Source organism: Vigna angularis, chromosome 10 (genome assembly GCF_016808095.1).
Source record: "Vigna angularis cultivar LongXiaoDou No.4 chromosome 10, ASM1680809v1, whole genome shotgun sequence".
In the NCBI taxonomy this organism is placed as follows: domain Eukaryota; kingdom Viridiplantae; phylum Streptophyta; class Magnoliopsida; order Fabales; family Fabaceae; genus Vigna; species Vigna angularis.
In genome coordinates this window covers 23,210,312-23,282,400 of record NC_068979.1, presented here as the reverse complement: position 1 = coordinate 23,282,400, position 72,089 = coordinate 23,210,312, and the positions used below count along the sequence as shown (strand labels likewise).

Below are 72,089 nucleotides of genomic sequence, written 5' to 3'. Positions count from 1 at the left end.
TAATAGATGCAAGATTTGGACAACTGATCTGGGTTGTGTTCTGCATTGTAAAATTTTATAGAAAACTGAAGTGCTTGGAATTGATAACAGCATTGACAGTGAGGTACTATGGTGTGATATGATATGTCTTCAACACTCTGATGCATTTCCTTGGAGAAGACCATTTCTGATCTGTGAAGCAACATCTTGAACAGCACCAGGTCCATGTGGAATGAAAACAGCATTGGATTTGGAGGAAGCACCGATGTCCTTCATTGTGTCAAAATATTGAGTCATGAGAACCATGTCCATGATATCCTTTGATGTTGTCCCAGGAACATTCTCAGAGAAAGCTAACACACTGTCCCTCAGCCCATCAACTATGGCTTGCCGCTGACGAGCAATTCCAAGCCCTGCTAGGTACTTTGCTTCTGCCTCCCCTTCTGCTCGCTTTATCTGCAATATCTTCTCTGCTTCAGCTTTCTCCTTTGCAGCCACCCTCATTCTTGCAGCTATTTCCAAAGGGTCACAACAAAACATAGAAACATGCATAAACAATTTGTTCAAACAAGATAAAGTTTGTTTTCTTCGCATGGTTGAAAAGGAAATACGAATAGCACTAACTGAAGCAACGCGTGACATACCAGCATTTATCTCATTCATGGCTCTCTTCACATGCTCGTCTGGCTCTATATCCACAATAAGAGTCTGAACAATCTCGTAACCATAAGCTGACATAGCCTAGAAAAAAGGAAAGAAGATGAAGGATGTTCTATTCCATTCTTAATTTACAATAAAAAGAGATACCTTTTCAAGTTCTTCCTCCACTGCTTTCGCAATTTCATTCTTCTGTTCAAAAGTAGCATCCAGTTCCATCTTTGGAACACTTGCTCTGATAACTGAATAGCAAAATTAGTAAATAAGTTTCAATCTGAGGATCCACTGACAAACCCAAAGAACAAGAATAATCACCATCAAAGACATAGGATTGGATTTGTGCTCTGGTATTGCTGAGTTTGTAATAAGCATCCACTGTCTTTTCTGCCAATGCTCGATATTGGATAGAAGCAACCACGGTAACAAATACATTGTCCTGGCGGAATGCATCACAGGATCAGATAATTCATCATTTCAGACATTACTCAGATAAATATATATTCAACCAAATCATATTTCGAGATAACAATTACAGGATGGCAAGACAAAAAGACTAATCGTTTTATAATGATCAGCATGGATCATCAAAATGTAAAATGTTGTGATTAGAGAAGAGACCAAACTACTGGTTTTATGACAAGACGAGAACAAGTGAGAGTGAAAAAAAGAACCTTTGTCTTGGTTTCACAACGAACATCAAGTTGTTTGACACGCAAAGAAAGGGCACCAGCCACACGACTGCCAAGACACCATGGGACACAGTGGCAACCAGGTTCAAGAACATCATCGTACTTCCCGAAAACTTCCTTGATGGCCACACTTGACTGCTCCACTTGGACGCATCCAAACACTTGCCCCATCTTCACAGATCAAAGAACAACAACAAAACCCCAACAGAAGCACCTAACCAAACACCAACATAAATATAATGCATGAATTCGTTGTCCTCAATGTTCATAAGAAAAATAATAAAAAAGATTATTTCCCATTGGTTAATTTTCGAAGATAGTGCACTCACTTGATAGCGAGAGAGTGAGAATGAAAAGGAGAGAAGATAGTATTTATAGGGAGTCAGAGAACTGACGGAAAAGACCAAGAAAATGAATGGAAAAGAGAAAGGTAAAGAAATGGCAGTGACATAGCAACTTCGCAGGCGTGAGTTTTCGTATCAAATATACTTTTTCTCGTCTTGCCGCGTCATACACTTGAAAAATATAATGATAACCAAAACAGGCGTTTACTTTTTGACACATATTTTAAAATAAAATAATTATATAAAAAAAGTGAATTTAATATTTTTAAAGAAAAAAAAAACAAATAGTGTCAAAATGAATTTAAAAAATTTGTGTTTGTGAAGATATCATTTATGTAAAATAAAACCTACAAGAGCGTGAAGTGTGGATTAGAAGAGTGACGTAGTTTCTCTTAAAATTAACATCATTATTATTTATTTTACATTGTTATATTTTAAAATGGTAGTTTTCCCGTAAAAATCAAGGTGTTGAGAAATAGTTTTAGGAAAGTTTTAGATATTTTAGTTAAATTCATTTATAGAAGTTTCTTAAAATAAAATATAAGTATATTATTCTATCCTTTTATAATTATTATATTTGTTCGTATTTCTAAGATAAAAACGAAGGAGAGTGTGTGTACAGAAGCCAAATACTAATAATGAGATAACTTTCCCACATTTAAATCTGTAAAAAATAATAAATAAATAAAAGTATGAATACAAAAGTGATTATGAGAATGGTACGAGGACAAAAATGACTATGAGAATGAAATGAGTATATATGTAATGATATGTGTTTATAGATTTGTAGGCTTTTCAAGGAAAGTAAAAAAGATAATTAAAATAAGTCTTAAATATAATTAATTATTGACTTATATATAGTCCTAGATTTATTTTGTTTATGTTTTTAATGAAAACATTAAATATGTTGAAGGAATTTTAAAGTGTAAAAATTAAATATTTTATAATTTAAACAAAATATAATTCTTTTTATAGTTATGCGAGAATGAAAATTATATTTAGTCCTTAATAAAATTATATCGTATTATTTTAATTTCTAAATAATAATATTTTTTCTTATATTTTAAAGAGGTGACTCTCGACTTTTATATTTTTTTAAAATATCATATTAAATAAGATTGCAATTAAAATAGTTTCAAAATATATTAATTAAAAATTTAAAAATAAATTATATAGTTAGTATGTATTAAAAATATCATACAATTATGCTGCCTCTAAATTGTGATATATCTTGTAAAATATGAAAAAAAATAGTATTTTTAGAAACCAATACTTTCGTATAAAAAAAATGAATGGTTATAAATATCAAAGGATACAACTTCTATTATGAATATCAAATATGCTATAAATAAGGAAAATAAATTACACACATTAACTAGACATAGATATCACAAAATAAAGAATCACAATAGCAAAAATATTTCTATAAAAAAAATTATTGAGAATTATTCTTCTTAATATGATCCTAAAAATTTGGATGGAAATAACATTCTTAATTTATCCGTGTTTTTTGAATCATAAAATTATAACATTCTTAATTAATTCACATGTATGATTAAATTTATTTATTTTTTATTTACATATAATTATTATATAAATATAAAAAATAAGGAGTATGAGTGTTATTTTATTAATACATAAAAAATGTGAACATTTAAAAGAAAATACACATGTTTTTTTTTGTTTTTAAAAATTATCATTACGTCAAAAAATATTTTTACATGGAAGAATAATCAAATATTAATTCAGAGAATCGATATATAAACTAGTATTATGAGACTGTATACTTACCATTGTGACAGTATTATGAGATTGTATACTTATCATTGTGACATCTTTTTTATAATCCTCAAAAACCCTGTTTATTATCATCAGTAAAAAAATTTGTCGATAACACATATTTCATTTAGCAACGAATTTTTTTATCAATAAATGAATTATGTATTATTGACGGAATAATCTTTCTGCAAAATCTTTCGATAAAAAGAGCAATAAATTCTTCGTCCAAATCTTGTGTTTAGTGTCCAAACATAATTTTTTTTTTCTTCATCTTCAAAGTAGAGAATTAATGTGTTACAATTAACGAAACATACGATGACTAGCTTGGTAATTATCGATAGATTTTTTCTTTGATTATCATGGATTTTTCCTTCGATAATTAGTGACATATATAAATTTTTATTTGTAAATGTTATCTTCTACCTTTTAATTGACAAATTTTAGTCCATCTGAAATTGATCGAAAAAAAAATCGCTACCAATGGATTTTTTTATGTTTCCAACAAATTTTGATCGTTGGTAATACTTGTATTTTTTGTAGTTGGTCACTCTCGACCCACATTATATGGTAAAATAAGTTTAATATCTATCTAAAGTTTGACTAAAATCAAATACTTTAGATATCATTGACTCTTTCAACTAATTGCTTTTATCTATGTAATTCTAATTAATAATTAGCATAATCAAACTAATATCAAGATTAGTCTTGTCATCTATATATCACACTAAACATATACACATGATAGTTTTCCCTCTTCAAGAAAAAACTATTCTTCCATCCATTTATCTCATACAACATTAAACACAGTTATGGAAGCCCATTTTTAAGCATAAACCTTAATAAATTTGTATTTTAGATAAAATTCACTTATTAAAACGTATCCGCTAAGCGAACAAAACTATTCACTAACGAGTCACTCTAAAAATGATATTGTCCAACGAGTTGATGTCTCGCTTAGTAAATCAACCATTAAAACAAAATGCCAAAAAAATGCATCCAATAAAAATAGACCTCGCTCATCTAAGTTCCTCGTTAACTCTGCAAAACTCGAGTTTTATATTTGAGTTTTCATTGATTTTTTATCAACCAAAAACAATTCGTCATCTGTGTTTCCGAGGTATACACTTAAAAAAGCCTGTGAAGTGTGGATTGGGAGAGTAACGTAGATTCCCTTAAAATTAACATCATTATTATTTTACATTATTATACTTTAAAATGTTAGTTTTCAGTCATTTATAGAAGTTTTAGATCGCTTAGTTAAATTCATTTATAGAAGTTTCTTAAAATAAGATATAAGTATATTATGCTATCATTTTATAATTATTATAATTGTTCTTATTTCTAAGATAAAAATGAAGGAGAGTGTGTATAGAAGCCAAATACTAATAATGAGATAAGTTTTCCACACTTAAATCAGTAAAATACAAAAGAGTATGAGTACAAAAAGTGATTGAGAGTGGTAAGAGGACAAAAGTGACTATGAGAATGGAATAAGTATATATATGGGATGATACGTATTTATAGATTTGTATAGTCTCTTCAAGAAAGGTTAAAAATATAATTAAAATAAGTCTTAGATATAATTAATTATTGACTTATATATAATCCTAGATTTATTTTATTTATGTTTTTAATAAAAAGATTAAATATGTTGAAAGAATGTTTTAAAGTGTAAAGATTAAATATTTTATAATTTAAATAAAATATAATTATTTTATAGTTAATTGAGGATGAAAATTATATTTAATCCTTAATAAAATTATATCATATCAAATAATCTTTAAAATTATATTTAATATTGTTTTAATTTTTAAATAATAATCTTTTCTCTTATATTTTTAAAGAGGTGATACTCGACTTTTATATATATTTTTAAAATATCATATCAAATAAGATTAAATTTTAAAAAATAAAATATATTAATTAAAAATTACAAGAAATATTAGTATTTTTTTAAATATATTAATTAAAAAATATAAAAAATATCAGTATGTATTATAAATATCATACAATTATACGGTCTCTAATATCTAGTAAAATTATGAAAAAATAGTATTTTTATAAACCCAAACTTTCGTATAAAATAATAATAGCTATAAATATTAGAATATACAACTTCTATTATGCATATGAAATATGCTATAGATAAGGAAAACTGTAAGATAGTAAATAATAATATGTAATAAATAAAGAGGAAAGAGAGGTAATTATTTAACCTTCATCCTCGTCTCTTCTCTTTTTGTGTTTTATTGTGTCTTCACACAATCATATTTTTCATTTGTTTTCTATTCAAATTCACACTCATTTTTCATCTGTTTAGAAATTAATCAAGCCACTTTGTAATTGGAATGTTAATAAACATTTTGAATTGATTGGATTTTAAAACAATATATGTTTTCATTTATTCTATAAAAAAAATTATCTCTTAGTTAGTGATGTTTGAGAGAATGATTTCAACCTATTCTACCGTATAATGAATTTCTGCTTTATTTGGATTAACAGTATCTTTAAGCGGTTAGAGTTTGAGGAAGAGACAACCTAAAGTAAGAAAAATTAATAAAAAATTGATAAATACTACTTATTAAGTTTTGATAGTAATAATGTTGTGATGTTGAATCTTGTGGGGTAATGGATTGACTATGTTTGATCCCTTTACTTGAATATATACTGATAATATGTTGTGGGTGATGGTGAGGAGAGGGTAGAATTGATGAGATCATGAATTTAGTTTAGTGAAGTGGTGTTTTGATTTTTTTTTGCTTTGAGCTACATAATCAAAGTAAATTAATTTATAATGTATAAGTATTGTCACTTGAATTGCCTAGCCTGATTTTGCATTAAATTGAACTGTGATGGCATGATTCTTGGGTTGTTCTATTGAGCTATTTTTTTCTTGTGTTGATTGGAGTATTTGTAATGCAACTTTTATAAAAAATGAAATTGACTAAAATAAATGGTTTATGTTTGACATGTTCCAAATTGGTGCATTGGTATATTGAGACACTTTTTAAAAAAGAGTAAGCCTATATGACATAAGAAAAACCTTGAAATAACTTAAATATATCAATAAACCAATTTAAAACACACTAAAACTCTTTTATATTTTTTATAGCGCCAAACATTACCATTGGATCGCTAGGCACTCAAAAGTCAGTAGTTCCAGTGGTGCAGAACATCGGGCGCCACTCTAGGACCACTAGTTGCTCAATCAACAGTGAGTTGCAAGGTTTATGGAGTTGGACGCCAAGTTTCTTGTGTTGGACGAAAGTTTCAGGCGTTGGGTCCCAACATAATTTTATTGCTAAGTTATCTCGGTAAAAAGCATGATTCTTACTTCGTTATCGTTAGATTGAACTAAAATTTTTACAACTTTTCCTAAATATATGAATATTTACTTTAATTGTTGGGATCTTTGATTTGAGGTTTGTGGTTAGACAACTGTTTTTCGCAGTTTTGATATAATTAATGGAAATATTATAATTGAATATGATGCTAATGCAATAGAAAATAAATGATGAATTATTAATATTTAGTTTTAAATGAATAATATGTGATTGATGCTATGAGATTAGTTTGGATTAAAGTAAAGTATATATATCTATGACATGATGTGATAATTTAAGAATATATAAGAATGTTATATGTGAGCTATGGTTTGAATATGGTGAATGTTGTGACTCTTAGGGAGGGAGTACTATATTGATATGAAAAAGGGTCGGACCCTACAAATATAAAGAATTTACCCTAGTTATGCTCTAGAAGAATTGGTGTTTTGTTGTAAAATCTATAGTTATAGCTCTTAAGACGCAAGAATGACTATGACATGTGCAAAGTCTAGGAGTTTGCTCAATACACTTGACTTTCATAAGTATAATCAAATGTTTAAGTGTTGTGGACCATGAGGGTTGTGGTTAATTTTGTGTCGATATTGACATGCTTTTGGTAGACATTTGATAATTGTTAAGAGTATGGATGGTTGAATTGAATGAGATTAAAATTCATTCTAATGTGATATATCATAAATGATAGGTTTTTTTGTAACTACATTAGCTTACCCTGTTGTCTATTATGTCATGGTTTATCCATGAGAGTCGAGTCGTAAGGATTCTGTTGTGATGATTGAAGCTTGAAGTTGTATTATGAGAGATAATGAATTTCTTACTATTAGTTATTGATTTCAAATTAGATGATGGATTTTATCTCTAATAAAATTTTAATTGATTAACCATATTTAAGATAACGATGAGGAGAGTGTGATAAATGATGGAACATATAACTTGTTTAAATAATGATTATGTATATTCGATGAAAAATATAGATTTTGATTGAATAATGGAATTGACTTGCATAGTATTTATTAATTTTCACTAGCTTATCCTTCTGTTTATATTTGTAGTTATTGTTTCCACCTACAATGATCGTATGTTATACTATATAACATAATATCATGCAAGTGATGGAGAAAATAAAAACAAAACCATAAAACTCGTTAGAGTAAAGTATATATATACTATTATTATTATATTTTATAAGATGTCATAATTAAATTTCTTCTGAACAAATATTTGAAACAAAGTCTTATAGGACTATAAATATATTTAAGTAAATGTATAATTTCATGATACCATTAACTCATTAATCATGATGAACAAATTTGTTGAGTTATATATATTAATTTGGGTCATTACAAAAATAAATTACACACCTTAACTAGACATAAATATCACAAAATAAAGAAACACAATAATATACAAATATTTCTAAAAATATTTCTAAAAACAATATTGAGAATTATTCTTCTTAAACTTGATCCCACAAGTTTGGATGGAAATAACATTCTTAACTTATCAATATTTCCATGATTTATTTTGAATCATAAAATTATAACATTCTTAGTTAATTCGATTAAATTTATTTATTTTTGTATTTATATATAATTATTACATAATTATAAATGTAAATATAAAAAACAAGGAGTATGAGTTACTTTTATTAATACATAATAAATGTGAACTTTTAAAAAAATATACTTAACGATCCTTTTTGTTTTTAAAAATTATCATTACGAATTATATATAATACAAAGCAAACTATTTAAAAATAAATTTGTAGTTTTCCATGCCTAATTTACTCCTGAGTCATGTCATTATTTCTCATTACGTGAAAGCAGACCGAAAATACTCTTGAACGTTAGGGTTTGTTATCTAGTAGGTGTTGACTCGGAGTTGACTTTGCTTCACCGTTGAGGTTTGTTTATTAAACTTTGGTTTAATGTCTCGATAGGTTCTTATTTTAGTCTAGAATCTCAAATAGGTTTCTCTTTTTTTCGACGTCTCAATTGGATGTTTTTTTTTTTGTAAAATTGAAGCAATTAGAGGTCTGTCGTCAAATTGGACAAACGGTTGTTTAAGTTTGGGTTACGTGGCATGGTCAGTTCATTAATCTCACGTGGCATTAAAATGAGTTTTATATTAAAAATTTGGATTGCACAGTGGGCAAAATCAGATTTAGGGAAGGGCAAAGTGGGCAAAAACGAGTTTCATGTTTCATTCGTTAAAGTTATGGTTTTTATATTGTTAATTAATCTCTCGAGCATTTATCTCCCTCATCCAAGCTTTTCTGATGTTCCATCTTCATGCTGTGAGCGAAAGCCTTTCAATTGGGTTTCTCACCGACGACATAAGAGAAAAACAGATCTTTCTGCATTATAACGTTCACTTTGCGGCTATTACAAGTAATTTGTTTGGCTTTTGATTTTTTGTTTGTCTGGTACGAGGGATTTCTATCTGATACGCGTTTTTCTGGTTTTTCATGGGATTTAATTAATAGTAGAATCTGGGGTTTTGAAGGCAAACAATGCCTGCACTACAACATTCGGGTTCACCACTGAAATGCATAGTCACTCAAAAGAGGCTCATAGTCATCACTTAGGAGAACATTGCAAAATTTAAGGTTCCCGTGAGCCAAATCGTATGTGGAAAATTCAGTGTAAAGAAATCGTATGTAGAACACTGAATCTTTTGCGAGTTAGGACCATGCTTTTCCAACCAAAATCATTGTTTGTCTTCATTATAACCATCAATCTGTAGAGAAAACAGATGAATCAAATCCCTAATTCCAATTTAAAAAAAAAAACCTAATATGAAATGCAACCAAGAACGCGATCCCCACCACCCACGAGAACGACCACTGAGATGCCGAAACGAACCCTCCGTGTGAGAATGACCAGCAACTGAGGAAAGGAAAATGAGCCTCCTCTTCTGCGAAACACAACCCAAGCCGAAACGGAAGAACAAAACCTCCTCCGTTGCCCTGCAAAATTCGAAACCAAATCCTGAAGCGGGACACAGATCAGTGCTTCTATGCCTTTAAGGCCAAGCAGAAAAGGAAAAGAGAAAGGGAGCCTCCCTCCTTGCACCACGAATCAGACCGAAACGCAAAATATTCTCGCCTCCAACGTTGAGTCTGTTCGCAGAAAAGAGAAAGGGAAAAATCTTCAAGCTTCTGGATTTTTGCGTTTAACTGGAACAGAGAAAAGATGGGGAAAGAGTTTTCCCTTACGCGACCCTAGGGGGCTGCACTTAAATTTTTACATTTTCCCCACTATGCTCTTCCCTAAATCTGATTCTATCCAAATTTTTAAAACTAAACCCATTTTTAATGCCATGTGAGATTAATGAATACACTTTTAATGCCACATAACCGAATCACAAACGACCGTTTGTCCAATTTGACGGTAGGCCTCTAATTGCTTCAATTCTTTTTAAAAAAGGACCCAATTGAGATGCCGAAAAAAAGAGGAACCTATTTGAGATTATGGACTAAAATAGGGACCTATCGAGACATTAAACTTTAAACTTTACATTTTCATTTGTGATCTTGTCAATTTATTGAGGAATCAACCATGCCTCATACATCATTTGGTCCCAACTTTTGGGGGTTTGGTTCAAAATGGTCCCACCTTTTGAAAAAGTTCAGTAAGGCCCCATATTTTGTTTAAAAATGTTCAATTCGGTCCTTTTCGTGGACGCTGTTAAAAACTTAACGGTACTGATGCCAATGTGGCCAAATCTGAGTGAGGTGTTATGTTGGATGATTACGTGGCACTGTGAAGTGAAGTGAGTTGGTGAAAATATTTTAAAAAAATAAAATGACTTAATTTGGGTGGTAGGTTTAAGTGTGGGTTAAAGCAAAATTACCCTTATCTAAGACTGATGTAGGCATTTCTGGGTAAAACATTGTGCTGCAAGTGGTTTTGGCTGGTGATTCCTTCAAAATGAAATTGGAACAGCGTACGTGCGTGCGTGAGATAAGTGGTCTTAATCAAGGCTAATAAGTTGATGTTGTTGTATTTGGGATTAGGGTTTAATTATATTTTGTTTGATTGACGATGATTCTGCCACTAAAACTTGCTTCTCCTTCCTGCGAAAAACCAACCAGAAGCAGAGAAGAAAGGGAAGACAAAGAATGATATCTGCCCCTTCCTACGAAGCCACAACAGAACCAGAAATGAAAAAGAAGAGCGCCTCCCCGTAGCGAGCTTCTCTCGCGCATGACCGAAGAACACCCTCCCAAGTTGGGTTTGTTCGAGACAAGAAAAGGATTTGGGAAAAAAGTTGTTATTAGAGTTCTTTAGGTGTGAAACAAGCATTTGGGAATTAAATTTAGGGTTCAAACCTAATGCATCCAATTAGAATTCAGAAATTAATAGAAATTGATAACTAAAAGTGATTAAAAGGAAATCCCAACCCTAATTAATTATAATTAAAAGAAATCCCCAACCCTAATTATCTGGAACCACTTGCACCACAATGTGTTACCCAGAAATCCCCAAATCAATCTTAGATAAAGGTAATTTTGGTTTAACCCACACTTAAACCTACCACCCAAATTAAGTCATTTTATTTTTTTAAAATATTTCCACCAACTCACTTCACTTCACAGTGTCACGTAATCAGCCAACATAACACCTCACTCAGATTTGGCCACAGTGGCATCAACACCGTTAAGTTTTTAACGGCGTCCACAAAAAGGACCGAATTGAACATTTTTAAACAAAATATGGGGCTTTACTGAACTTTTTCAAAAGATGAGACCATTTTGAACCAAACCCCCAAAAGTTGGGACCAAATGATGTATTGAACCTTAATATTTCCTTGTTTTTATTTGTTGTAACGACCTAAATCAAGACATTATTAAATAATAATATTAAGTACAAAAGTGTAAATCTATATATAACATATTCACAAACATAATCCTCCAAACATTCAAATATTTTATTTTTAAATAAAAGCATTTCATGTTGACTAAACATTGATGAGTCAATATTTTACCGACTTCACTTAGCTTATTGTACCAAATTTAATCAGGGAATTGTGCTTAAATGTCCGATATTTCTCCGTGTTTTCTATTGGAGCTTAATTTGATCAGAAATTCTAATTTTAGTTAATTTGCATTTTCTGAGCTCATTATTTTCATTATTAATTGAAGGAAAATTATTGGATAATATTTTGGAACATCTAGAGGAACCAGGGATTTATTCTTTAAATAAAATTAGAGAAAAGTGTTAATTCATTTTTTTTATTATTGAAAGTGCACTGTGATTTATTGTTGGTGTTGTAAATTGATCTGATTTCTAGCAGCTGAAATGGTGATTCAATAGGAAGAAACATGCAGCACATTAGAGAGAATTGGTGTACAAATTAATCAAAAAAATAGAAGTGGTATGCGACCCTTGAATAGATCTCGGTTGAAAATTTCAAAATGCAGCATGGAATTGGTATTATGAGGAGGTCACGGTTTTCTCAAAGAAGTCACACGACCCATATGGACATTTCATTTCAGCAAAACATATCTTGGAATAAAAGTGGGGGCCGCAAGAGAATATTATTCTCATTGTAAAGCATGACATATGGAGGGCCACGAGAATGTGTTTTCACGGCTGAAACTCCTTGCCTGAATTTTGCAAAGAAAAACAAAAAAAAGCACAAGGCAATGGAATCAAAGGGGCCACCACTCGGTTTTATTCAAAACATTTTCCACTCAAGGTTTCATTTTTGGCATTTAGGTGAATGCCTTGGAGAAATACACGTCCAGCATGTAAAGATGTTGGATTCTTGGCTTGGTTTGTATTCACAGTCCAGAACTCATACGTAAGTAGGTCCAAAAGCTGATCCAGAATCCAAAAGAGTTTTACGGGAATGAGGGGATGCACTTATTGAGTTTTACTGATTGTTGCTGCTCACATATAAGACACATAGAGAGGGGACCACGCTCATGGAAAGGAGCTATCACAGCTTTGCTAACGGTCCTCCTTCATGCGAATTAATTTTCTTTCCTTAAGGTGCAGCCAAAGACCAACACAGCAAGCAGCAGCTGTCACGCCCAAGCCCAAACTGTCACGGCTGGAGCACCAGTCCAGCAACCTCCATCAGTTCAACTCGTTCAGCACCTTGAAGAAGACCTTCACGGTTCAGTTGGGGGATGAGAGGCATGGCAGCAGCTGCACACAACATCCAGTAGCTTAGAAGAAGCCAACACACGGCCTGCTGGATTGATTTGGAGAGAATGAATTGGTGAGCACAGTTTTTGGAAGCAGCTGCAACGTGTGAAGGAAGAAGGAGGCTGTAGTTGATTATTGAAGCCACTGCTGTCACATACTTGAGGAGAGGAAGCATACTGCAGATTTCATTGAGCAAGAGCAGCAGCTGCCCACGTCCAACTCCAGTCCACCATCCAGCTCCGTCCAGCAATGTAAGAAAACCTTCAACGTCCAAGAACGTTCAGCAACTCCAAGAACCTTCACGGTCCAGCACCTTGCAGTAACGTCCAGCACTCCTTCACATCAGCTTGGGAGATTTCATGGCTGGAACAAGCATAGAGGCAGCCACCTTGGAGAAGAGTCCATGGTGCTTGAGTAGAGAATGAAGAGCACACGGTGCACCAGCAAATGGAACCAGTCCAGCAGCAGCTTATGGACAGCAGCACTCACGGTCTTCACGTCCAGCCTCCATGCATCCAGACCTTCATTCAGCAACTGGTCCAGCTCCAGCACCATCACGCATATGAAGGAAGAGCTCTCGGTTCTCCAACTCCAGCAGCTCACACCCAGCACACACGTGAAAGGAGAAGGGAGCCCACTGGAATTGTATTGAAGAAGAAGACAAGAGTTGGGAATGGAAAGCTTGAAGGAAATTCACGTGAACAAACGCACACCACAAAATGGAGTTCCCACTTAGTCATTAATTGAGTAAAGAATTCAAAGAAATAAGCTACAGGAGGAGTTGGTCAGAGAATTTGGCACTACAAAAGGAGCAGCATGCAGAAGAGAGAAAGGAGGAGATTTGAGGAATTAGTAGTAGTTTAGGACAGCCATGGAAGAGGCTCTCGCCTCTTCCTCTTTCTTTTTCCACTCTCTCGGTTTTCCATTTGAATGCAACAGTGATTTATTTTCTGAAGCTTGTAGTGTGTTACTGTAATTTTTATTTTCACTGTCCAGGAATTTAATTTCAAGTGTTGAATCTTTGCTAAATTTGATTTCCAATTAAATGCTTTTAATTTTACAGTCTTTTTATTTTACCGTTCACTGTCTTCTGAACCGTTAAATTCAGTCATTACTTTTTACCATTCAGTTTTTACAGTGTTTAAAATTTATTTCAGTATTTTTAAATTCAGTTTGATTTAATTTTTTTTGCATCAAAAATCACAACCCCCCCCCCACTTCGTGATAAATCTGAGACTGAACCTCCAAAATTGGTCCTTGAGAGACGACCTAGGAGTCAATTCCTAGTTATACTGCATATTTTCGTGCACATCAAATTTGTATGACCGCGACAGTCGTATCAAACATTGATCGTCCCGCCATTTAAAGCAAGCTCTACTGGCATTTCATCATCCTCTACTCACACCCACCAGATGATCATAGCCAAAATCACAAGCACAAGAACATACAAAAAAACAAACAAACAAAAGGGTAAGCTAATATAAACAAAAAACTGTAGGTATCAGAGAGTCACGCAGCAGAGTAAAATAGTCTGTTTAAAAATCTTGATTTTCTTAGAGAACTTTTATCAAACAGTTGGTATGCTAAAAGTGCAGAAAGTGTAGGTTTAAGAAAATCAACACATAAATTTTTATCCTGGTTCGAATCAAAAGATTCTACATCTAGTCGTTAATCACTATGAATAGTGATTAACCTTCTTCACTAAAAATATAGTTGTACAGATTACAAGATAATGAAATAATCAAAGAGTAGAAAGCCCCTTCCTTTAACAAACGAACGGAAGAACCTTCCTTTGATAAACGAACTGGAAGTAAACTGCTCAGCCAACTTGAAGAGAACCACTCCGACCTTAGACACACTAAACATGAGCTTCTCCTATTCACAAGACTCGACAAGAGCACACCATCGCTTGAGAACTTCCTCAGACAAACTGTATTCTCAAATGGCATAGGTTCCTTTTCACTCTCAGAGAGCTTCCCTTAGGCACAAAGCTCTAATACTCTGAAATGAAAAGTTACCTCCTAAGAGTTGTGGAAAACACTATTTATAGCCCAAGGTTCAGAAAATGAAAAAGACAACTCCCAACTACCAAATATAATATATTATATTTGTGTCCGTTATGGGGTTTTCAAAAAGTGATAATCGATTATCTTGAGTGATAATCGTGTAGCGGTCAATATACAAGATAAAATGGTTCGTTTAAAAATCTTGATTTTCTTAGAGAATTTCTATCAAACAGTTGGTATGCTAAAAGTGCAGAGAGTGTAGGGTTCAAGAAAATCAACACAGAAATTTTTATCCTGGTTCGAATCAAAAGATTCTACGTCCAGTCGTTAATCACTATGAATAGTGATTAATCTTCTTCACTAAAAATATAGTTGTACAAATTACAAGATAATAAAATAATCAAAGAGTAGAAAACACCTTTCAACAAACGAACTTGGGAAACTTGGGCAATATTAAATCAGATAGTAGTAATCGATTATTTTGAGCAATAATCGATTATTTGCGCGAGCAACTCTTTTCCAAATAGACTCGTGATAATCGATTATTATACCAAATAATCGATTATCTGCGCAAAGACTCTCTAAACAGGAAAACTTCTAAAAGTTCTTACATCAACAAAGTAATTCCCATACATTAACTCTACAAAATGATTTTAAATAAATACAACAAAAGTCTTCACGTTCTTCATCTTGTAGCATCATCAAAACCATAATATCGTCAAGACACCATTTCTCCTCATTGGTAACAAAAACCTCATGTAATATTTAAAACTCCAACATAAATCATAAAGTCCAAGTCAATTAAACACACATTATGTGAATATCTCATAATCATAGACTTGACTCATCCGGATCTAGTATAAATGTCAAGTTATAGTGGTTCCTGCATTTGTAATGGTAATCTGCTGGCTCAATGTAAGCTACCATACAAGATTAGTCATTTAACAAATGTCTTTGACCAAAACTAGGTCCCTAGACAAGGACTTCCTGTTATTCTCACTACATGAATCATCTCTCTCTATTTGAGCATAAATGATCATTAGAATGTCAGGATGAACCACAAACTTAACTCCTACCATTCATACTGACAATATTACAGGGCACCACCGTGTAACCGCTCCATGAGGATCATGAAATTACTTCCCTCAATACCATTCACTTGAAGAACAACACACTCATCATCAATCATCATAGAACAAATCAATATTCATATGAAATCATTTCACATTCATCAAAGAAGCCAAAACAATGCATCAAAGATCACAAAATAACTCAGAAAAGGAAACCAAAAACCTGCACCAAGGGCGCTCAAGCGCCCACTAGCTAGCGCTCAGCTTCCTGGTCACTGGAAATGGGTGCTCAACGCCCAAGGGTTGGCGCTCAACGCCTAGGACTGGCGCCTCTAGAATGGGGTGCCCAGGGGACGCTCGGGCCTTATAACAATGACCAGAACACTTCGAAACTGGCCATTGATGCACTTGAGCTTTGTTCTAATGATCAAATTGGTTCCTTAAACATTAGAATTGATAGAAAAGCACATTTATAAGTGAAAGTAAACATATCATTAGACCCAAGACTAGGTGTATCAAACCATTTTTGACACTCCAAAAGCACCTAAACTCATATTTACATCTTTTACACCTATTTTTTGCAAACTAACACTTGAACAAGTCCTAATAGAATCAAAAACAGATTGTAAACTATCACCCATAGGCTAAAACTTCTAATTTTAAATCTCACTAGTCAAAACCCCTAAAATTAAACCTAAAATCACATAAAATCCAACATTTCAACTACTAATTCATTTCACCTCAGCTTTTCCTTAATTAAGAACCTAAACAAGTTTTAAATGACCATTAAACAACCCCAAAAACATAATTTCCCCATTAAATCATTACTTTAAGGTTTCACTTATCAAAAGCCTATTTTATACCTAAAATGACTCATAAATTAGACCAAACTCTTCCCATCAATACCATAACCTATTTGACATCATTTTTTACCTCAATAACAACTTTCAAAACCAGAATTCATTCCAAGGTAAACCAACAAACATATCAATCATCATTAAATTCATAATCCACATTCCAAAACCCTTCCAAAAACAATAACATCCATTTTAACATATTCAACAACACACATCAATTTCATAAACTACCAAATCTCTAATCATACTCAAACATTTAAATCATCAAATCGTAAGAACTAGCTCCCCTTACCTGAACACTCTTCTCCTTCATGGAAACACCCAAGGTCACGAAACTCTGGAAGAAAAACTCCTTTGAAACCCTAACCCCAAATCACCACAAATCAGAAAAGGAAAGGTACCCTAAATTTGAACCTTAAAACGATCGCGAAGAACATTGTGCCAGAACCACCGAAAACTCACCATGAAGATGCTGCAACTCCGCTGTCACAAAGAAAACGTCATTATCGCCACACGCACAACCAGCCACGGAGAGGAAAGAGTCTCCTCTTGCTACTCTCTTTCTCTCACGCCTACAACCTCATATAGCCTTAAGGTTTTCAGAGAAAAGAAAGAAGAAAATCAAGAAGAGAGAAGGAAGGAGGAGATGAAAGTTATGAGAGAAGAGGAAGAAAAAGAAGAGTTCTTACAATAAACATCTCACTAATAAAAATAATAACAATAAATAAATAAAATAAAAATAACAACAATAAAATAAAATAAATAAATATAGATAAATAGAATATATAAAATGATAAGTGTCTAGTTTCCTTTTATCTCAAAATAACTTGATCAATTGAACTTTATTTTTCAATTAATTGAATAATTTTTCTAAACTACTATAAAATCTTACTCAATAAAAAATTTCTTTTTAGAAAAAAAAACAATGAAAGTGAAAGTGGAGAAAGGAAAAAAAATGCACGCACAAAAGAAGGATGAAAAGTTTTTTCCATTATTGGTTCTCTCAAGTATATATTTTTATTGAAGTTTATTTTACTATTATATTATTACTTTAATATTTTTTTTTCTATGTAGATTTACAACCATGTAATAATAATAAAACCATAATTCATTATTTAAATATTTTAATGTGTAATAATAAGGCCACCATTCACTATTTAAATATTTATTCATAATACTTCACATGTTATCTTAAATACAAAAATTGTATTTCTTATTACAGACCTCTACATTAATCTGAATGGTTAGAGTAAAAAATATTATCGTAAGAACATGTGTAAAATTATGAGTTTGATCCAACTGTTAACGAAGTTGTGATTGAATTGTTACTAAAATAACTCAAAACAAGAAATAAGTGACATTTGTTCAACTGTAAAAAGTACTTCTCTAATTACAAACCTCTAAATAAAAATCTCGACGGTCAAAATGAAGTACTATATCTTAATAATTTTTTATGAAAACTTCATCTTAATCCAACGACTAACAAAGATAAGTATAATTTTTACCAAAGCAACTCAGAACTAGATACTACGTGGAGACCTAACTTTTACACTAAGATACAATAATTATTTCTCTTATTATGAACTTTCAATTGTAAATTTGATCAATCATAATGGATAATTATATTTCAATAATATTCTATAAAAATTGGAGCCTAATCTAATGATTTATGAGATTGTGATTACAATTTTAATGAAATAACTTAAAAATAGAAACTAATTGGTATTTCAAAATCATTCTTTAATTTTTACAAAACCCATATTTTTTTAATTTACTTATGAACTTATAAAATTATTTCATACTATATAAGAAACTTAAATATAGTTAATATAAAATAGAAGACATTACATTTGTCATGTTTGCAATTGTAAGAATATGTTATAGTGATAAAAAATTTGTACTTTTATAACATAAAATCAGAATTGAACATTGATTCTCACACATTAGTTATTTTTATCACCAATAAAAGAAACTACAGTGTATTTTTAAACTTTTTCTGGTTTGAGATTACATATCAAAAGAATTTTCATTAAATTGAAAAAAAGTTAATGAAGAGAAGTCAAACTTATCCTAAATATCACTCAAAAAGAAAATTGAGTTGTATTAAAAAATACTTACAACCAATTTTTGTATGGCTCAACTTCTATACTAAGTTTCACATATATCTTCTTCAATTCTTCTTTAACTTCATTAAAACTCTTCGTTTAATATATAACAAATTAAATTTAAATAAATTAAAAAATATCATTTTATTATATTTTTTTATTAATGACATACTTTTTTCATCGAATTTGATAATATCGACATAAATTGAAGCATTCACGTCTGTTATAATCTGACAAATTTGAGTTTTTGTGTTTTTTATACTACATAAATTTAAATACTCTATAAAACGAACCTAGAACTAATATAAACAAACTAAAATAGTTAATATAAAAGACGTTCCCTGTATTAAATGTCAAATAATAAATCACAAACATAACATTTTATAAGATATCTGAATCATGATATGATTTTACTATATTAAGATAAACAAGAGTTATATATTTCCAAAAGGTAAAATATTTAAAAGATAAAAAGTTACATATTTGTAAGGAATAATTAAAAACAAAATGTAACATATCGTCGGTGATTATGATAAAAGAAATTGCTATTTTTTATACATCGACAAAAACTGACATATTTATGCATAAAAAAAAGTAAAGCATTATCCTGTATTATTTAACTACTAAAAACCAACCACTAATAGTAGCTCCTGGAAAAATGTATATTTAAATAAACAAACTAATTTTATTTTCCGGTTATGATTATTCTCATGATTTAATTTAATATGGTGAAATGTTAAAATATAATTAGTATATTTTTTTCCTAAAAAGCTAAATTGACATGTTGAAATCGAAAAGTTGCTTAAAGTTTACAATATTATTAGAAAATAGTGTAAATAATATTTTTACTAACATATAGCAGAATGTAGAAGCCTAATTAAATAAATAGAATGAATAAACAATAGAGTGAGTATTATTCGTTCTGAATTGAATAATATAAATATTTGTTTGGATGATAAAGAAGAGAAGAGATAAGGACCGAGTTTTGAGGTGACACATTCCAGGTTGTCTCATAAAAATGACGTGTCATAGCATCAGCTTCGAGGTTAAAGACATGCTACACGCCACGCAACTCATGTGATATCTATGTACATACAATCCTCTTTTGGATTGCCCAGGCGCTCTCCATTTCACTTGCTACACTAAATCCATTCTTCTTTTCATTCATTCATACCTTTTTAGCTTAGATACAAGGGAGTGACTGCATGCAAAATAAAGGAAAAATATTAATTAGGTCAAATAAATAATTTTATTCATTATTAATATTGTAAATCATTTTTATAATAGAAAATACCTAAAACTCATTATGAATGTCCATTATAATCTATTAATTGACTCTGAATATTTTGATAATAAATTAAGTATATAGTATGTTAAAATATTTTATTTTTGAGTAATATAATCAATTATATATTTTTTTTTCATTTTTAAAACTAACAGGATTCTTTTATTTTAATCTTCTACCACAACTTTCTAGATTTCTTTTTTATATAAATTGATATGTTTGCATATTTTGTTTTGTGCAACTCTTTTCAGTTATCAATCCCATCTTTATTTATTCATCTTAAATTGTACGCATCTTTTCTAATTTTAGTAAAACTTTTTTAAATTATATATATATATATATATATATATATATATATATATATATATTCAATTATCTCACCTCAAATAGTTTAGCTCATTTAATTAAGTTAGGGTAAGAATTATTGTAAAATTTGTAACAGTGTTAAAATTTTATGAATAAGTAAATCTATCTAAGAGATATTCACTTCAACAATGTAACAGAAAGATTAGTTGAATGAAAAAAAAAAGTTACAATAATAGAAAAAGAGACAGAAAACGAAAATGGAATGTGTTACTGCTTACATCAAATGATCTACCTTTCCGGCGCTTTGAATAAGATTGAGGTTGCATGTAGTCTCTTTTATCACTCACCAAAAACTTCACCATGTTTGCAACTACCAAGTCCTCCACTCTGTCACCTTTCTTCTTCTTCAGCAGAACAATCTCTGTCCCTTCCAAATCCAATTTCTGGAATTTGGTTCCAATGAAACACTCTTCTTCTCCGGGACACTTGGCCTCAAGAACCCTCCACATCTCTTGTAACTCTCCATCACAACATGTTTCTCAGAGATCCTTATCAATTCAGGTTCCGTTTTATTTATTTTATTTACTTATCTATTAATGATCATGTTAGGATTCCTTGTTTCATGTTCTACTTCTGACTGAACCCAAAATATCATGTCTTGTTCTTTGTTGTTATCATGTATTATTTTTTAAACAGTTTACTGTTTTCTGAAAGGTTTGTTTGTCTTTTCCACAAAATACTTGGAACAAAGTATTTGAAGAGAAAAAAGATGAGAAACTATCTCCCAAGTGTTTATTTATGTATGTTTTGATCCCAAACTCTTGTTTTAGAAAAAAAGTTCAAAACTTGATAGATTTTGAATGAGAAATTGTTTGTAGCGTAGTTAGAAATATTTTCTGGAAGACAGTTTTCACAATGAAAATAAAAGATCAAATCTTGAGATCTTATTGGCTGTGGCTTATATCAAATTTGAATTCCAAACAATGGTCTTGATTATCAGATTATGAGCCAAGACGATTTCTCTTCGTGCAGGGGGGTGAAGGTTTTTTCAGGGGTGTGTTGGAAAGTATGCAATCCGTTTACTTGAACAGAAACCCTACTGCAAAGGCCGTATTGGAACTTGTTCAATCTGTTGAGAACAATTCAATATGTTATGATCATCTTGCATTCAGGACATTTGGGGTACTTTTCTCTGCTTTTCTTCCTTGCAATTGTAACTTTTCTGTGTGATTTGGTTATATCTCATTAGCTCATTCATGTGTGTTGTTGAACTTAACTAGGTAAATGGTTATGGAATTGATTCAATGGCTAGCTTTTTTCTGGATTATGGCTATACTCAGCGAGAGGAGTTAAGATTTCCTGCAAAAAAGTTGAGGGCACTGTGGTTTTCTCCTCCTGCAGATTCACAGGCTGGCAGTGGCAGTGGCATTAATGGACCTCTGCCCAGAATATTTATTTCAGAGCTACTGGTAGATCAAATGAGTCCACAAACTCAGGTGTGTTTGCCAGAAAGGTCATCTATTTTATCATTCAAAAAACTATAGACCTCACATATTAACCTTCTTAAAGAATTATAAATAATGTAAAATTGTTTTATTTTTACCTAAGACTGTGATGTTGCTGTAGTATTAAATGTTGAAGAGTGTTACAATAATCTGAGAACCAAATAACGGATTGATTTCTTAAGACTGCAATCCATATCTGTATGATACACATAGTTGCATGAAGTCAATGGTTTACACTTTCATTTCTTCCCCAAACCCAATTGAATTGAAAGAATTTGGAATTTTTTGTGAAGGAAATAATTAGAAAATACACTGAATCATCCGGGGATGGAAACAAGTATGCAGCACTTGCAAGTTCCCTTGGACATTTAACATGGGAAAAACCCTTATATTCAGAGTTTCAACAATTGGCAAGGTATTATTTATTACTGTCTGTATGGTGAGAAATGTTTTTTGAGGAAAGTTTCTATTCTCTTCTATCATCTAGCTTAGTTATGGTTTGTTTGTTGGTATCTAATACACAGTGAAAGTGAGTATGCTGCCTGGACCCTAGTCAATGGTTATGCGCTGAACCATGTTACTATATCCACCCATCGGCTGAACACTCATTTAAAGGATATAAAAGCACTAAATCAGTTTATTGAAGAGAGTGGATTCAGGTTGAATTCTGAAGGAGGATTGCTGAAAGGTTTGTATCCTTGTTTGTTATTATGCAAGTACAAGGTTTTCTAATGTTCAATGTCAGACAATCTCAGCATGGTTTCTTTCTGATAAGACAATTGCTATCTCGAGTGAAAAAATTAGGAATGAAGAGCAGATAACTTCCTCTTATATTAATGAATGGCAAACATGACTATATTCCTTCAATTCCTGCTTCTGTTCACCTTCTGAAAATTTGGCCTCACTCATCAAATCTAAATCTTGAATATTCTGAGTACTGACAAAACAAAGGAATGGTATAAAGCAGCTTGTTAATCTGTTTGCGTGAGTGTGTATCATCAGTGTGCGAATCATGCTTCTAATTTTGAGATGAATATGGAAATTATTACCTAGACTAACTGTGAACATGCTGATATAATTGACTGTTTGAAGATAATCATAGCAAGTTGTAGTTTTGTGATCATGTGAATGATTTGAATACTTCCTCTACCTCCAGTGAGCCCTGATGGTCTTCTCCAGCAAAGCTCAACTGTAGCAGATTCAATCTCTTTCCAATTTTCTGATGATATTATTGAATCAGTCCCTTGCTCATATATTGAATTTGCCGAGCGTCTGGTGCTGCCACAGTATAGAAATTTACCTGACACAGAGGTAATTATCATTCTTTCTTTTGACCATATGGTTTTAGCTTTCTGTGACAGTTATTTTCTTTGTTGTTCTTGGCCAATACTGATTCTGTGACCGATCTTTTTGGTTAAAGATGAAACTGAGAAGAACTACCTTAAGTTTTAAACCACCTGCTAACATAAAATTTGTTGCAAGGCATTTTCTGGTGGATTTGCTAATTCTTCGTCTAACTAACGAAACAGGTTAAAGAGTTCCATAGAAGGGATGGTTTTGAGGTAGCAAGTGCTGACAAGATATTTGAAAGCACGTCCAAGGAGCAGTTAAGCAGAGTAGGCTAAGAGCCTTTTCTCTCTCTACACCATGATCCAACAGAAAACATGTTACATTTTACATTTAGTTATATTCATTCTTGTGGATGTTGCATAAATAATTTGGGATTATGTCTTTATGAATAAGTCATTCAATTCTGGTTTTGGAAATGGACATGTTTTAGATATGTTATTGATATAACAGCACTCTAGAAAAAGTTATAATCAGAGACTATATAATACTATAAGTAAATATACAAAAATGATAGTTAACAAAATAAGTATATGTCCTGCAGTGTTTTCAAATTTCAGGTTTATATTTAGAATGTTTAAGAAATGTATTCTTAATTTAGTTTTTTGTTTTATTATTACGGATCTTGTAATTTTAAGAGGAGAGAAAATTACATAACTTTTATAAATATAAAATAGAAAGTCAAGTCAGATTGAAAATTCTCATTATAGCCATTCACTAATTGATTTCATATTACATAATGGATGAAGTAGCATTAAATGAATTTTTTTCAAAATAACCATTCCAGGATAATTTCGTATTAAACATTCCTAAAAAAATTCTGTATTCCATAATACCTTTACTATCTCGATATGTTTTAAATAGGGCAATTTTTAGCCATTTGTTTTCTGCACCCCATAATTACTATCTGCATGCATGCCTATAATTTTTAAAATGACAACTCTACCTTTAATGATATATTTCAATGAGACTTTTGGATTTCTTATTTATTCTAAAAATCTTTCGACATAAGCTTTTCAGAACAAATATTCGAGAACAAGTTTTTCGGAACATATGAGATGTTTTTTTAAAACATTACATAAACATCCATCTTTCTTTTCCAAATTGAAAAATCTAAAAATATTAAGAATTGAACAATTAAGATCTATTGAAATAAAATGTTAAATATGAAATTATGCAAGTATGAGTGTGAAATTAAGAACTACATGAACATTTCTATAACTCTTTCCATGTATAACTGTTAAAAACTATACAAATAAACACATTAGGTTGAAAGAATTAAAGTAAATAAAAACAGTCGAAAAAGTAAGAGTATGTTCTAATAAAGTTAAAGTAATAACTTTTAAAAATTACATAGAAACTTGAAATAAGTTGAATGCAATTAATCAAATTGTCGAATTTAAACAAATTTTAGTCACCTCTTTTAAACTGTGTCAACCTAATTGGAAATGTACCTAAAACTTTAATTTTAAGAAAGAATTATACATTGGAAACATTATTAACACGTACTTTTGCTATTGCTAGTAAAATTTTAAACAATTACATGTCACTCCGGACTTCAATTATTGTCCAGAAGGTAAGAAAAGGAAAATCTTAGAACACTAAGTAAAGAATGGAAAGTATTACATTATTAATACACTTCCACCATATCTCTTTAAAAAATCATTTTAATAAGTAAAAATCATAAACTAATACTTTTGGAACATTCTCATGCGACCCCACATAAAAAGTATATTATCCTACACTTGAACCCCACACAGTATAATCTTTAGAGACAAAAATGATAAGAATGAACAGCGCAAACGATCGATCTATAAACATTGAAATTTGAATTTTTAACTACAAGAAGGTGCCATAAAGTGCTATAAAGTATAACCTGCTGCCTATAAGCTATACAAGATACGGATCCGGATCATATAAGAACAAATAAGTGCTAAAAATTAAGCAATAAAGCTTCTTTCTCATCTTTTTATAAACAAAAAGACAGTGATTAGTTTAAAGAGGTGCAGGGTTTGATATCACAAGCAAAGCCTAAGAGATAACAATTTCCGGTGACAAATGTGAAAACAAAATAAAATAAGGATGATGATTTCATAATGTTCAATATTTTCAAACACCCTGATGAAAATATTGAATAACAATTTGACAGAAGAGACAGTAACTCGATAAGCTTCACTTGCTCCCACCCAAATATTCTTTCAAGCGAAAGCCATAACATAATATCATAAAGCAACATGCTTCTTTTGCTTTCAAGATCTCCATGAACGGATGATGCTTTGACACAAGGTACATCTACACGGAAAAACTAAGAAATGACATAAAAGGTGAAAGGGAAAAAGAGAATTTTCACCAGCTCTACGCTTTGCCATTGGTCTTTGGAGATGGTTGAGGAAACTGATGGTGATAAGGAGATGCATAGGTACCATTTGGTATAGAAAGACTCCTTTGCTGCTGTCCGTTGCGGCTGAGCAATGCTCCTTGTGTTCGACCGTTTCTTGTGTTGGGGCTCGCTCCAATGCGGTCGGCTTGCATCGTCTGGTAATAATATGAAGAGCTTGCCATGTCCTTGAGGTTTGGCAAAGGCTTCAAAGCTTCTACAACTTCACTCATCAGAGGCCTGGCTTTTGGATCTCTACAAAGGCAATGAGCAGCTAGTTGGGCAGCTTTCTGAGCACCTTTCACCGAAAAGTGCCCTTCCAAACGAGGGTCTATCAACTTGTAGAACCTTCTCCTCTCTCCCAGATGCGGCCGAGCCCATTCCACAAGGTTATGTTCACCATTGGGTCTGTGTTTGTCCATGGATCTTCTCCCAGTCAACATCTCCAGTAGTACCACTCCAAAACTGTACACATCACTTTTTGATGTAAGATGACCTGCAACACAAGTGAATGTTATTAGAATTCAAGCAATTAGATATTGGATGGATTGTGTTTAAATGCATTTGGAAAAAACATAACTGAAACTTAAACTCCAATTTTGTAAGTCATAAACATTAAGAAAACACAACTGAAGATATCAAACCCATCAATACAATTGATCGTCGGACAGGGAGAATATAGACAGATCAACTAATTTACTATCTTAATCATAATTTTTCTAGAGTGGAAAACAAATAATATCAGAGATAAAAGCTTAAAACATTCCAAACATTAAAACAGTCCCACAAGGAATTATGTTTACAATTTTTGTTTAGAATTTTGTTGAAAGTAATGATCATCAATAAATAAAACTAATAACTTAGCAGATGAAAAATGCCTAACAAAATGAAGTCAGATAGAAATAGCATCAACGCCTAAGCATTCAAGACTTTATAGATAAAATGATAAATAATTAACTAAAACATTAAGATTTGGAAGTGCTTTATCAACCAAAAGTTACCTGTCATGACATATTCTGGTGCAGCATAGCCATAGGTTCCCATCACTCGAGTAGACACATGGGTTTTATCACCTTCTGGGCCATCTTTGGCAAGACCAAAATCCGAGAGCTTGGCGTTGTACTCCTGAATTTGTACAAAACGTTAGATGAACAAAAAGGGAAACACATGTAATCATAATGTAGTTTTTGGCACTTACTGCATCTAATAGTATATTTGAAGTTTTAAAATCCCTATATATTACTGGTCGATCGGCTTCTTCATGAAGAAAAGCAAGACCCTTAGCAGCTCCAAGGGCAATTTTCATTCTAATGGACCATGGAAGAGGCAGGGATCCTACATATGGCATAATTTCAACTTGAGAACATAAATAAGAAAAGACATAATCCAAACATAAAATATATAACCGCAATATTGAGTTACAGTTCTAACCCTGATAGAGAAAACTACTAAATCCCTTACATAACAACTGAGATACTCAAAGAAACAAAGTTATTAATGGAATCATTATAATGGTATAGATTAGATTCATGCATTATTCTAAATAGGCAGAGCACAACAGTAATAGTAATACAATAGACGTACTACATTATGTAACCCCTTTTGCCTTGTACGTCTAGATCTCCATGCCAAATTAACAAAAGTTTATAACCTTATAACCTGACTTCTGTGGATCTGAAACCATGCTTTACGAGAGAAATCCAGCAGGGTTCTTTTTTATGTGATCAAAATTTCAAGGTGCAGTAGTGATCTAACTATTATTCTCAAAGAAGAAACAGTGGAAACTAATTGCATAGAAAAGGGTAACTTACTCCTAAACAAGTGATTTTCTAGGCTACCCCGAGGCATGAACTCATACACCAGCAACCTTTGATCATCTTCAATGCAGTAACCTACAAGTTTAACAAGGTTCGGATGAACTAGATCGCCAAGAAAATTTACTTCAGCCTGTCATGTTATCCAAAGGAGAATGATCATTAGAAATGTAAAATTCAGTACATAATAATAGAACAAAAGAAGAAGTTTTGAAAATGTGCAAACCAGCCATTCTTTATGACCCTGGAGCCCATCATGGTTGAGGGTTTTTACAGCAACAGTAAGCCCTGTGCCAGGTTTCACGGGAGCAGTTCCATTTTCTTCAATCCAACCCTTGAAAACACAACCAAACCCACCTTCACCAAGAAAACTTTCAGGCCGAAAATTTCTGGTAGCTAACTTAAGATCATTGAAAGAGAACTTTCGCAGCCTGGAAGCAATTTTAAGCTCCTCTTCAAGTTTGGAAGTGGATGAATTACTTTCTGCGTTACTAGTGGTTGTAGAAGAGACTGCCGGAGCTGTTGGTTGGTCTCTACTAGTATCATTAGTTGATTTACTTTCCGCTAATGGGATGCCACCAAAAGAGAATTTTAAAAAAAAAAGTATTAGGACCAGTAAAAAACAAAAGTATTGCCCCATGCATTATAGGTTTTATAATAGATTCGAAAAGTCAGAATTAAACACAACCTCCGGTAATTTGCCTTCTAAGCATATATGTGAAATTCAGTTATGCCCATAGAGTAAATTCCTTCCGTATATCTAATCTCAAGTTCATACGATAGTAATTACCTACCACAACCAATGTCAAATCTGACATTTCCTAGCCAGTCTAAAATTTAGATTTTTTACACGGGCTTCTCACTTTGAACCAGAAAATCACATATGGTGGTGGGTAAAGAAAACATTCTATTGATGAAGCTAACATATGCACTGTCATATCTCTTGGGATTAAAAATGTAATTCACTGCAGTTCTGTATAAACATGAATGAAAAATCCCAAAATCACATTTCAATTTCAACTTTGTTTTTCTGCAGCCCCAAACAGCACCCATGTCATTCCTAATCGTTTGTGTATCATTTGACATCACATAGCATGGTAAATTTCAACCAGGTAGCAAGCAAAAGAGGTAAACAATCGTGCATTGGGTGCTCGAGATAGAATTCTCAAACCCCAAGACAAACTAACAACTAAAACAAAAAATGGGGGAAGCTTATGCACCAACAAAATCAATGACAAGCACATTCACATAGATGGAAATTCCAAGCAAATCATCACAAGAACAAGAACAACAACAGCAATATCAGTACCAACTCTTGCAAGTAAACAGTAATGATTACCATAATGAGTACTGGTGCCACTGCCACTGACTGAGGTGTCGACCTTGGATCTTGAGGAAATGCAGCTGCCAATAAACCTGAGCCTAAGCCAACAACCAGACCCAGCCCCTTCCACTTCCTCATCCCCTTTCTTCTTCTTCCTCCCCTTTGATTTGCACACAGCCCAAGGCTCCACCACCTTACCATTCTCAGCACCCAAACCCATCTCTACCAGTTCCTAGACAACCAAACCCAGATATCATCAATTCCAAATACCACCTCCCCCTACCCTCCCACTAACCCAGATGGCAAATTCCCAAATAAAACCTAAAGATCACAACTTTACAACCCAACAACCCTTGAAACGAGTAACCCAGAAGACCCAGAAATAGAGACCGAAAGGGGGAAAAGTAACAGATCACATTAAATAAGTGAAAATACCCAAACAAAAAAAGGAAAAAAGAAAACTTGAAGGGTAGATAGATTGGGAATTGGGAAATGAAAAGTGAAGTGAGGAGAGCGGGGGCAGAAAGAACAGAGTGAACAGCACCTGGGCTGAACTCAGTAATCTCCGCTCAAAGATACATAACTGAAATGGGTCCTCCTCTGTAACAATACCACAACACACACCATGCTCAACAAAATTTTATGAATTTTCTTTTAAATTAAACATACTAATAATATTTAATACAGTTTTCTAAATTTAAATATTTGGATAATACTGAGCTAGCAGTTACAAGTTACAAGTGCTCTCTCCTTGGTTTGTTGCTATGTGATAAGACTGAGATTTTATTAATTAAATTAATTTTATTATTGTAATGTAACGATAAATATTAGTTAAATGTGTTGTTACAAAAATAAAAGAGATATTTTTATTACCAAAGACTATGTAACTAAATAAGAGAGTTTGTAACTGTAAAAGAAGAGTGGAACCTGATCAGGTAGAGCCAGACCACCATATTTCTGAAGTAACACTTATCATTGTGTTTTTAATATTTCATAACAGTCCCTCTTTGCTGTAAAAGGAATGGTACATAAATATTATTTAAATATGTAATGACAGTTTAGTTTAATTCATTGATTATTCTAATATAGTTATTAAATACTTACGCTAATGTTTAAATCGTTATTTTAAAATGTATCATATATATATATATATATATATATATATATATATATATATATATATATATATATATATATATATAAGAATTGTACTTGAACTTTCTTATCCATGTTATTTATTATATAATTTATTAGGTTATTTTAAATATTGATGTATATTTCAGACTAAAAGATAAATTTATTGTACTTGAACTTTCTTACCCATGTTAAACTAATTTATGAATTATAATTAAAGTGAAGGTTTAATACTTATTTTGATTCCTCTTTTTGTCTTTTTTGTTTAAAATGGTTATTGACTTCTTGAGACATTCAAAGTTGTTCCAATTTTTGTAATTTTTGTTTAATGTAGTCTTTTTTTTAGTGGCGTCTAAATCATTAACGACATAATGTTCATGTAAGCCATCAGTAAATGACGTTGTCCATTTTTTCTAACGTGGTTGTCCATGGTGGTTAGGGCTTTCTAGTTCGCAGTTTGGCTTCCTATAATGATGCGAAGGTGGATTTCACAATTATGATTTTCTGGTTCGTGATTTGAGGCTTGTGTTTGCAGGTGGCTGATGTAAGGGTTTTGTAGTTTTTAATGCTTCCATGGTTGATCGTTATGATGACTCAAGAGTAAGGTTTCGCGATTATGCAAATCTGTGGTGGTTGAACGAGCACGGTGCCTCGTCGTAGTTGATTTGATTTGTGGTGCTAGAGATGTTGGGTTTCATTTACAATTTGTGGTCTTAGGCTTTTTGATTAGCAAGTTCAAACTCGCAATGAGGCTTCGTGTGAAGGAGGCATGAAATGGGTCATTAGGGTTTTGTTGTGACTTTTGTTGGTTGTGTGAGGAAGTGATGACTAATAAAGGTTTCTGCACTAGTTCGTGGTTGCGCTGTTGATGACTTTGCGTTTGGTTTGGGTGGCTAGCCATGGAGGTTCTCGCGGTCTGGTGCGCGATTTAGGATTTTCTGCAGGTTGCTCGTGAGGTTGCTTATATGTGATTTGCGGCTTGCTCAAAGAAGATGTTGGTTGTCTCGCGTTAGTAGTACGAGGATATGGAACAAGGAAGAAGATTGTGATGCATTGCGGTGGCGTAGTGACGAGGAGGGAGAGTTTGGTGACCGGTGATGCAACGACGATGAAGTCGAGGATGTTGGGAAGAAGATGAGATGAGGTGGCAGCCACATCATTCACTAATGACTCACGTGGACACTGTGTCATTAACGATTTAGACGCTATCAGAGAAAAGTACCAAATTGAACAAAAATTACAAAAATAGGACAACTTTAAACATTTAAAAAAGTTGAGGACCACTTTAAATCAAACTAACGAAAATAGAGACAAAAATAAATATTAAACCTAAATTAAATTTGTGTGTAAAGCTTAATTTATTTAATGACATATTTCATGGGCTATGTGCTGAAATTATTGATGCAAGTTCATCTTATATTCTTAGTCTGCATTGGAAAGTGAAAAAGAGCATATTGGATTTGAGGAGTAAATAGATTTGGACTTTTTGAAAACAAGAGTTTGGGATCTGTTATAATATATTAATATTATATTATTGCAAAAGTTAATGTGTGGTTTAAAACCATTAAATGGTGAGCTTTATTGCTTGGAACGTTGCCACCTAACGTTCATTTTCTTTCAAATGTTAAAAATTGTTTTAATTAAATCATTTATGGGTTTTAATTTCCTTTTATTTTCTTGATTCTTTCCAGCTCTATAAATAGGGAGCTCCTCCTCCATTCCAAGACACACCAAAATTCACTCTCTCTCATTTTCTCTTTTCTGAATTTCTTTCTTCAGCTCTTTCTCTCTTCTAAAATTATTCTGGGTTATTCTTGTACTCTGTTAAAGAGTTACTTGCTAGTTCTGAGATCCTCAGACATTCTGAGAAGTTCCTGTTGTATCCTGGGGGACTTGCGCAACACTCCGCGGATAAGTCCTTAAGGACAGTGACTCTACACGCCTCAGGAAATACTATTTTTGTCAGCTTTTCCAACAATCTTAAGGACTTATGGCTGACATCAACAACATGCCTTCAGAGAGCCAAACCATTGCTTCTGGAACCCAGACGGTCTTCGCAAAATCTCTTCCGGACGTGTCAAAGATCGAGATTTTCTCTGGACAGAACTTTCGACGCTGGCAAGAACGCGTTTCCACCCTTTTAGACATGTATGGAGTTGTTGCTGCTCTTTCATCTCCGAAGCCCGACTCCACTATTCCTTCAAACTCAAAACTAGTTGAAGAGTGGACTTACGCGAACAAGGTATGCCGACACACTTTGCTTAGTGCACTTTCTAATGATTTGTTCGACGTGTACTGTTCCTACAAGGAAGCAAAGGATATTTGGGACTCGTTGATTCTCAAATACACTGCCGAAGATGTCGTCAGACAAAGATTCGTCATAGGAAATTACTACCGTTGGGAAATGATTGAAGACAAGGACATAAAAACTCAAATCAATGAATACCACAAGTTGCTCGAAGACATCAAAGCAGAAAACATTCTACTACCGAACGAATTTGTTTCAGAACTTCTGATCGAGAAATTGCCGCCATCCTGGACAGATTACAAACAACAGTTGAAACACAGGCACAAGCAAATGTCTCTACCAGAACTCATTACACACATAATAATTGAAGATACCAACAGAAAGGAGTCTGCTACTACAAGGGCCAAAGCTTTATCTACGAAAGCAAATATGGTAGAAGTAAAACCTGCTCCAAAAAGGTACGAATACAAACCTGATCACAAAAAGAAAAATAATTTTCTTAAATCTCGTCCCCATGAATCTAAACCCACCTTTAAAAAGAAAGGAAATTGCTTCGTATGTGGGAAGCCAAGCCATCATGCACCACAGTGCAGGCGTAGAGTGAGAAATGACAATCCTCCTAGGGCCAATATAACCGAAGGAGATGACGTCATTATTGCTGCTGTCGTTTCTCAAGTGAATCTGATGACCAATGTGAGCAAGTGGGTAGTAGACTCTGGTGCTACTAGGCATATCTGTGCGAACAGAAGTGCTTTTACCTCTTACACTAGTGTAGGAGATGGAGAAGAACACGTCTACCTCGGTGATTCCAGGACCACTCCTGTTCTGGGAAAAGGAAAAGTTCTTCTCAAACTCACATCTGGAAAGACTCTGGCCTTGAGTGATGTGCTACATGTGCCATCAATCAGAGTTAATTTAATCTCTGTAGCACTATTGGGAAAGGTGGGGGTTAAAGTGTCATTTGAGTCTGACAAGATCATCATGACAAAAAATAATGTGTTCGTGGGGAAGGGATATTGTGATCAAGGACTCTTCATTCTAAATATTTCTGAAAATATTAATGAATCAAGTTCTTCTGCTTATATTGTTGACTCGTATGATATATGGCATGCTAGATTAGGACATGTGAATTCCTCGTATGTTTTGAAATTACAACTACTAGGATTGATTAATATGCATGATAAACAGAGTAGAAAATGTGATATATGTGTAGAATCTAAATTAACAAAGAAAACCTGTTTTTCTATAGAACGCCAAACTGAACTATTAGGGTTAATTCATACTGATCTAGCTGATATGAAACAAACCATGTCTAGAGGAGGTAAAAATTATTTTGTGACCTTTATAGATGATTATTCTAGATATACCAAAGTTTACTTAATCAAACATAAAGATGAAGCCTTTGATGTATTTTTAACCTATAAGGCAGAAGTAGAAAATCAGTTGAATAAGAAAATTAAAAGGATTAGATCAGATAGAGGTGGTGAGTATGTGCTTTTTAATGACTATTGTGTTAAAGAAGGAATTATCCATGAAGTGACCCCACCATATTCACCTGAGTCTAATGGAGTAGCTGAGAGGAAAAATAGAACCCTTAAGGAAATGATGAATGCTATGCTTATTAGTTCTGGTGCACCTGATAACCTTTGGGGAGAAGCCTTGCTTACTGCATGTTTTTTTACAAAATAGAATACCCCATAAGAAAACTGGTAAAACTCCTTATGAGTTGTGGAAAGGTTACCAGCCTAACCTTAAATATTTAAGGGTGTGGGGGTGCTTAGCTAAGGTGATGTTACATGATCCTAAGAAAAGGAAAATAGGATCTAAAACCTCTGATTGTATGTTCTTAGGTTATGCTGAACATAGTGCTGCCTATAGGTTTCTAGTTGTTAAAAGTAACATACTTGAGAGAAATTCTATAATGGAGACGAAAAATGCTGAATTTTTTGAACACGTGTTTCCCTTAAAGGTTAGTGATATGTCTCAACTTGTTGATGATAATGATAATAGTAATACCATAAATGAGGATTTGAGGAGAAGCAAAAGGCAGAGAAAGGAAACTTCCTTTGGAGACGACTTTTATACTTATCTTGTTGATAATGATCCAATAAGCTTTATAGAAGCTACTAGTGCTCCTGATGCAAAACATTGGGATAAGGCCATTAGGACTGAAATTGAATCAATTCAGAAAAACAATACTTGGACTTTAGTAGATTTGCCTAAAGGAGCAAAACTCATTGGTTGTAAGTGGATCTTTAAGAAAAAGTATCACCCTGATGGATCCATAGAAAAATATAAGGCAAGATTAGTAGCAAAAGGTTTTACTCAAAAACCCAACATAGATTACTTTGATACTTTTGCTCCAGTGACTAGGATTTCCTCTATTCGAGTGTTGTTAGCCTTAGCAGCTATCCATAAACTAGTGATACATCAGATGGATGTTAAAACAGCCTTTTTGAATGGTGATTTAGAGGAGGAAATTTATATGACTCAACCTGAAGGGTGTGTTGTACCTGGTCAAGAGGATAAAGTATGCAAACTCTTAAAATCCTTATATGGGTTGAAACAAGCACCAAAATAATGGCATGAAAAACTTGATGATGTGTTGCTTTGTGATGGATTTTCACCTAATGATGCTGATAAATGTGTATACTCTAAGTTTGAAAATGGTGATTGTGTCATTATATGCTTGTATGTGGATGACATGTTAATCTTTGGTACATGTGATGAGATTGTTGCTAGAACTAAATTGGTTCTAGGATCAAAATTTGAAATGAAAGACATGGGTGAAGCCAATGTGATTTTAGGTATTAGAATCATAAGGAAGGGAGATAGTATATTACTATCTCAAGAACAATATATTGAGAAACTTCTTAAGAAGTTTGGATTTTATGACTTAAAACCAGTGAGTACCCCTTATGATGCTAACTCTAAATTAATGAAAAATAAAGGAGAATCATTATCTCAACCTCAGTATGCCCAGATAATTGGGAGCTTACTGCACTTGATGAGCTTTTCTAGACCTGATATTGCTTATGCAGTAGGTAGACTAAGTAGGTACACTCAATGTCCAAATCAGGAACATTGGGATGCACTTGCTAGGCTTATGAGATACTTAAGAGGTTCAATGGATTATGCCATTGAATATAGTGGATTTCCCGCTGTACTAGAAGGGTACACTGATGCTAACTGGATCTCTGATTCAGATGAGACAAAATCCACTAGTGGTTATGTATTCACACTTGGGGGTGGTACGATTACATGGAGATCAGCCAGACAAACAATTATTGCAAGATCAACAATGGAATCTGAGTTTGTCGCTCTTGAGATGGCTGGTAGTGAGGCTGAGTGGTTGAAAAACTTCTTAGCAAACATTCCACTAGGAATGAAACCAACCCCATCTGTGTCAATACACTGTGATTGCCAATCGGCAATAGCTATAGCTAAAAACAAAAATTACAATGGAAAGAATAGACATATTCAATTGAGACACAATTTAGTGAAGCAGCTGCTAAAGAGTGGAACTATTTCCATTGATTATGTGAAGTCAGAACGAAATCTAGCAGATCCTCTGACAAAACCCATGGGAAGACAAATGATATTAGAAACATCGAGGGGAATGGGACTTAAGCCGCTTGCAAACAAACAAGTGATGGTAACCCAACCTTTGTGATTGGAGATCCCATGAATAAGGTTCATATGGGTAAAAACAAGTCACTTGTTAGTTCTGATAGCACTAAATTGATTTTAATCAATCATGTCCATTCCTATGGTGTGTGTGAAAGTGCTAGAGACTGCATTATTGAGAGGTTAAACTTTGTCATTAAAATTCTATACGGTGATAGAATTTTGTCTTAAACAAAGTTTTAATGATTTTCATATCCCTTATGGGTGGTGTATGATTTGCAGCATACACTTGATGAAATCACCTATATGAGTGTCAAGTGGGGCCGCTTGCATGAGATCTTGGCATGATCTCTAGAGCACTCATGAATACCGGGCAAGCGCATGGCCTAGTAAGCGCAACACAGCGATAACAGCAAGGATTGTGGGGGTGTATTGTGATTGATAAACCTCTAACACACGTCAAATATCTTTGGTTCATATAGCTTGCTATACCAACTACATTGTGTGTTAAGTTTCTAAATCTAAGACTGGTTCATATAGCTTGATATACCAGCTCTGATGCATTACATCCTATGAGACCCAGAATAAAAGTTTCTTATTTTTCTTTTAGTGTTTGAACTATTTGAGTCAAAGACTATTTTCTTTCAACTTCTTTTGCAATATGTGGGGGATTGTTATAATATATTAATATTATATTATTGCAAAAGTTAATGTGTGGTTTAAAACCATTAAATGATGAGCTTTATTGCTTGGAACGTTGCCACCCAACGTTCATTTTCTTTCAAATGTTAAAAATTGTTTTAATTAAATCATTTATGGGTTTTAATTTCCTTTTATTTTCTTGATTCTTTCCAGCTCTATAAATAGGGAGCTCCTCCTCCATTCCAAGACACACCAAAATTCACTCTCTCTCATTTTCTCTTTTCTGAATTTCTTTCTTCAGCTCTTTCTCTCTTCTAAAATTATTCTGGGTTATTCTTGTACTCTGTTAAAGAGTTACTTGCTAGTTCTGAGATCCTCAGACATTCTGAGAAGTTCCTGTTGTATCCTGGGGGACTTGCGCAACACTCCGCGGATAAGTCCTTAAGGACAGTGACTCTACACGCCTCAGGAAATACTATTTTTGTCAGCTTTTCCAACAATATCTTAGTAAAAGAAAGTGGGTAAATAGCAATATGAAATATATATATATATATATATATATATATATATATATATATATATAGCTATAACACTTTGATCTTTTACTTTCATCTCACCACACACAATCTTGAGAGACAATAATAGCTATGACAGAACTATAAACATTGAAATTTGCACTTTTAGCGAGGTGTTATTAAGTGCTATAAAGTATAAGCTAAATACTCTAAGTTAAATACAAGGAACTAGATCCTATGAGAAGAAATGTGAAAAGTAAAATAAGGATAAGGATTTGATATGTTAAATATCTCCTAACGAGAATATAACGTAAATTCTTGTGCTACAAAAACTTTAAACTTTTGGATCTTCAAATTTATTCTTTTCCAAATTATATTATACTATCAGAGTTTCAAACTGAAAAGCACATTATAGGATTCTCATGGTAATGACTGGAGGTGAGTCCTTATTTATTTTCTGCTTTATCTTTTCATTTAGTATCACAACAAGGTTAAATACCTATGTCTTGCTATCTATTTTGGATTTTTTTATTTGTGTTTTTCCTTGTGTTTGATGTCAAACCTGACATTGCCAGTGTTGAGAAAGATGTCGCCATTAGTGACATGACACTAACCCATTGTTGTATGTTGCTCTTATTGGTACAAAAGTCTGGAGCATCTTATGAGCTTTCGAGGGATTATGTCAGAGTTGCTTTAAGGAGTTCAAGATTTGTTTTGTGTACTCATATAATGTGAAACATTGTCTCTTACTTATAATAATGAGACAAGTTTTTTTAAACAACGGGTATGCTGATTATATTGAGGTTGAAAATGAATCAAATTGCACCTTTTATTTTTGTTAAAATATAATGAGGAATGTATAACTTTGTTTTATATATGAGCAAAGAATTATGTATCGGTTCATTAAGGATTGACATATGATGATTCTATTTTGCATTTATTTGATAAAAGAATTCCTTCAAATATAATTGAAGAAAATATCACTATATGATTTTGTACGAAACAATAATAAAGTATAAAAGCATATGGTTAGACACAATTTTTTTTCAAAAATAAAATTGAAGTTTTTAACTCGTTAATTGATTGCACCATAGTAGTTAATATAAATTATGTGTTGTATATTTAATTTATATATATGAATATTATTATTTATTTTAATTGTATTATAAATAATGTTAAATCAAATTTTTATTCTAATGTTTGAGTGGTGAATATAATTTTAGTGAATTAGAAAATAGTTACAACATTTGTGATTGATTAATATTTATAATCACATGATAGGCATTAATTATAATTAATTATATGTGATGTAATCAATTTTTACTTAGAGAAATTTTCTTCCATCTATATGATTAATTATGATGAAATATTGGATTATATTTCTTAAATTTCTGAAAGGAATTAAGAAAATGAACATAGTCTAATAGTTTTATCATTTAGTTATAAGTTTAATTGAGTAAGATTTTATCCTACAAGCAAGTTTTATCTCATTAGATTCATTTATTAAGACATGTTTGCATTGGTAAAACATGATGTTTCTTAGTCTTAAATTATGATGATGAATTTTAAAAGAGTGCATGATCACATAATGCACATAAGGGACATTGTAGTTTAGTTAAAAGCATGGGAGGTTACTATGTCTGATTCCTTTTTAGTACATTATATTTTGTGTACTTTTCCTTATAAATATGATCCTTTTAAAATTTCTTATAATACACATAACGATAAGTGGTCTATTAATGCATTATTGACCATATGTGTTCAAGAAGAGGAAAGATTGGTAGTGAAGGAAGGAGGAATGGTGAATTTGACTACTTGTCTTAAGAATAAGTAGAATCGGGTTAATCAAAAGGAAAATACATGTTCTAGGCTAGTTATAAAGAAGGAGTCTAAGAGTTTCTTTTGTAAAAAGAAGAGACACATGGAGAAGAATTGCCTAAAGTTTAAAAATTGGATAGAGAAGAAATGTAATTATTTTCCTTTCTTTGTTATGAATATAATATGACTAGTATTAATCATAACACATGGTGAATTGATTTTGGATCTACAATTCATGTTTGTAATACTATATAGGATATGCAAAGCCTAAGGAGACCAATGGAAAGTGAACATTACATCTATTCAGAAAGCAAGACAAGTTCACATGTGGAGGCCATTGGGATGTGTAATTTAGTTTTACGTAGTGGTTTTATTTTGTGTTTAGAAAAGGTCTTTTGTGCTCCTAGTTTTAGATACTTGTGTGGATTGCATTAAGGGTAAGCAAATTAACAAGTCCAAAAAAGGTGCTAAAAGGAGTTCAAACCTACTAAAAATAATTCATACATATATTTATGGATGCAAATAATCTGAGATACTTCATCACCTTTATTGAGGATTACTCACCATATATGTATCTTTACTTACTTCATTATAAGGATAAAGCTTTAAATGCCTTTAAAGTTTTTAAGGTTGAAGTATATTTATAGTGCATAAAGCAACTTAAGATTGTGAGATTGGATAAAGGTGGAGAGTATTATGGTAGATACACTATAAGTGGACAAACACATAGTCAATTTGCAAAATTTCTTCAAGTGTTTCCCAATACACTATGTCTGGTTCTCTACATCATTACTGTGTGACAAAAAGAAGAAATCAAACTTTAATGGATATGGCGAGAAGGATAAGGAGTAATGCAAAACTTCCTAAATTTTTGTGAATTAAAGCACTTAAGATGGGTGTGTATATAGTTAACCGAGTTTCAACCAAGACTGTTTTAAGAACACCTTTGAAATTATTCAAACACGTTTGGGGATTCCCAACTGAAGTAAGGGTAACAAAATGGGTTGGGTCCGATGGTCCAGCCGGTGTTAAAAGGGACGGGTCAGGTTGAAAATTTCAACTTGTTAGCTTATTTTGGTTTGGTATGTCTAGCTTGTCAATTTGACAAGTCAAAATGCGAATCAGCTTGGCGTGACTTGAAACGTCTTTTTTTTTCTAAAGTTAAAAATTAAAATAAAAAATAATTAAAGAGATTAATTTTTTTTATATTATATTTTTTTAAATATAATTTAAATCATTAACTGTAACATCCCAAAAATACAGTCTAAAACTATATGATAGAATAATCACATTGAATAATATTACAGATCAGCCTTACATTAAAAGAGAAGTACGCTTATGGCCGAACGACCTTACAAAGAAAGACAAGAAATTTAAAGTTGTACAGGGGTGCAATTCTGACCGAACGGTTTACAAAAGAATTATACCAAACGATTCTGCAAAAGAAAAGGGAAAATGTGATCGAACGATCACCTTACTATCAAACTATAATACTGACCGAACGGTTCTACTGTTCGGTCTTAACTTCTACCTCGACTAAGTTTTCTTCTTCCAGCAGCTCGTCTCCTTCTGCTCACATCCACATGGATGATCATTGCAATAGAAATACAGACGAACGCACAAAACAGACAAGAAGAAAGACATAGGGTAAGCTTATGTAATTTAATTCAGGTATCAACATATATTTCACACAATTCAACCACACAAGATAATTCATTAACTCATTCATGCAAAGCCTAATACTAGACTGACTGTCCGGACTGTATGAATTCTGTGTAGCTACGACGTTCGTGCACCCGGGTGATGTAGTAACTGGGATACCCTCAACAACTGCCACCCGAGGTTAGTCCTATCTGTCCAAATTAACCATAAGAACTATGACCTCCTGTCGTTCCCACACATGACTTACCCTTCTCTACGTGAGGACGAGTAATCACGGAACATCAGGATGAGCCGCCAGCTTAGCATGCCCACATTCATACTTTACCAAATTCCAATATCCATTCATTGGATATTCCTACCCGTAATACTCGTTCATAATCATACTCATTTCATCTACATCATATTCCATCATCTTTTATTTTCAAACTTCAATTTTTAACGAAGATCCCTTAGGATACCAAATATCGGACGTAAAACTTCAACCCTTAAGGAGACCGAATACTTGGACTGAGACCGAGAGGTTTCCAGTTCCATAACAGATCAAAACCGAGAGAGAATTACCATCGGGATTGAGAAGAGACCGAGTTCAATAATAATTCTCAAGATTAAAAGGACCGAACGTTATTTACAACGTGAGTCAATTTGATGAATTGACCCATGAGCGTTTAAACTGAACAGCTTAAAGCCTAGACCGAGTACTAAGACTCTAGGCAGAAACCAATGGAGATAGACACCACAAGACATTCAAATAATAGTACTTAGAATACTCATATGAAGAAATCGAACGCTTATAAATACTTAGCTTACTTATAAATTTATCCTCAAGAAAACCGAATACTAGTCAAAGACCAAGCACGGTAGAGGTGAACACCATTGAGGTTGGACGAACACTATTTTCATCCAGATAAATTATAGAAAAGAGACTGAGCGCTTGGTGTAAGACCCAGCACTAAATAGTACGAACGCTTGGTGAAAGACCTAGCTCTAAATCTTACGAGCGCTTGATAAAAGACCTATGAGTAGATAGTACGATCGCTTGGTGAAAGACCTAGCACTAAATCGTACGAACGCTTGGAATATAAGATATTATTTAATTAATATTCAAGAACGAACGACTATACTACTACCTATGGACATTACTTAAATTTATATCAAAATGCCAAGAAAAGAATATCCTTGGTGGAACGCCTATACACAAACTGTACTAGACGAAGACGCTCGTCCTCAACATAAACTCTTTCCAAATGAAAGAGTTCAGTCCTAAACGAGTCCCCAAGAAACCTGAACGGTCAAAGACCATTCAGTAACGAACATACCTTATCATAGGGAATTTCGTACTTAGAATTATTTATCTTCAAAATCTCATACATCCATATCATATTGAATTTCCATACTTCATACAATCAGATCATAGCAACAATCATATTAATTCAGCAAACTCAACCAACATACATGCAATACAAGCAACATCCAAATTAAATTAAATAAGCTTCCCTTACCTCTAATGTGACCAACGTTCACAGAGACAGAGTACAGTTCCACCACTACAAGTTCTTCTACCCTCAACGCTCGACAATCCAAACTACACCAAGTGAAAACCCAACACTATTAGAACCACTCATTATGAGAAGGGTGATCAACACATGAAACCAGAACTTGGTTTGCATGTCCAGGAAAACGCACGACTGAGTGAATAGGAGAACTTACCAGCTCAGCTTCACAAATCGAACGGTTTAACTGGAAGCTCTTGACGCCGGAGAAGTAGCAATGGTGCCTGAATAGTGATCGGAGGAAGCAAAAGTGAGAATTTCTTAGAGAGAAGATGAAGGAGGTGTAGTGGGAAGGAGGAGAAAATGAGATTTTCAGAATCTGGGGAAGAAGGGTGCTTGCAGTGAGTGGCGTGGATTTCTGAAAATCAAGTTTTTCTTCCAACGTCAAAACGAGCGTCCGCTCATCTGCCAACACCTGCCTTCCACCAGCTGAGTGTCGAGCCCCCCCTCTTGACACGTGAAATCCACTAAAGCGAATCCTAAGTGGATTTTAATGGTTCTCACATTAACACTTACAAAATTCAGTTCTAATTATTAATTAGAGTAAAGTAATTTAACATGTAAATATAATAATTAATTTAATTTATCTAATTAGAAACATTAACTAATCAATTAAAATTTTAAAAAATATTTTATATAATTATTTTTATATATATATATATATATATATATATATCAATCAGAATAAATACTTTTTAAGATTTGATTGATTAACTAATGTCTCAAATCGAATAAATTAAAATAATTATTTACTTGATAAATTATTTCATTATAATTAATAATTAGAATTTAATTTATAAGTATTAATGATTTAAATTATAACATTATTATATACTTGCATGTTTAACACACAAAAATATTTTTTTAATTATTTTTCATTTTAATTTTTATTTAAAAAACAGTGGATTGAATGAGTTTATCTCACTTCACCTTTGATAAACTAATTTAACAAACCAAAACAACTTGATAAATTGAAAAGTCCAACTCAATATGTTAGGATGGTCCATTTTTTCATTGCAAAATATATTAAGAAAGAAAGAAAAAAAAACATAGACTGGGTTTTTGACAACAGTTTTACAAAAAACCATTGCTATAGAGTTTATCATATTTTAAATAAATATTGAATTTTAAGGGTATATGACAGTGGTTCTTGCAAGAACTATTGTCATAGACCCTTAAAATTAAATATTTATTTTAAATCTGATACACTCTATGACCTTGGTTGATTTCTAATATCTAATTTTGACCAGTATAGAAGATCAAATAATATTAATTTTTTCTTTCAAGGGTTCATTGCAGATGTCTTCTTCGATATTTTCCCAAATACATTATGTACTTTATAAACTTTTTCACAAATTTGAAGGCCAGTCAATGGAATTGGTGTATTGTTATTTTCTTAAAATGTCTATTGAATGTTTTTTTAACCTTTGATATGAATTATTAGAAAGTAAAAATCTTCGATATGGATTATTAGAAAGTAAAAATCTTCGATGATGCATATACACTGTCTTCCTTCCGTGTTTCAATTGATGAGTTGTAGTGTTTCTTTCATATACAGGACATGCTTTATGACCATTAACATTGTACCCTGACAAATTACCGTAAGTTGGGAAGTTATTAATGATGCAAAATAACATTGCATGCATCATGAAAGTTTCACAAGCGAATACATCAAATATTTCAACCACAACAACTTCAAGTCTTCAACTGGTGGGTTGAGATAAACATTTATTTCATTTCCATACTGCCTTGGACCAGATATAATCATAGATAACATTATGTATTTTCTCTTCATGCACAATCGAGGCGATAAATTGTAAATTGTTAATATAACAGGCCAACAATTGTGATTGCTACTTAAATTACCAAACAAATTCATTCCATCAATAATTAAACCAAACCAAAGATTTCTACATTCTTAACCGCATTGGGGGAATTGTTGATCAATATTTTTTCATTGCATTGAATCACTTGGATGACAAAGCATCCCGTTAGTTGTTCTCTCATCTACATGCCATCTAAGGATTTTAGTGTCTTTTAGATTGGTAAACAAATGCTTAAGTATGACCACGATTGGAAGGTTTCAAATTATTTTCAAAGCAAAACCATATTTTTCTATCTCACCATTATCTTCATTGTTGTTTTTTTGGCTTGAATCATGATAACCTATATTTTAGACATTTTTTCAAAACCTCAAACTCTTTCTTGTATAATATGCAATCATTCGAACATGCATGTATCCTTTTAAACTTCATATGCATCAGACAAAGAATTTCTTTTGCATCATAATTACGAATGGGTAGTGTATTTGTATCTAGCGACATTTCATTCAATAACGACAACAATTTTGTGAAACTCTTATCGATCAATCCATTGGTCGCCTTTAAATTCATGAGCCTTAACACCGTTGACAATTGTGTCAACTTAGTTGAACCAACAAACTAAGGAGTCTCCACATCAGTAGACCTCATCTCATACACATGGGCTTGGGCAAAAGCTTATGCATCAACATCATGGATCTTGTTGTCTAATTTATCTTCTTCCGGTCGATCTTCCATGGTGGAATCAAATACATTTCAGTTCGAGAGATAGTTAGAAAGTCTATTCATTCGTCATGTCATGTCCATGTTGTATAACTTCAAAGGAAACCATCACAGATAAGATGTTCCCTAATTTAGATTATATTCAACTTTCTCTCATTCAAACAGTTGATACAAAGACATCTAAACTCCACCTCATCATCACTTCTATGCTCATTACGTTGCGCAAATTGTATAAATTCTTCTATCCCTCTCTCGTACTCAATACTGATGCATAGTGAATTAATCCAATCTTAATCCATACGTATATATATTAAAATTATTTACAAAATTTCAATAATCTTAAATAATCACTTTCATCACTTTTGTATTCAAAGTTTGACCTTATCACATTTTATGTCTACTTAAAACAAGTTAAATCAAAATTATTTAATATATTTCATTAATCGAATCAAAATAATTTTAGTTAAATATGTGAAAATTGTTTTAAAATAAACAATAACTTAATCTGTCAAACTAATCCTCCAAAACTATTATAAACTATTATAGAAATACAATTAATTACCCATGTTAATACAATGTGAATAATAAAACTTATGGAGTCATTAATTTTGTCTAATTACACTTCATTTATGGATTCCGTGAAAGACTTATGTATTATCCTTCAATATATTAGTAAAATATATACAAGATACTTTCAAAAGTATATTATCTTAAGAGAGATTTTAAATAACAAAATTTGTTAGTATCTATCTTTATATATGTTTATCTATGAATTTAACAAGCAAATAAATACAAAATATATCATAAATAGATAGATAGCTTAAGATATATTAGATATTTTATATAAATATATTATCTTTTATCTTTAATTAATTTATTATAATTTTTATTTTAGATTTTAGATTTAATTTATATTTTTTCTATTATAAATACAGTATCTATCCAATAATGTATATGAAGGACCTGTTATAAATACAGAACTCTGTGTTTCTTCTCGCTTACCACCGTATTTTCTCCGTCGTCACGTTCTCGCCGTGCCTAGCCTCGCCTCGCCGGCTGTCACCGTGCCCATCTCCGTGCCTCGCCGTCGTGCTTGGGGTAGCGTCTCATCACCTGGTCTTCCTTCCACTTTTTTAGAAAGATGGGAGAGAGGAAGGTTTTGAACAAGTATTACCCTCCGGACTTTGATCCCTCCAAGCTTCCCAGAGGCTGAAGGCCCAAGAACCAGCAGATGAAGGTTGGCATGATGCTTCCCATGAGCATTCGATGTAATACTTGTGGCAATTACATCTACAAAGGAACCAAGTTCAATTCCAGAAAAGAAGATGTTATTGGCGAGAGGTATCTTGGAATTCAAATATTTAGATTCTATTTTAAATGCACCAAAAATATTCAGCTGAAGTTACCATGAAGATCGATCCACAAAATTCAGATTATATTGTCGAATCCGGTGCAACCAGAAATTTTGAACATTAGCGTGCAGAAGATAAAGAAGCTGATAAAATAAGCAGAAGAGGGATGCTGAAGAGATGGGAGATGCTATGAAATCATTGGAAAATAGAACCTTGGATTCTAAAAGGGAGATGGACATCCTAGCTGCATTGGATGAGATGAAATCAATGAAGTCTAGGCATGCAACTGTTTCTGTTGATGAAATGCTGGAGGCTCTGCAGCGCACAGCAGCTGATAAGGAGAAATTCTTGATCAGAAAGCTGATAAGAAGATGAAGCAATCATAAAATCACTTTCCATAATTCAGGAGGTTATGTCAGAAGAATTCGTGATCAAGATTTTGAAGCCGAGGAGCAATTAGATAAGCTTTCACATCGACATAGCGAAACAAGTTATACTATGAAGAAGGAAAAGATGTTTGTATCATCCAAACAAACCAATTCTTTGGTGAGATTTTCGGGGAAGGAGTTCGACGTGTTAACAAATTTTTTTTTTAACAACTTTTTTATAATAGTTTATATGTTATTGTTTTATTGGTCGTATATTTAAATTATTCGTCCGTATATTTAAAATAAATAAATAAATACCTGTAATTAAGAAATCATATGTTAAAAGTCCTAGCGGTAGATTACGGCTCATGGAAGCGAGGATTAGATCATAAATATTGAATGACTATTTGGTGATTGTAAGTCTTAGAATGGAACAAGTGTCCAAATTTTTGCATGCTTCATTTCAAGGTTAAAATTTAATTATTATTATTATTATTACTTATAAAAATACATGCGAATATATCACTCTATATATTTATTTATCTTTTTTTATAATAGTAAAAAATAATAAAATTATTACTATAATAATAAAAAAAAATATAAATAATTTCTGTAATTTTATTATAAATAATTTTATTTATTTTTTTGGTAATTTTGTTATTATAAATAGTTATTTTAAATTTAAAAATATTAAATAAAAAATATCAAATAAAAAATATTTAAATTAAGAAAAACTATTAAAATTTATAAAATTATTATTTAAAGGATATAAAATTGAAAAAAAAAATATAGAATTCCCTTAATATAATAGCCTAAATAATTATTTTAGTTTTAAAAAATGATTAAATTTAAAAAACACGTCAAATAAAAAAATTAAATTTAAAAAAATCACATATATAACTGATAAGTTAATTATTTTTAATTTAAAAACTTATAACTGCCAAACAAAATTTAGATATCAGAAAAAGAAACCCAATGTATAGATTATTATAATTTTCTTATTTAGTTTATTAATGAAATATTAATTTTAAATTTATTAAATTTGTTAATTTATATTTATGGTCGCGTTCTTTTGTTTAAATTTAAGATGTTATTTATTCAAAATTAAACATAAAAGAATTAGAAGATAGAATTCAAACTAATAACAAATGAGATGCCCGGTAATAAAAACCTTGATCTAAACAAACAAATTAAAGACGAGTCAGTTTTGACATCGTAAAATAAATATATAAAATAATTTTACATAAATTAAAGAGTATAACAAAAAGTAAAAAGTGTAAAAAACTATTTTTAGAGGTAGTTCTAGATAGTAGTTGTGCACAAACTACTGTAATATGACCTGGAAATAATGGAAAATCAATGCATAACATTTTAATTGAAACTTGACTAATGTGATCATTAAAAAAATTAAGGTAAGATTTTGCTTATTACTTCCCCAACTTTCTTTTGTGGAATTGACCTTTTCTTGTATTCGCCCATGCTTACTTTGATTGATTAGGGGCTTGCTTTTATAAGGGATCAGCATGGAACATGGAGCTTTACTTCACTGCTTCTTCTGATTTGGTATTTTGATTTGAGATGAATGACCAACCATTACTTTAATTATGGTTCTATGCTATTTATGTCTCTATCTACGTTACATTTAATTTTATGGTCAACAAAGGTAAATAGATTCTGTTAATTTGTGTTAACCAAAAATGTATTGATCAAAGTTGAATTCATATCTCAATGCAACATTAAACATTTAACAGAGCTTCTTGACTAGTTGAGAATCGAAAGGAATATTCTACATTGTGAACTGAATTAAAATCTTTGTATTTTTTTCTGGTACCATAACTCCCAATAGTAGCAAGTCTTGGAACTTTTGTATGTTCCAAATCCTTCTGATGGGAAGGATATATGTGGGGTTATCCTGCAGCTCGAGTTTCTTTCAGCTTAGAAACAAGAAAAAAGGAATTTTCAAATCACAGACTCATCATCATTGTTCGAGCCTACTTCAGTTCCATGATAAGCATTAATAATTGGAAGTTGGCATGATAATCTTTCAGGTAAAAAACATATCAAATAAGGAGAAAATTTACACGAAATGAAATTTAAAGAACCAAACGCTCTTTCTTTCTCTTTCCCTCCTTCAAGACAAAGTGTACGTGCGACTTAGATGATAGGAATAGAGATTACATTCTTCCCCTTCAAGAGATGTGTAACAAGCTTCTATTTAAGCTCGTTGGTCTACAACACAAAAGTGTAACCATATTTAACATAAACTTCCCAACTTCATCCCAATTTTCAACTAACAGAAGGACATCTGTGCTATTGAAAGTAAATCGAAAGATCAATTTGAAGTCCAAGCAAATTACCCATTTTGTGCTATTCAGAGTACTTTGCAAAATTCAGTATGCAAATCATCCATTTTTGTTTCTACTGCACCCGAGTAAAATGCAACCAGCTATATGTCCAATGTACATAATTCCCTAGGAAACACTGGAAGTTGCAAATATCTTTAATGAGCGCTCAGGAATATAGGTAACACCTGTTACAGCCGAATGAAACTCAGTGAGAACTTGAGTTGTGTCGTCTTGGCATTTTGTATCATGACGGGCTTGACTATTTTTGCAAAGAAATAAGTATTTCCTAAGACTAATAAAGCGGAATGTAAAATAAACAATGTTGTTTTTTACATAATTTTCACCTGTTTCGTAAGAACATATGCTCTTGACATGTAAATAAATACCTAAAGAGATGACGGTGGGAACTGTTGTAAATAGGCACTAATTTGAAAATACTCCGAGTGTATAATTAGAATATATTTGTAACTATTAGGATTTTTTCCCTATTTTCCCCTTTCTCTCAACCTACAAGAAGAGACTAGAGCTAGTATTGCAAAACATTCAATAATATTCACTTTTTCTCTCTTTTATATCACAAATCTCAATTTTGGGGAGTTTTAGTAAGATTGTGCCTGCGGCCATACCAACAGTGCTGTTATCTCTAGATTGGCTTGTCCCTGATGTCACACTGCCTTCCATCCCCACTACACACACCTCCAGTTCCCGACTTGTAAAGTTACATGCTACTATCTACTTCTGCCCACTCGCCACTGCCACCCAACTTATCTCCTCTTTACAGTCCAAGGTTCAGTTTTCTCCAATCCCATCCTGTTTGGCTTATAAATAGAGATGAGTGCTGGTACAGAAAGACAGACTCAATTATATTCACTTCTCTTTTCTGGTAAAATAAATAATTAAAGTTAGGCACCAAAACTAATGATATAAAATGGACCAGATGGGCAACTGTGGCGGGACGTCAGCTAAGGGAATCCAACAATAAAACCTTATTGTTATGCAGATGTGTGATACTTCAAAATAACCATGACAATCATACAAGTAACGGATCTTTAACCACCAGTTCCTCTTCCCGTTAATTTGAATGAATCAAATATTTCTTTGCATAGATGCTCAAACAATAAATTAAGAGGAAAAAAACGGTCCAAAAGTACAGCAAATCTATACCTTTCTCCTCGACATCAATTTGCAAAGTGTCCAAAACAATTATGCCATCAGTCAATGGAAGTAGTTGAAGCTTGATAGTGGCATTGGATCGAGAAGGAACACATCTAATGTGACCAAAACACGGCTTCAAATCAATTAGTACAAGTCTAAAAACACAATTTACAGAAAAGAGACAAAGAGAGAAAGATTGGATACATTACCCAAGTGGAACTCTACTATGAAACCATAGATGTGTACAACTAGGATTGGCACTAGGAATGACTTCATCACTCGTAGAAGCAACCTGAGCATTGTCATCATAACTTTGTTTCTCATTATCTTTTACAACAGAAGTAAAACTTTGTCCCTGGGTGGCACCAATTCCCCTATCATCATTTACTCTTCCTGAAAAGTCTAAGAAACCTATAAAAGGACTTCTTGGATTCGTCAGTGAATTCAAGAAGGCTGTTGAAGTAAATGAGGCTGGAGCGACCACTGTCAAAGTTAGATCCTCAGAGGTCAAATTTGAAGCTTGAAGAGTTAAGATCTGACCAAATTAAATCAAATAATAAATTAATTGTGATGGAGGATAATGGCAGTATAAAAGTTTATACGGATAATTTCTATGTGAAAATAATCAAACCAAAATAAATGAGCTCACATGAAAGCACAAGTTGATTTGGAAAATAGTTAACCATATATTAACCTGTACGGGAGGTTGGCAAGTTTTCTCACAAGCAGAAGGAGACTGTCTTGACGTATCTGCAACAATAGAGATCATAATATCCCTTGAGCCACGTGGTCGCCAATTGGTTGGTTGCTTAAAGAACAATCTTGACGCTAGATTAAGCCAAAAAAAAAATAATTAACACCTTAATTCATTTGATAGGACAACAGCAAACCGAGGTGGCTGGAAAACCTACCTGTATAATTGCATCGACATGACACCAAAATTGAATACCGGTCATTAATTAAAGCAGTCTTTCGTCTGTTGAGACTTATTTTTGATGTTTTATTTCTAAGCTGCAACTTTGACAAGTGAGAACTTCTATCATTCTGAATCTCGAGAGCATTCCATGTAGAAGTTGCTGGTCTAAGAATAAAAGAATGCTCTTCACCTCTCCTGTAATTAGAAACGTTTAGTAAGATGAATAATAATATTATATCTATTTAAAATTTAAAAACAACTAAGAGATTGATTTCAACAACAAAATCAAGTGTTCAAGAAACACGCATCACCTTCACTGTCTACATGCTGATATATTCTTTTTTTTTCATGAACAAAGACATACGTTAATTCTCCAAGGTAATTTTTTGGATTACGTAGAATATTGTACACTTCATTATTAGAGAATGAGACAACAGTGGGCAAGATGAGGAACATGCTTGAGGGCAGCCTTCATTAGAGAATGGCCAAAAGAAATATACATTAAGGAATTCACAAGCTTTAACCAATTAAAAAAATAAAAAGCTAACTTCACGCTCTACTAATGCCTCCTCCATATGCTACATTTTATAAATGAAAACAAGATAATTTCTGCTGAGAGATCGACCACAGAGTATAAACAATCAACTCAACAAACTTATATCTTGAGGAGTTGGAGGGGATTTGTTAGAGTGCTGCTACTACTTCCGTAGAAAGAGAGGTGCCAGGGAGAGGTAGAAGAGACAAAAGAGGGAGACACAAAAGGGAAGAAAATAAATTATCATGGGAGATGCCTGTTAACATTTGAGATATACAAGGTTGGTTTCAAGGGTTTGGAAGAAGAAAGGATGGAAGACAATGTGGTTCAACTCTCCACTGACCAAAACTAACCACTAACAGTACGGATATAAAAAAATATAGGAGATGGAGGCTTCAAGATTGTTGGATTATGGTTTGATTGGGAAGAGGGGACGGTGGAGCAGGTCATGTGGATTAAGTCTTCTTGAAGTGGCGTTGGGAAAGCGGATGTGGGTATTACAAGGCGACTAATATCAATGCTTAAATCTTTACAAACTTGATTTGGTGCGGAAGGTGGCTTGAGCATATTTTGCCTTTCGGAAGTTAAGTACTTTGTTGATGGATAATGCTGTTCCAAGTGCCTTTGTGCAGTTGAAGCTACTAGAGTGAAGTTGTAGCGGAGGCAAAGTGAGTTTGGTGTCGGAGGGGCCACCAGTCGAGGTGGAGTGAAATTCTGACAAGAGAGCTTAACGGAGGTCAGAGTGGTAAAAAAATGAAAACTCTATTTCTGTAACAAATGAAAGGGAATACATTGTTTATGACCATCATGAACAAGGACGACCCCAACTGCCCGGTGGACAATGTATGAAGCCTACAAACAATCCTTCAACTGAGTGTACCCTATAGTTGATAGTGTAGCAGCTCAAACACGATGACAGTTTTCAAGGATGAAGGGCGTGTTGATATTGGGAAGAGCTATTGTCGGTAGTTTTTTTTTCCTTGTTTAACTAAGAGTCAAGGCAGGAGACTGTGTAAATTTATTTGAACACAGTAAATAGGTTGAGGGGGGCACCCATTGTTTTCTTCCAGCACCCCCAACTTTTCTGTCCTTTCATTCTGCCCCTTCAAATTATATATTAATAGGATTTCGTAATCCGGTAATGCATCATTGTTCCCAGATTCTATTATGATTCGATTATGTTAATATAGGTTATTAGTGAATCGGAACATGGAATCCGGTGTGTGTTTCTTGGTAGTGTAGCCACTGAATTTCTCTTCCCCAGCTCTTTCACCCAACACTCTCCCTTGATTCTCATTACACAACCTCCATCTCACTCCTTCAAACGCACAAGTCCAACTCTCTGCACCATCTTCATCAGCCACGACCCACAATCATCACCAATTAACACCCAACAACAAACAACCAAGACAACACAACCAGAAAAAGGAGGGCGAATGAAACAGTATGGAGGCACGGGAACTGGAGGTAAGAGGCCGCCGCTGGTGGTCGGAGGTCGCCGTTGGTCGTTCGCCAGAATCTGGAGATGGAGGTGCAGAGCTTGCGGTGTCCACACAACTGGTTTTCAAAATCCTGCACCGTCACCACCGGATTTCGAAATCCGGTGGTGCACGCATTTCACAAACAAACCGGATTTACAAATCCCCAAATCCGAAACAAAATCTGGTTACCTACGTTAAAAGAGAGGAGATGGAGGCTTTAGTTGCCCAAGGAAGAAAATGGAAGAAAATGGAGGTGTTTTTGGTGTCTTGCTGTCGCGGAGAAATGATTGAGAGGAAATGAAGATAGGAAATGGAGAGAAGAAAAGATGGTGGAATGAAGAAAAGATGGTGGAATGAAGGAAAGATGGAAGGAGCAGCGGGCAGAAATGAAGGAAAAAGGTGCAGGAGTGGTGGGAGGTGCATGATGGTCTGCGGAGCAACAAATGAAAATGGAAGTGAAATAGGGATTTTATCCAAGTAGGTCAAAGGATAATGTAGTCATTTTAAAAGTTTTGGGGGAGCACAGGAAAACAATAGGGTGCAGCAGGAAGAAGCCACTGTAGGTGAGAGAGTGACGAGTGTTCTATAAGGCCGTCTATAGGGCCGTACAAATGAAGTGAGGTGTTGCTCCCACCACTACGCAAGTATTTCTGTATCTCACTATTATTTTTTTTTATTTCAAAAATATTTTATATTTTTTCATTATTCTCAACAATCTTTTTTTTTCTTTCTGCATTAATAGAACATTCATATGACTTAGATTTAAACTTGTGATATATTGCAAAATATAAAATTCAGAAGAAACTTCAATATTAGTTTCATTTTATAAACTTAAAAGTTAGATGCAGATACAAAATAATAAACATAATAATATTAATAGTAAATAATATATTATTATTATTATATAATAATTTTATAATGACGAAAAAACTAAATAAATTTCAAATCTTTAACAAATAACTTTTCTTTTATATTTTAAGTATTTAATAATATTTTTATATTATTTATCTAATAAATTAAATACTTTATTCAAGTTATTTGAGTCAAACATATCGGTAAGTTAAAACATAATATAATGTTAAAAATTATAGATATTAAATGTAAAAAAAACATAATATATATAAACATTTTTCTAGAAATTTAGAACAAAATTTTATCATTTATTAAGTAATTTGAAGAAAAAAAATATATTTAATAGTGTAAAAAAGATTGAATCAAACTTATTTAAGGAAAAGTGTAAATAAAATTTTACAATATATCACAAATATAAATCTGAGCTACGTGAATGCTCCATTAATGTGAAGAAAAAAAAAGAAAAATTATTGAATATGAAGAGATATAAGGTATTTTTGAAATAAAAAAAATAGTGGAAAAATATAGAATATTTTTAGAATAAAAGAAAATAATGGAGAGGTGCAGGAACACTTGGATGGTGAAGAGAGCAACACCCAATGAATGAAGTGATCTCCAAAATCCACAAAAGCCCAGAGTATAGCTAAGAGAACGCACGGTCCAACCAAATGGGCCAAATAAAAAATTGTACTGCTCCTATCCGAAACATAATTTAAATGACTTAAAAACATTTTGACCCAATTTTAAAGAACATAAAAAAAGTTATTCTAAATTAAAAATACGAACTTTTTAAAATTAAGTAATATATATATATATATATATATATATATATATATATATATTAATAAAATAATATTATTTTTCATTTCTAAAAAAGTATATAATACTTTTAAAAATATATCAGTACATAAGTTTACGGACTAGTTCCACCTTGGATATTGGGTTGAGCCTACTTTGCTAGCTATATCAAGAAGGCAATAGCTTCCTGCACTCCATTCAAATTTCAACCTGCAACCACTAAATACCTGAAATGTCAAAAGTAAACTCATGGAGCTTTTTAATCTAAACCTACTCCTCTTCTTTTCCTGGACATTGTAGATGGGCAAGTTTTCCATTCTGGAAAGCATTTCCGGAAAATCCGGGAATGCCAAAGCCAACACCGTCTTCCTCTGTCACCGTGTGCCGAGTTCCCAATGGAAGTACCTTTTCCACTCTTCAATTTCCTTCAATTTTCTTCACAAAATTCTAGAAAATGGAAATGGAAATGGAAGATTCTCTCCCATCGTTATAAGCTCCGAAAGCTTCTTCGTTGTAAGGTCTGAGATCCATGACTCTTAGCTTCACACCCTATTTATTTGATTTGTTGGATTTGAGTGTAAAACGAACAAAAAGAAACCCAGAAAAAGAAGAAGAGAAAAAAACACAAGAGAGAAAGATGATCAGAATATTTTGAGATTGAATTGCTTTTGTAAACAGAGACAGGCTACAATATATAGCCAATCCAAGCGACAGAAATAAAATTGAACGATCGTAAACAGTAGAGGCCGAACGTAGGCCGAATACAGCAAAGACCGAACAGTCCAGCCAAGAACAAAAACGAACGTACACAAGAGAACGTTCGACCGAACGCTCAAAAAAGAACGTTTACTCACAAAAGAACGTTCGACCAAACGCTCACAAGAGAACGTTCGACCACAAACGACCAGAACAAGCCGAACGGTTATCAACAACAAGAAACCGAACGGTCAAAAGTAATAGAAGTGAGTCTAACTAACAAATCTCCACCTAGACTCATTTATTACAAGAAAGAACAAAATTACTGAACGATACACAATTACAGACCGAACGGTAAAAAACCAATCCTGGACAACAACTTCAGAAACTTCTCTTTAGCAAGCGACTTAGTCAGCATATCTGCAGGGTTGTCTTCAAATGCAATTTTGCAGATTTGGACATCACCATATTCTAATATGCTCCTGACAAAATGCAGCTGACGTCAATATGCTTTGTTCTAGAATGGTAAATCTAATGGTTGGCCAAGTGTATGGCGCTCTGACTGTCACAATGAACCTGGACGGTCGTTTGATCAATACCCAATTCCCGAATCAAGCCTTTTAACCATAGTGCCTCCTTTACCCCTTCAGTGAGCGCACATTATTCAGCTTCAGTGGTTGACAGGGCAACAACTGATTGTAATGTAGACCTCCAACTTACAACAGTACCGAATAATGTAAACACACATCCCGAACGGGATTTCCTTATGTCCATGCACCCGGCAAAATCTAAATTAACAAAACCTTCAATATAACCTCCACCTTGAAAGTTATTCTGGAAGAGTAATCCAGTATCAAGAGACCCCCGTATGTATCTAAGCATCCACTTCAACGCTTCCCAGTGAATTCGTCCAGGATCAATCATAAACCGACCGAGAACACTTACCCCATGCACCAGGTCAGGTCTTGTGCAGACCATGCCATACATGATGCTCCCAATCCCATTTGAAAATGGAAGAGATTCCATCTTCCTCCTTTCATTCTCGGTCTTCGGGCATTGTTCTTTGGTAAGTTTCAAGTGTTGACCGATCGGTGTGTCAGCCGGTTTGGATTCAGTCATCCGATACCTTGAAATCACCTTCTACAAATAACTTTTTTGAGATAAAAACAAGTTTCCCTTCAGTTTATCTCTCTTTATGTCAATGTCCAATATTCGCCTTGCTTCTCCAAGCTCCTTCATTTCGAAAGCACCACTTAACTTTGCTTTCATCTCATGAATCATGCTCATGTCACTGCTGACAATCAGTATATCATCCACGTATAGAAGAAGATATAGTACCTCACTGTCACTGTTCAGAGTATACATGCAATCATCATAATTGCACCGCTTGAAGTTCAGCTTCATCAGAAAATCATCAAATTTCCTATACCACTGTCTTGGACTTTGCTTTAAGCCATAAAAAGACTTCTGTAACAGGCACACTCTATCATCCACAGCAAATCCCTCCGGCTGCTTCATATAAATTGTTTCCTCCAAGTCTCCATGCAGAAACGCAATTCTCACATCCAACTATTCTAGATGCAAATTGCGGTGAGTAACTATCGCCATTAAAACTCTGACCAAACAGTGCTTCACGACAGGAGCAAAAATCTCATGATAATCTATACCTTCAATCTGAGTAAAGCCTTTGGCAACAAGTCTTGCTTTGTACCTTGCTTTCTCACCCTTGGTATAACTTCCTTTTTCTTGAAGATCCATTTTGAACCTACAACCTTCTTACCCTTTGGCAGATCCACCAATCTCCAGGTGCTATTCTTCCTCAATGCCTCCAGCTCTTCCTCTATAGCACCCTGCCACAGATGACGATTGTTGCTATGAAGAGCCTCCTTGTAACTTCATGGTTCACCCGAGCTTTCAAGATCTTCAGCAGCATTCAAGGCGTAGCAAATTAAATCCGCCTCTCCAAACCGTTTGGTTGGTTTAGAGATCCTTCTTTCCCTATCACGGACAAGCTGATAATTCCTCAATTCATCACCAGCTCCTCTTGAGTGACTCACATCACCATATATACCATCTGTTTCATCACCAAGATCTGTTCGCATTTCACCCGTTTGGTTCTCCTCTAATGACCCAACGTTTCATCTTGTCCTTCACCCGTTCGGTCTTCCTCATTCAACGACCGAACGATCCCATAAGTAGTATGCTCCACCTCAACGAGCATCTTCTTCTCGCATCCAGGATTTCCAGCATGCATAGTCATTCTTGTTTTGTCAAAAATGACATCCCTACTAATGATCAGCTTGGACGGTTTAGTATCTAACCTCCACGACCTGTATCCCTTAACTCCTTCAGCATATCAAAGGAATACACTTCTTACTGCTCGGGCATCCAGCTTATCTCCTTTGACATGAGCGAACGCCAAAGAACCGAACAGCCTCAAGTTTGAGTAGTCAGCCGGTTGTCCACTCCAAACTTCCATGTTAGGACATGGAGGGTTTATGAGAGGCGAAAGGTGAGGAAGAGTACTTAACTGTTAAATAGTTAAGTGAGGCGGGAAAAAGGTCTCTATAAAAGGACCTCTTTTATTGTTTTCCGTTATGGAGTTTGTACTCTTGAGTTGAAGACCAGTTTAGACCTGGTGAAGGAGGTTAAGCTCCTGGTTTCCCAATTGTATTCTTGATTCTTTGATGTGAATACAAGTCGTTTCTTTTACAATTGCTTGTTGTTAGAGTACTGAAGTGTGAGAGTAAAGGAGATAGTTAGGATTCTTACCAAGGTTCCTAACTTGGTGTTTTGTAATTGAGAGCCGAAGACGGACTCCTATTAATCAGGTACACGGCTATATTGGCCGCCTCTCCCCAGAAAGCCTTTAACAACCTTAATCCAAGCAACATGCACCTAACCCTCTCTAGAATTGTTCTGTTCATTCTTTCAGCCAAACCATTCTATTGAGGAGTTCCCACCACAGTCTTGTGCTTGTTGATCCCTTTAACCTTGTAGAACTCATTAAATTCCTCTGAAACAAACTCAAGACCATTGTCAGTTCTCAGACATTTTAGCCTATACCCCAATTGGTTCTCGGTCTGAGTATGTTAGTCCTTGAATTTTTGAAACATTTCAGATTTATTCTCAGAACGTAAATCCACACTCTTCTTGAAAAATCATCAATTATGCTCAGGAAATACGCTCATCCACCATGAGTTTGAGTTCTTGTAGGCCCCTACAAGTAAGCATGGGCGTACTCAAATAGTCGTTCAGTTAAGTGCTTCCCTTGACCAAACGATATCCTGTGTGATTTCCCCAAGATGCAATGGTCACAGAAATCCAGCTTCTACAGTTTATCACCTAGAAGTAAGCTTTGCTTCTCCAATTCTTCAAGACCCTTCTCACTGATATGACTCATCCTCAAGTGCCAAAGTCGAGCGTTGTTCTCAGTCTTCCCACTTGCTATTGAGACATGACCAATGACTGTGGATCCTTCTAGAATGCATAAGTCATTCTTCCTTCTGCCTTTGACAACCACAGAATTTCCAGAACAGACCCTCATCACTCCATGCTCGACTTTCGTGGTGTAACCTCCAAGATCAAAGGAATTTATTGAAATCAAATTTCTCTTCAATTCAGGCACATACCTCACATCCTGCAGTACCATCTCTTGGTTAACAAACATCTTCAGTCTTACCGACCCCACTCCTTGCACTCGGCAAACCTTGTTATTTCCCAGCAACACATTTCCATGCTCCTTCTGATCCAGATTCTCAAAGAACTCCTTCACCAGACCCAACTTCTTTGAGAATCTTCAGACGAAGCCACCAGAACACTAGCAGATTCATATCCTTCAGAAGCCTTTGCCACATCAGCAGTTTCCTGTGGCCAAACGGTTTTGCCCTTCTCTGGACAATACTTCTTGATATGTCCCATCTTCTGACACTTGAAACATCTCACCTGTTTCACACCTTCTGGCTTCGACTTCTTCCCATTTCCAGCCTGCTTCTTCCATTTCCCTTTCAGCGAAATCAGCCCAGATGCCACCTCCTCGGTTGCCTTCGAATCTTGGAGCTTTTGAAACTCCTTGGTTCGAATTGACGTCACAACCTCCTCTAGAGTAATCACCTGATCCTTACCATAGAGCAAGTCATCCCTGAAATGCTCAAAGGTTCTTGGAAGCGCATTCAGAAGAATAACAACTTTATCTTCATCTTCCAACCTCACATCAATATTTTCCAAATCATCAACAATCTTGCTGAATTCTGCAAGCTACTCCTCTATGATTCTTAATTCTGTCATCTTGAACGAATAGAGTTGTTGCTTCAAATACAACCTATGAGCCAGCGATCTCGTCATGTACAGAGATTCCAACTTCGCCCAAATTCCAGCCGTAGTCTTCTCCTTTGCAACGTCTCTCAGTGTCTTATCACCCAGACACAGTATGATTGTGTTTCTTGCTTTATCAACCATTCTTTTCTTCTCTTCTTGTGACATCGCAACACTCATGTTCAACTCACCCTTCAACGCTTCATCGCATCCCTACTGTATCAGGATAGCCTCCATCTTGATCTTCCACAGCCCGAAATCATTAAAACCATTGAACTTCTCATATCAAACTTGATTCACTGTCCCACGGTGGGCGCCAATTGTTGGATTTGAGTGTGAAACGAAGAAACAGAAAACCCAGAAAAGGAAGAAGAGAAAAAAACACAGAGAGAAAGATGATCAGAATATTTCGAGATTGAAATACTTTTTGTAAACAGAGACAGGCTACAATATATAGCCAATCTAAGTGACAGAAATAAAACTGAACAATCGTAAGCAGTAGAGACCGAACATAGGCCGAGTACAGCAAAGACCGAACAGTCCAGTCAAGAACAAAAACGAACGTACATAATCGAACGCTCACAAGAGAACGTTCTGCCGAACACTCACAAGAGAATGTTCGACCACAAACGACCAGAACAAGCCAAACGGTTATCAACAACAAGAAATCGAACGGTCAAAAGTAATAGAAGTGAGTCTAACTAACATGATTGAAGTCCATTTCGTAATTTAGTAGTGGTAGTTGAAATTTTAGTTCGTTTTGGAGGAATTTGGATTTGGATTTAACTTTCTCTGTTGTACTGGCACAATTCCGAAACTCCTATCCAAAGAGCATTCCGGAATTGTCAACTTTAGGTCGGGATAAAGAATTGCGAAATGAACATTTCCACACTTTCGGAATGGCCTTTCGAAAAGCACATCTATACTACAGGATTTCCTTTTCTGGAACACACATTCAACAATACAATATTTCATTCATTTTCCAAAGCCTTATGCATGGTCAACTCAATTCCTTCCAAATTGATCTTTCCAGAATGGTACTTTAATCTTACTAAAAGGAAAACCTTTTCTCACCTCCCACACCTATTCCGGGTCATATTTCTCAGAAGTCTATTTCCAGATTTCTATTTCTGGAGATCTTACCTTCAACATTTATTACGCACCTCCAACAAAGCTTCCCGAAGAACCCACATGAACACACAGTGAACCAGTACCTAGGAAGGAGACAACTTTCATATAAAACAATCAAGGGTAAAAGTGGAATTCCCAAAAATGATAGGGTGCAGGTAGAAATTAATGGGGTGCAGGAAGCAATTGCGTAAAGCAAACTGAACAACGGTTACAATTATTATAATATAGAGTAGTGAATTTGGCTTCACAAAGCACAAGCCAATCATTTAACAGATGAGATATCCATTCTAACACGATGCATGCCCTATCAGTCTCCACATATATTGATTTATCTTTTGAATCTACTTTAATGGTGGTAATGGTGTAGATTCTAGAAGTCAAACTGTTTGGGAACTCTGGTTAGTACTTTCTCAAGTGCATATTGATTATTGAACCCCCTTCCCCCGTTTGACAAGGTTTGTTTTACATGTTTGGGGATGGAGTTATCCATCTACACAAGCAGATTTAATTTGATAGCCATGTATTAAGATCAACCAAGACATCAGAAAAGTAATGATAGAGAGTTATAACAATCATTAAAATACTGATTCGGTAAAATAACCTGAGCACTAGATTTGGTAAAGAATGATCATTTCCAGCTTCAATACATGAAATCGGCAACGATGACAGTGATCCATTTTGTGCTAGTTCCTCAAAAACAAGAGTAATGGTATCTATAAATATCACAATATCTGCAGCATGTGTAGGAGCAACATTCTGGAGAACAGGTAAAGCACTATTAATAAAAGCAGAACTGAAAAAAAACAGTTAAAATGGCTAAAAGAGAAGCATGAAAACATAATATACATTATGTTAGAAATATAATATATATAATTAAACCATTCATGTTTTCACCTAACAGCTTAAGCTTTTAGCATAGTTGATTTATTACATGGTATCAAAGTCTCAAGGATCAAGTAGTCCAGAGTTCAATCCCTCTAAGCCCCATTCTTTCATAAAACTAAGTTTAATTTCATCATAAGATATTTTCTCCACGGTTCAAGCTTAAGGGCTCTTGCGTGACAGTGTGCTCGAAATATAATATAAAACCACTCATGTATCTTCATCTGACAGATTAAGATATTAGGATAGGATGTTCACAAAACAATACACAAAAAATTGTTAAATTTGATGGATGACATCGTAGTTCAAACCTTTATCTGAACGCAAAGAAGATCATCCGAATTGACATCAGCAGCAAAAGAATGAATGTCTAATGGTTGTATTATTTCAAGTTTCCTTCTCCACCTTCTTCCTGGTGTATATAGGCCTTCTAATCCACAACAAACATAAAATCTATCTCGTTCCAATGAAACACCTCGAAAAGATAGAAGTCCTTCAACCCCCATTTTCTTCCATAAATATTTCTGAGATGAGATTTGATCCCACTCCTCAATGTCAAAACTTGGCTTGGAACTAGCTGCTTTAACAGGAGCTGCTGGAGCATTCACAGGTTGCGGCAATGATGACATGGAGTAACTTCTAAAATTGCTAAAGGAGAATAATTGAGAGCTAGATGATCCTGACATATTGGACCTCTGAGACGAGTTACCGATTCCTGAAGTTGAAGTTAAATGAGGAGATGGTGGACAAGTAGAAGGCTTCCCGTTATCCAAAGGAAGTATCCAATTTAACAGGTCTACACATGAATCCTGATCTGTATAAAGTGCATTCAACCTGCTGTCAGGAGATGACATTCTCTCCTGAAGTTTTTCAAATTGAAGAATTTCTATACAAGGATCTCTAAGAAAATTAACAGCAACATTCACCTGTAAAATAACCTGCATCCTTCCACATAGGAAAACTGAATTAGATCAATGATCAGAGTTATTAAAATAATTAACCTTGCCAAAAGTTTTTTGCATATTAAAGGATAACACCCCAGAAGTCAAGAAGTTATATAGAAAGAATTTCTTGATTAAGTAAGATTTCCCCCGCGAAAATTCACAAATGCCTTCAAAGGCGTGACAGAGGAAAGGTATACACTGCTAAAAGATATTTAAAATTTAGTAAAAGGAAATGTCCAATAAAAAGAAGAGACTGAGGTGAAAGCATCCAAAAAACAGTTTGAAGCAATGAATTTTCAGTTGTAAAGAACATCTTAGAGATAGGCCAGTGATGATGTAATTACACAAGTAAATATGCTCCACAGTAGTAGGTCCAAGTACCGTATGCATATTGAAATTTATGCTCTAAATACTCCAGAGAAAATATAAAATTGCAGATGTTATCTGTTAAACAGTGAATCCAAGCAGAGCATACGATAAACCTATTCTACGACCTCATCCAAATGCACTCGAGCATTACCATCTAACTTAAAGATTCTCCATATTTAACTAACAATAACAAGAAGAACAAGTGGATTGACCTGCAGTGTTGCATGTCTTAGTTCTGTAAAAGCTTTTTCTAGTCTTCCAGAAGTATGGACAAACAATGTATTGGACTGGATTATTTTATTGAAGAAAGAAATTTCACTACAAAGAAGAGGAAAATACAACTAGAGTAAGAGCAAGATATCATCCAAGAAAAATCCTAGATAAAAGAAAAACGCGTAAAAGCATAAGCACGGCTGAACACTAAAGAGGGGCCATAAACGTAATTATATATATAATAAGTTCAGTGGCAACAAGGATAAAGTAAGCATCTAACCCAAACTAGAGATTTGGATCCACCTCCAGTTTGCATGTTATTCATTACAAATAATTGATTTCAAAATCATATCTTCACTGTTTACGCCATAGTATGAAGGAAAACAATATCTCAAAGAAATTATACGGCATGAAAAATAGTAATTATTATTCCAAAAGAAGAAGAAACCAACAGACATAAGCTGGCAACAACAAAAATTTGAGTACACAACAACCAAAAACAAGGAAATCTTTTTCCCACTACGTGGGATTGGCTACATGAATAAAACAACAGCATAACTTATTATCATAAATCGTGTCTGTAGACAAACTATTAACCTCTAACTCCTTCAAAATGGTTTTACCAATATACTGATTGATCCCAAATTTAATGAATGAAGAGTAATTTATCTGACAGTGGAACTTTAAATTCAAATAGTAACAAACAAAAAACACCTCTGTCTCTCCTTAACAATATTAGATCAATTAAATGCACAATCATAGTTTCGAACTTTTATGACACATACCACTATGTCTCCATTAGGTAAAGCACAGCACTTCACCGAATTTCTCGCCACTCCACCAGGAACATTTGAATCAAAATTTCCTCTATCAATAACAGCACAAAAAGAAGACAATGTGGACCCTTCGGATGTCATTTTTGATCCCTTTTCATTATTTGCATTACAAGTGTTGGGAGGATTTTCTGTAGAGCTTCTTTTGGACCAAAGGGGATCATCTGACTCGGAAATCCTCACAAAGAAGTGAGAATTTTCTAACTTTTGCAACAATATTGAAGTTTGTCTTTTGAGACCCTCTTTTTGAAGAAGGTTTTCAACATCAGAAACATCATCCCGCTGCTCTTCACCACCGGTACTCAGTTCCCCTTCACCAGACACTGTATTATTTCTGTTTTCAGTGTTTCCATTTTCTTTCATGGGGTTGTGGCCAGTGCCATTCTCACTTATCGCTGCAGCAATTTTGAACGATGACGTATCCTGCTTACATGCAGACAAGCATGCCAATATATGAACTTGTTCACCTGAATTACAGGTATAAATTAGGTCTGCTAAACTTTTTTGTGAAAGCCAGCTGACCAAATTACACATGCCAAAACTGATATTAACATATTTAAAGAATAAAACAATCTATTACCAGGGAAAAGAAAGGAACGATCAAGAGAGCGCAGAGACAGTATATCTGGTGTACAAGTCCAGTTTTCTGGAAGTTCCTCTGCAAAATGAAATCGAGCATTGTGTGTATCGCATCATACATGCAGAGAAATCTGGTCCATAAAATCAAATACAAGAGGAAGGACTTAAAACAAATTATTCTGTTTAATTCAACCGTTGAACTGGATGCTAACAAAAACACTGATATGATTTTAATTTTAGTCATATGCTAAGCATATATATTTGCAAAGGGTAATGCAATACGATACTCTAGATTGACGAGCAGCAGAAAATGATGACCATGTCCTCTCACATAAATATTTGCAAAGGGTATGTCGGGGAGTTTTGTTTTGAAGAAGGTAAATATTTATTTTTTATATCCATATATGTAAGGTTAATAAACATTAAGTTTACATTGATCTATCTTTTTATTTTCATTTTAAAACTGATCACATTAGAGAACATTTACCAGAGATAAACAAATTTGTCCCGAACATACCCTAAAATTACAAGTGAAAGCTGGCGGTATCATTTTTATTACCGCTTGCAAAAGAACAACCCATTCCTCCCATTTTTCTCCCACAATGACGAGTAAGTTTCTTTCTCCACACTCGATAGCAAGTGTGGCAGATAATATGTTGCTTACATTTCTCGGATGAAATAAATAAATAAACAATTGTCATCTTGGGCAAACATTAAATGTAAATAAATAACACAGGACAAATTCGAACCATATTGCCATCAGATTCTATATCCATGTCCAAAATTCAGATACCAGACCAAAGTATCAACAATAATAGAAAACAAGCAGGAAAATGATAGGTGAAGAGAAGATATACTGCATGGAATGGTAATCCATCCTTCTTCCTCGTCAACATCGGAGTGCTTATTAATGACGCCAAAATCCACCTTGGCATCAGAGCGTGCATACGGATCATTAATCACAAGAGTCTCCAAAGAAGATCCAGCAGATACAGACCTTTGATGCGTATCAGAACGAGGCTCCGGAGCAGGAACAGGTCCATACATGCCACTTGTAGACCGCATCAAAAAATTCATTGCGCCACTAAAAAAAAAACAATATCGTCTGCAAATTCACACGATTCAATTTCAGCAAATAGCAATGGAATCTACAATTATTACCGAATCGTAAAGCGCGAAAAGGATTCTACTGGAACTGAGTGAACAAAACGAGAGTGAAAATACGAAAGCGGAATTGGAACAAACGAGTAAAGCGAATTTGAAACGGAGAATTGATTCGAATTGGATGGTTACCTGAAGAAGGATGTAGCGTTGGTGCGAAGAGATTGGGAAGGGAAGTGGCGGAAGATCCGAAGCTGGAGTCGCGATCAGTGAGAATGTTCGTATGCATGCAAATTGTGGCAAATTATTAGCTTAACTATTTTCTGGTGGCATCAACTTTTTGTTCTTCAGGTGCCTTCAACTTCAATTCTATATTTCTCTCATCTTTTTTTATTTTTGTAAATGGCATAAATTTCTTATAGAATGATGAATTTAAAATATTATAAAATAAAGTATAAATGATTCTATTCTTTGCTTAATTTAGTTCAGCCTTTCTTTTCAAAATGATAATTTTTCTTATGAACGCCGGACTCAAATATAGCAAAAAAAAGGTTTATATTTGGTGGACAAAACTGAATCCTCATTACCATTTCAAAATATTCCTATATTTAAAATCCATATTCTCATATAAGGATAATTTATATACATATATATATATATATATATATATACTTTTATTATATAAAAACAAAAGTACTTCCATACTTATTTTTAAATGTCTTATATTATATTTCATTTTACTAATATAAAATTAATAAAATAAGTATTAAAAATATAAAAACCCTAATAACTATGTCAATGCTTCACCTATATACTCCATGGATCAACTAGAAAAACGTTGCCTTAAACTCACATCATTTAAGGTGATCATTGCAAAAAAGAAAATAAACACATACAAACAGACAAAAACAAAACGGTAAACTAATATAAAAAATAAATAAAATATGGAATTCACAAAACTATCATATATTATATTTCACATTCAAACTTAAGCACAACATCTAAACATATTATAACATCTAGACTCAAATATCTGCACACATGCGTTATTGTCGAGTTATGACAAGTTGTACACTTGTAGTTGTGGAACAATTTGCCCATCCCAAGCTAATACACAAGATTAATGCGTTAAAACGCCATTGTCAACGGTAAATGCCTCAAACTAGGACATCCTACTCTCACCACCTGACCCTTCTCTACTTGAGAATAGATAACCATTAAGGTATCAGGATAACCCCAAAAGTGAACTCCTACAATAATACATACACTACTTGAAACAACCATTAAAAATTTCAATTTAGAAACTCTTTTTAAGCTGTACTTGGAAACATACATAACTTCATCTATAAAACCTCATAAAAATTTCATTATTATTACTAAACAAGCCTTACATTTCCATCCATAAAAAACAAAAAAGAAGAAATAAAAAGAAACCAAACATGCATATAGAACACCCAACAAAATTTAAATTTTAAGTTTTTTAATGATAATTGATTACCACACCTGATAATCGATTATTTTAGAGAAAAATCATGCAAAGGCGACATTCTAACTGAAATAATCTATTATCAAGTAAGATAATCGATTATCTCTATCAGTTTTGACATTAACATGTTTTTCTAGTTTGGTTGCACCTAAAACTCGTTCAAATGACCAAAATTAGTATTCTTGACCTATAATTGATTCAAGAACATGTTTATATTCAAAAGAAGATACCATTTTTATCTTTTGGCCAGAATTTAGTTGTACCAACTCATACCAACATACCAAAAGCTAAGATATCATATTTTTACACATTACCAAACATATTTATATGAACTAAGAGTTTAAACATGTTTTAAATAGCCTAAAAACAAACCTAAAAATTTTGTTTCCCCATACAACCCTACATCAACTTGCATATTCTAACATTCCTAAACTTACTTCCACCTTTAATTATTTAAAGATTAACATCCTAAGGGTCTAAACCAGTCAAAAATGATTTAACAACAAACCCCAAACTCTTTAATTCAGCCCAAACCTACTACAATAGAATCTCACTAGCCAAAACCTCTAAAATTGAACTTAAAACCTTCCAAAACCACTCTATTGACTCATACCTATTTCTATATCAAATTTCTATTAACTCAAGGTGCCAACAAGTTTCAAATGACCATACCACATGTCCTAGATTACAGTTTCTCCCCTTAGACCTTTACTTCTAAAACTCACCTATCAAAATATTCATTTTTGACCAAAATGACTTATAATTCAGCCTAATCCACTTCTTCTCAACATTAAAATCAATTTAACACCATCAAACTTCACAACAACAACATTCATGACAATAATCATCAAAGTCCACAAACATCACTCAACCAAGTACATTCATCCAAACATACTTAATACTAAAAATAATCATTTCAACCATAACAATCAACATGCATTAATCTCACATACTACCAAATTTTAGTTCATACTTTATAATCCAAATTAAAAGAAAACATTAGCTTCTCTTACCTGATTAGGAAAACCACCATGGCTTTATACGGTGTACTACTCTTGCCTCAGTTCAAGGAACTCTAGAACTCTTACAAAATAAAGAATCATGATCAAAGTAAGTCATTAGGACCTTTGATCAACAAGAAGCTAGAAATAGAGAGTAGACGAAACATGTGAGAAATTCTAATTGCATTTGTCTTAAACTAAGAGTTAAAGAAAAATGACTAAAAACATCGGTAAGGAATGGAAAGTGCACTGTTGTGATCTCTTAGACACCTCTTGATCGTCAAATAAATGAGTCAGGAGTCAGAAATCCTAGAAAGAAAGGATAGGGAACTCAAAGAAAGAGTTCTAGAGAGATAATGAATGTTTTAGATAATGAGACGCATTTATAAAATTATATTTATATTATCGAATTATTTTATCATTAAAATATTCGGTCTCATTATTTTTTCTAGGTTCTTGTATTATATATATATATATATATATATATATATATATATATATATATATATTTGGAAAAAAAATTGATATACATATTGAGGTAATATAGTTATAATTCAATAATGAATTGAATAAAATTTATATGAAGTTATTAATGGTGTAACAATAAGAATAAGTTATACCTATGTTATTAATGTATGTATTTTTTTTGTACTTAGATATGACAATAAGGTACGAACCCAATCTCACCTTTCCATTTAGATGGAGAATGATTGTTTAAAATACAAGAAGTATCATATGACTACTTGTACTCATACTTTTTTTTTCTTTACATGTATATATGTATATAATAAAAATTATTGTTATATGCTTGTTTTTGTGATTTTTAAAAATATAAAGAAATTATTTAAATAGTTAAGTAATTTAAATTATAAAATAAGTAAAATACAATGGTTATTCTATATTAGGCTTTACATAATCATGCAGGCTCTTTCAAGATGTTTTTTCTCCGATTTTATGCATCATTTTAATATATATTCTTCAATATATTTTGTATATGATTGGCATGCTCAATATTTTGTAGTGTTATGTCATGTTTTGGTCCAAATTCTTGATGTATATGATTATTATGCTGAACATCTTCTTGTTCATGAAGTTGGTACACCTTGCTTTTTTCATTTATAGGATTGGTATACTATCCACGAGATCGATACACCTTATTTCCATCATCATATAGGGTTGGTACATGTTGTTCATGAGGTTGGTACTTCTTGTTTTCTACATCCATAGGGTTAATAAATCTTGTCCATGAGGTTGATACATCTTGCTTTAGTGACTTTCGAGCTAAGGTTAGTACACCTTGCTCTTTCCTATTGTTGATGTAATTAGTGTACACTTTATTTTTGTTATTTTAGACTAAGATTGATACACCTTGCTCTTTCTATTTGAGTTAATGGAGTCAATGTTGGTACACCTCACCTCTGTTGCTTGTTGCTGTCAAGCTTAGGTTGATACACCTCACTCTTTCTCATTGTTGAGTTAAGGTATACACATTGTTTTTGTTGCTTTCAAGTAAGGGTTTTGGATACATTACCAAAGTTTTGATATATTGCTTCTTTTTTTCTTGTAAAACAAGTTTCTCATATCTTGCTCGTGTTTCTTGTTTTCTGACGAATCCAAACGAAATGACTGTTTTTATCTTTATTTATCTTTCAAGACAATAATATGAGAAATTTTTATATTATCTAATAAAAACTAAATAAGAAAAAATAACCGTCACCATCTAATTTTGTTAAGGTAGTAATAAAAAATTATAAAGTAGAACTAACTTGAAAAAATAAAATGAAAAAAAAATATACAAATTTAGAAAAAAAAAATACATAAGTATTAATTTGAAAAAAAAAATTGTTTGACTTGATAAAATTTGAAAACAAATGAAAAAGATTGGCTACTAAATATAAGTTTAGATTATCCTTTGTTTTGAATAGTCTTAAAAATTATATATTAAAAATATAAAATATAATAATAACAACTGAAAATGACGAGAGGTAAAAATAGATTCATGAAGATTTAATTTTTTACCTATACTTGCCTCTTGCTTTTTCCTTATCCGTAAGGGGTGATTAGCTAGAGCCAGTTCGCTGTGTTTTTTATTCATGAGTGAAAGCGGCAGAATGTCCAAAGTACACAAGAACTCGTATTTTTATAAATATTAGAAAAGAAGCATTATAAATCATTTTTAAATTTTTAAAAAACAGATATTTATTTAAATTGATAGACTCTAAATGTGAGCTGACGCATGCAGTCATACACATATAACTCTCTAATATAAAAACAATAGTATAGACTACACAATTATACTAATAGGATTGGTGCTGAAAAAAAAATGATGGTGTGAGTGTCTCAGATCTCATTAAAAACGCATCCAAAACCCCTCTAAACGGACGCCAGGTGTTAAGCAATGAGAATTTGGAAATCAGATAGTGGAAGGCAAGTGTCAGCAGATGAGCAGACGTTCGTTTTAACGTGGGAAGCAAAACTGTGTTTTTCTGAAAACCCCGTCCCACTCTCTCTGCATGCACCCTTCTTCTCCAAAACTCTGATCTTTCATTTCTCCTCCTTCTCTCTAAAAAGCTTTCCCTTCTCTCTACCGAAACTCACCATTTCTCTACTCCAATCTCCGTTCAGGCACCGTAGAAGCACCCCCGGCGTCCCAAGCTTCAGTTTGAACCGATCAGTTTCGAGTTCTGATCTGGTAAGTCTTCTTCTCCGTTAGTCGTTCGTTCCTTGGGACATGCAAACCAACTTCTGGTTGCATGGGTTCATAGTCTTCTTCTGAACCAGTTGGTTTGTTGTTTGTTTTGATTTGAAGAGTGGATTGAACGTTGAGGGTAGAAGGATTTTAGTCAGACAAACCGCATTCTATATCTAGTACGCTCGTTCACGCTAGAGGTAAGGGAAGCTTATTTAATTTAATTAGTATGTTGTTGTAATGTATGAACGTTCGTTAGTTGACTGAATGAATTGGATGCATGATGATTGATATAAATGTAGTACGTGAACGTTCGTTTATTTAATGAGTGGAAATGAAATATGATTGAGCTATGTTATGATGTATGAAGTATATGAAATCTCTATGTTGAATGGTATGAAATATGAATGTGATTATGATATGAATATATAAAGTTGTGGAACTATATGTTAATAAATGAGTTGGAAAATAAATGATCCAGATATGAATTCCCCTAAGAAAGTGTACGTTCGTTACTGAACAGTCTTTGACCATTCGGTTTTCTAGTGAATTTGGTTAGTGGTGAATTCTTTCATTTGGGAAGAATCCTATTTGATGACGAGCGTAGTCATTTCGAAATACCGTGCTTGAACGTTCGGTCAAGCATAAGTTTTGTCTTGATATCCTGTTATAAACTTAAGTGTATATATATATATATATATATATATATATATATATATATATGAAATTGTATATTTCGGTTATTCTTAAATACTACTTCAATAGTCTCTCAGTATATTTATCAAACCTTTTTTCTATAAGTTTGAGTAACACCTGGTCTTATACCAAGTGTTCGTCCTAAGCAAGTGTTTGGTCTCATACCAGGTACTCGTCCTATCTCCTTAAGCTAAAATTCTTAATACGAGCGTTCGTTCAAGCCTCTAGGGTTCGCTCACTATAGTGTTCAGTCTTCGACTAGCATTTCGTATTTCTTGATACTAAACCTGAGTAATCTAAGTTTTCATAAGCATTCAATTTCTTCATGGGAATTCCGCTAAGTATTTTTCTTTGAATATCTTGAAGTGTCGGTGTCCATTGATTCCAGCCTAGAGCCTTAGTGCTGAGCATGGTCATTTAGATGTTCGGTTAAAACTCTTAAGAGTCAGTTCATATAATTGACTCATTTTGTAAGCTACATTCGTTCTACTCGTTTCTGGTAATATATGATTGTACTCGGTTTCTTTCTAAAAACCGATAGTAAACTTCTTGGTCTAAATCCTTTCTAGAACTGGAGACCTCTCGGTCTCGTTCCAATTATTCGGTCTCGTCCTGAGTTAGGGTTGAACATTCGGTATTTGGTACCCGTACGAATCTTGGTGATAAAT

The 72,089-nt window shown here is 33.4% G+C and overlaps 4 protein-coding genes and 1 pseudogene across 7 annotated transcripts; 2 read left to right on the top strand and 3 right to left on the bottom strand.

Annotated features, from left to right (window-relative positions):
• Positions 1 to 29: 29 nt before the first annotated feature.
• On the bottom strand, positions 30 to 1,756 carry LOC108345451 (hypersensitive-induced response protein 2). The gene is made up of 6 exons (XM_017584043.2): positions 1,655 to 1,756; positions 1,308 to 1,539; positions 952 to 1,072; positions 787 to 878; positions 624 to 720; positions 30 to 491 (listed from the first exon to the last, which is right to left on the bottom strand). Exons 2-6 carry the CDS (start codon positions 1,494 to 1,496, stop codon positions 130 to 132), a joined length of 861 nt encoding a protein of 286 aa, XP_017439532.1. The 5' UTR covers positions 1,497 to 1,539; positions 1,655 to 1,756; the 3' UTR covers positions 30 to 129.
• Positions 1,757 to 20,779: 19,023 nt separating this feature from the next.
• LOC108345450 (uncharacterized) lies at positions 20,780 to 23,850 on the top strand. Its single transcript, XM_017584042.2, has 7 exons — positions 20,780 to 21,140; positions 21,612 to 21,761; positions 21,860 to 22,075; positions 22,378 to 22,499; positions 22,609 to 22,772; positions 23,241 to 23,395; positions 23,614 to 23,850. Exons 1-7 carry the CDS (start codon positions 20,940 to 20,942, stop codon positions 23,707 to 23,709), a joined length of 1,104 nt encoding a protein of 367 aa, XP_017439531.1. The 5' UTR covers positions 20,780 to 20,939; the 3' UTR covers positions 23,710 to 23,850.
• A 1,521-nt stretch (positions 23,851 to 25,371) lies between these two features.
• On the bottom strand, positions 25,372 to 29,587 carry LOC108345449 (serine/threonine-protein kinase PBL34). Of its 2 annotated transcripts, XM_052869787.1 has the most exons (7): positions 29,491 to 29,587; positions 28,962 to 29,178; positions 27,849 to 28,186; positions 27,620 to 27,755; positions 27,007 to 27,143; positions 26,810 to 26,933; positions 25,372 to 26,304 (listed from the first exon to the last, which is right to left on the bottom strand). In XM_052869787.1, the coding sequence occupies exons 2-7, from the start codon at positions 29,164 to 29,166 to the stop codon at positions 25,787 to 25,789; spliced, it is 1,458 nt and encodes a 485-aa protein (XP_052725747.1). In that variant the 5' UTR covers positions 29,167 to 29,178; positions 29,491 to 29,587; the 3' UTR covers positions 25,372 to 25,786. The 2 variants fall into 2 exon arrangements, with proteins under 2 accessions (XP_052725747.1, XP_017439530.1); XM_017584041.2 differs by having other exon boundaries at positions 28,962 to 29,583.
• Positions 29,588 to 45,645: 16,058 nt separating this feature from the next.
• On the top strand, positions 45,646 to 46,822 carry LOC108345312 (uncharacterized; annotated as a pseudogene).
• Positions 46,823 to 48,161: 1,339 nt separating this feature from the next.
• LOC108345926 (uncharacterized) lies at positions 48,162 to 65,931 on the bottom strand. 3 transcript variants are annotated; one of them, XM_052869705.1, is made up of 12 exons: positions 65,742 to 65,931; positions 65,306 to 65,553; positions 64,450 to 64,527; positions 63,822 to 64,336; positions 61,822 to 62,448; positions 61,230 to 61,384; positions 50,817 to 51,016; positions 50,555 to 50,733; positions 50,115 to 50,440; positions 49,915 to 50,018; positions 48,763 to 48,935; positions 48,162 to 48,634 (listed from the first exon to the last, which is right to left on the bottom strand). In XM_052869705.1, exons 2-11 carry the CDS (start codon positions 65,523 to 65,525, stop codon positions 48,877 to 48,879), a joined length of 2,463 nt encoding a protein of 820 aa, XP_052725665.1. In that variant the 5' UTR covers positions 65,526 to 65,553; positions 65,742 to 65,931; the 3' UTR covers positions 48,162 to 48,634; positions 48,763 to 48,876. The 3 variants fall into 3 exon arrangements, with proteins under 3 accessions (XP_052725665.1, XP_052725667.1, XP_017440271.1); XM_052869707.1 differs by adding an exon at positions 49,377 to 49,588 and having other exon boundaries at positions 48,162 to 48,935; positions 50,600 to 50,733; XM_017584782.2 differs by having other exon boundaries at positions 48,162 to 48,935.
• Positions 65,932 to 72,089: the final 6,158 nt, after the last annotated feature.

Bases quoted from the DNA above. Each gene is read 5' to 3' on its own strand.
- LOC108345451 (XM_017584043.2), bottom strand. From the start codon at position 1,496: ATGGGGCAAGTGTTTGGATGCGTCCAAGTGGAGCAGTCAAGTGTGGCC. The intron at 879-951 runs GTGATTATTCTT...TTTGCTATTCAG, and splicing joins CCAATCCTATGTCTTTGATG to TTATCAGAGCAAGTGTTCCA. The intron at 721-786 runs GTATCTCTTTTT...CCTTTTTTCTAG, and splicing joins TGGAGGAAGAACTTGAAAAG to GCTATGTCAGCTTATGGTTA.
- LOC108345450 (XM_017584042.2), top strand. From the start codon at position 20,940: ATGTTTGCAACTACCAAGTCCTCCACTCTGTCACCTTTCTTCTTCTTC. The intron at 22,076-22,377 runs GTGTGTTTGCCA...TTTTTTGTGAAG, and splicing joins AAATGAGTCCACAAACTCAG to GAAATAATTAGAAAATACAC. The intron at 22,500-22,608 runs GTATTATTTATT...TCTAATACACAG, and splicing joins GAGTTTCAACAATTGGCAAG to TGAAAGTGAGTATGCTGCCT.
- LOC108345449 (XM_052869787.1), bottom strand. From the start codon at position 29,166: ATGGGTTTGGGTGCTGAGAATGGTAAGGTGGTGGAGCCTTGGGCTGTG. The intron at 27,756-27,848 runs GTTTGCACATTT...ATAACATGACAG, and splicing joins AGGGTCATAAAGAATGGCTG to GCTGAAGTAAATTTTCTTGG. The intron at 27,144-27,619 runs GTAAGTTACCCT...TGCCATATGTAG, and splicing joins AGAAAATCACTTGTTTAGGA to GATCCCTGCCTCTTCCATGG.
- LOC108345926 (XM_017584782.2), bottom strand. From the start codon at position 65,525: ATGAATTTTTTGATGCGGTCTACAAGTGGCATGTATGGACCTGTTCCT. The intron at 64,528-65,305 runs GTATATCTTCTC...TTCATTTTGCAG, and splicing joins ATGGATTACCATTCCATGCA to AGGAACTTCCAGAAAACTGG. The intron at 51,017-61,229 runs GTTATTTTACCG...TTCTAATTACAG, and splicing joins TTACCAAATCTAGTGCTCAG to GAGAGGTGAAGAGCATTCTT.